The sequence below is a fragment of the Sprattus sprattus genome (genome assembly GCF_963457725.1).
Source record: "Sprattus sprattus genome assembly, chromosome: 16".
In the NCBI taxonomy this organism is placed as follows: Eukaryota; Metazoa; Chordata; class Actinopteri; order Clupeiformes; family Clupeidae; genus Sprattus; species Sprattus sprattus.
The window spans coordinates 28,291,571-28,342,258 of record NC_137914.1 but is presented as its reverse complement, the minus strand read 5'-3'; the positions used below and the strand labels follow the sequence as shown (position 1 = coordinate 28,342,258).

The window sequence follows — 50,688 nt, the reverse complement described above, 5'->3', positions numbered from 1 at the left end:
ATAAATCTGGTATTTACAGTTGGCCTACTGTTCCACAGCCGACACATACATTTGATTTGTTTTACAACCTTTCAATAGTGTAGGCTATTCCTATCTCCTCGATTCGGCTTCAAAACGTACCTTTAGCCTCACAATAATACTGCAATTGCAGTAGGTTGCAGTTTAAACAGCCTTTTTAAAGGCTATTGAAATCTCTTCTGTCTGTTTGCAGTAGCCTACATCCTAATCTTTAATCTTGCCATCTCTTTTCTCTTTCTTCTGAGCTCACCCTTGAGCCAACATGGGTTTTGTATTGTGCAATAAACAAAGTTATTTGATCTCTGGTTTCTGAGCTATTGTTACTTCTTCCCCACCTGCTCCGGTTTGTGGTCTTTGGTGTTTTGTAATTGAAGCATTCTTAATGGGCCTAATTAATCAATACTTCCATGTTTGAAAGTTGCCCTTATTGCCTAATGTTTCATGATTCGTTCTATTCTCATTTTAAATAATGAGTTTGAGTGTACATTTACAAAAGCTCTCTGTACATAATTGATCAATTAGACTAATTGTTTTAAATAATGTCCTATCATCTCCAGCTCTCTGAGGCCCCCTTGTTGAGAACCACTGCTTTGAATTTAGAATTTAAAACATTTAAGACGCCTCCACCTGTCAGTGGATCACAAACTTCCTGATAGACAGGAAGCAGCAAGTGAAGCTGGGTGAAACAACATCCAGCACCCGGTCAGTCAGCACTGGTGCACCTCAGGGATGCGTGCTCTCCCCACTGCTCTTCTCCCTCTAGTCTACACCAACGACTGCACCTCAGGTGACCCGTCTGTTAAACTCCTTAAATTTGCAGACGACACATCAGTCATCGGCCTCATCCGTGATGATGATGAGTCTGCATATAGACAGGAGGTTGAACAGCTGGCCCTGTGGTGGGGTCGCAACAATCTGGAGCTTAACACGCTCAAAACTGTAGATGACAGTGGACCTCAGGAGGAGCCCCCCAGCACTGCCCCCCCCCCCTCACCATACTCAACAGTACTGTGTTGGCTGTTGAATCCTTCAAGTTCCTGGGATCCACAATCTCCCGAGACCTGAAGTGGGAAATCAACATCAACACCATCATCAAGAAGGTCCAGCAGAGGTTGTACTTCCTGCGCCAGCTTAGGTACAATCTGCCTCAGGAGCTGCTGATCCTATTCTACACAGCATTCATTGAGTCTGATTTTGCACATCCATCACTGTCTGGTTTGGATCTGCAACCAAACTGGACAAGAACAGACTTCAACGGACTGTCAGGACTGCAGAAAGGATCATTGGTGCCAACCTGCCCACCATCCAAGACCTGTTCACATCCAGAGTAAAGAAGCGGGCAGGAAAAATAACTGCAGACCCCTCCCACCCTGGACACAACATGTTTCAACTCCTCCCCTCTGGTAGGCGCTACAGATCTCTGTTCGCCAAGACCTCCAGAAACAAGAACAGTTTCTTCCCTCTTGCTGTCTCTCTCCTGAACAGCTAACCCTCTGTGGCACTGTAAAAATAACCAATGTAGAATTACCCCCCCAACCATATCTATTTATTTCACCCTTCCTGTATAACCCAATACCATATAGTATTTATTTATGCCTGCTCTTCCTGGACTCTACACTTTGCACTATTGCTTATATACTCCTTGGATATTTTTTTTTTTAAGACATTGGATTGTTGACCATTGCACTGTTGTATTGTATTGTTTTGCACTATTGTATTGTTTTGCACTGTTGTACTTATTTGCACTGTTGTATTGTTTTGTGTTGTGATGTATATATAATATGTGTAAGCAAGCACACTGAGAGCCACTGCACCAAGACAAATTCCTTGTTTGTGCAAACTAACTTGGCCAATAAAAGCTGATTCTGATTCTGATGCTACATGCATCGCCAGTGTCGCTGCCAATTGTGAGTCCCTGTCTGATGTGAGTCTGCATGCGCAAACACAAACGGTTTACGGCAGAAGGCTCAGGAGCAAACTATCCAAGACGCATGCTCATACATAGTTCAATATCAACGTATCTGGCTTCTCATAACGCATAATGTAGGTTTATTTAACGTAGTGTTTTATCATTTTGTCAACGGTTTACAGCATAAGGCCTAACATCGACGTATGGGGCTAGTCTTCACGCATAATGTGGGTATATTTACTGGTATATTTAATTGTGTTGTAAACGGTGAACAGCTAAGGCTCAACGTCAACATATGGGGCTATGTTGTATTACTGTTACTAGTAATGAATGCACTGCTTAACTAATAATTCAATAAACATGAAGCTTAACATCATAAACATTTCAAACGTAAACAAATGCGCTTGTCATTCCACTTCATGCTGTAGGCTACACCATAGACATCATATATGATGTCTATGAGCTACACCACCAGCATTACCTGGCTCGTTGTACTACTAAAGTGTCGCAAAGTGACGCATGCGGACTCACATCAGGCAGGGACTCACATTTGGCAGCGACAGCCATATTGGTCGTGTGGGGATGATTCCATCGAGTTAAAGGAGTGTGACGCAAAGCTGTACACACGCCTCTGGCTGATCTGGTTGGTTATTAAAATGTCGGTCATTGGAAAAAACGAATAGATGCGGCTCATTTGAAACACATTACCTGCAATGACATTCAAGAGCTGTCATTGGTGAGACTAGTCTAGACGCCGCCCCATTCTCTTTCTTATTTCACTGACGCCTTTTGTCTGTCTTTCTCGATTCCCACATTTCCGGAAGGCCCACGCGGTGCAATTGTTTCAACAGTTTTATTCTCGTAAAAGATGGCAAACCCCAAAGTTTTCTTTGACCTAACGGCTGGTGGCAAGCCAGTTGGCAGAGTAATAATGGAGGTAAGTTGTAGACTGATTTCAGATGAGTGATTCTTAATTGCGTAATACAAAACGATGCTGGCTGGAGGATTAGCTTTGCTAATGAAATGTTGGGTCTAATGTTAGCTCCTCAGGCTTTTTAACGTTCAACTTAATCCACTTGGCTAGTAACGTAGTCCTGAATGTTCTTGCGGAACCAAATTGAAATGATTTAGCTTTTGCACGTAGAGTTTTACCAAGCAGGCACCTTTGGTTTGGCAAATCGCAAGCGCAGCTTAAAAGTACAGAAACGTGGTTGGACAAGCTGGCTAACGGGCTCTGCGGCATTGGATAACTGACTAACGTTGACTACAGTGTCTCAACAACTAATTTCATATCCTAAGCGGAAATTGGGTAGTTCGAGTATTTAAATGATTGTAATTGATATTACATTTGTATATTATAGCGGCACTAGTTTTGTGATGCTTTGATGTTAGAACTAGTCTTGCGCCGCTCCTTGTTCCGGCAACACAATGAATGAATGAAAGACTGACCAGTAACGTTAGCTACTGTGTTATTGCCCTGTTATTTTGTGGGATTCGCTCACCACCCCACATCATTATCTTCAAATCAGTTGAGGTCGGCAAATGATCAGATATAATACTATGTATGCTTGTTTTGTAATATTTTTTGGAAGTTCCTAGTGATGGGCGACTTCAAAACCTAAAGGCGGAAAGTGCCTTGAAAGTACCAGAGAATTTCAAATGGGGGAGTAGTTTCCACACAAACTTCCGGGTTTCCAAGGGAGCGCTCGCGAGTCCAAAAGGAATGGGGGTCTATGCAGCTTTCACCCTAAATTCTCATTTTTAACGAGTATAATTTTTTCCCCTTAGAATTTGTTTTATTATTTTTTTTAGACATATCGCACCATACAAATAAAACAGCACAGCTTTAATTTTTTAAGGATGTGATTAGTTTTAAAGATTTAGTGATGCTGGTGACCTCACTGAACCACTTTACCGCATGCGCTACACTTTGGTGACAAGCCAAGTCGTCCTCGGCTCTGAGCAAGTTCAACGTGTTGAAATGACCGCATAGTTGTGTTAACTTTAAAAACTTTTTAACGACTGATGTGTTCTCAAATCTTGAATTTACTTGTCATTTTAGGCTTGGTATAATGTCTCTGGTTTGGAGTACACCAGGGAGCTAACGTCAACTCGCTGTTGATGAAACATGCCAGAGGTTCAGGCAGCGTCTGTTTGCTTGCAAGCTTAAGAAATCTATGTTAAATTAAATGCGTTATTGCATTGGTTCTGTGTATTTCACTTGTTGAATACATAGACATTGATTGGCTGAGGTGTCCATGCTCTAGGGTTTGCATAAAGCATTTTTATTTAGTGGTTTGTTAAAATGTTCGACTACTTAATAGCATTAACTTTTGTAATGAAAAATAAATAGGACTCGTCTCTGAGCTCATAGTCAAGTAGGCCAACATTAACGGTTATGCAAAATAGGAGTCTGACCATCAACAGTTATGTATGCACGTAGCCTATTTATATTTTAGCCTATAAGTTGAATATTAAGGACAACCTTGGTCTGTAATATCTTTTATAAAATGGATGTTTGATGCAAAAACACCCAATGCACTCAAAGCATGGAAAACCATCAAAGTGTCAAAACAATGTGTTTTATTTATTTAAATTCTTGTTGTCAGGCTCATAAATAAACCTTACTTTGTTATAAAAGTGTACACGTGTGTATATATGTTTAAATGTGTACCTTGCATTGTATTGTATTCTGCACTAAGTGTGATCACAAATTGTGTTATCTTTCCGTAGCTAAGAGCTGATGTTGTCCCCAAAACAGCAGGTAAATTTGCATTTCATTTGCAACTAATTTTTCAAGTTCAAGCATACATTGTTGCTGATCCCCTCCTGTGTTGGCCGAACGTGTAGAGAACTTCAGGCAGCTGTGCACAGGAGCCCCTGGGTTTGGCTACAAGGGATCAACCTTCCATCGTGTCATCCCAGAATTCATGTGCCAGGTGAGCTACAGGGCTTTCTGGATTGAAAGGTGTACATTCTCACTTGGGAAATGACATGGTCAACTTTTCTCTCTACCAGCAGCATTCTAAGGGAATGACTTGCTTAAATCACCTTTTTAACTTGCTAGCTTGTGAAAATATGCTAAGTGGATTATTATTAAGATGCTTACCTTGTGAGATTATCAAACATTTGGTGGTGTATTGTACTCCAAAGCTGTTTTTTTTTTTTTTTTTTGAGCAGCAGTGAAGTGTTTTTGAATAAAACTAGCAACCTACACATTTAGAGAGCTTGCAAAAACCAGCAACAGCCAAGTTGGCACTGATTAAAAACTTGCTAGAAAGGTAACTGGTGTCTTGGTATTGCAGTTGGATATGTGCAGAACTGCTTGGTACATAGCCTGGACAGCTAGTGGGAAGGACCGGGCTGTTGGTCTCTCTTTTTGGTGGCCATACAGCATCAAAATGAATTTTCTGATGCCAAAACCAGTTGCCTGCAAAACATGACTCAAGAGTTGCACATTTCTGTGTAGTGTTGCTTTAATGAAGATCTGTCTTGATTTCTCCAGGGTGGTGACTTCACAAGACACGACGGAACTGGTGGCAAGTCAATCTATGGGAACAAATTTGCAGATGAGAACTTCACCCTGAAGCACACTGTTCCCGGAATCCTTTCCATGGCCAACGCTGGGCCCAACACTAATGGATCCCAGTTCTTCGTCTGCACTGCTAAAACCGCCTGGTGAGTGTCCTTTTTTTTTTTATGTAACCAAAGATGTTGTGTCTTACCATCCCATAACACTGTCTTGTGTTCTGCTTCACAGGCTGGATGGGAAACATGTTGTGTTTGGAAGTGTTGTGGAGGGCATGGATGTTATAAAGGAAGTGGAGAGTTATGGCTCCTCAAGTGGCAAGACCAAGGCCAAAATAGTCGTCGCAGACTGCGGCCAGTTGTAACCCAACATTTTCTACAATCTAGTCTTGAAAATATCCCTGGTCAAAAGTGTTCCGAACATTGAGTTGTGTATTGTGTTTTTTTTTTTTATTATTAAATGTGTGAATCCCTTTTCACAGCCTTTCTCTGTTTGGAATTTGCTTTTTGATGAGTCATATCTGATTAGTCTAATGGCATCTCGCTTGTGAAAATAAAGTATAACTATCTCCAAAGCTGTCAGTTTTGTATTTTTAAGTTGATGTAGATGTCTGAAGGTAGGCTCCCTCTCGAGAATTCTGTGTTCTCTACACGATACATTTGTACACTGCAGGTTCAAATGTGAAGGGTACAATAGCCAATGGAGCAAACGTAATTGCAATTTTCAAAAATCATTATTGGGGAAGGCAGTCCAATGAAAATCCAGCATGGTAACTGAATGTGCAGATCTACTGACAGGTGGAGGACAGACATCTTGGCTGATTCTGGAACACCAGACCACCTGTATTGGATCTGGTGGTAATACAAGTAAACTTTATATGGTCTTTCATGGTCACCTTGAAAAGACCAGGGTTACCACCAATAAAGAGGTGTCAAAGTAAACCAATTACTGCAAGAATGTTGTGTGGTTGCCCTGAAAAGTGCTTAATTACCCATTGGAAATGAATGAGGGATGTTGTGTCAAGCGACATGCTGAGGATCTGCTTTTTGCCCGGTTCAGTGGTGTTTAAGGCTGATTTAGGGTCGCTTTAGGGGCCGTTTACATGAAGCCTAGTTTGTCAAACTAATACAGATAGCCCTATCTGCACACAGTATCCGCAACGATCCGAATCACGATAGAAAGTTAGTAGATTTGAATTGCTACGAGGGGCTGGTGTTCGTCTGCACAGATTTACACAACCTGATATCATTGCCCCACGTGATTGCTCTGCGATCTCCAACAATATATATCACTTGTTCTCCCTCAACATCTCACTCGCGGTGGGTTTCGAATTACCTCATTAAATCAGCCTACTGATTTTTGTTTAGCCTCCCATCTTGATCTAATTCTTTTTATTCAGACGTTACATAACTTTCATGACCACAAATATAAATTGGCCAGCGATTTAATTTGCTTTTTTCTTCATATATTAAAAGCACAATATGCAACAATTATGCATTAGGGTTAGGATAAGCAGTTTAACCTTAAAATAACAGCTTAAACAAAATTTGGGCGCTACAATGACAATATGGAGAATTGCGTCCGTGCCAATGGCATAGCAGGGTCGATAGGCATATAACTGCCTTCTGTAGTTTTGCCTGCCGATGCCCACCGACCTGACTTTGATTACCTTCTGCCGATCTAGTAAGTTAGTCAGTGGGCTGAGACCGTCTATCTTGCTTAGTTCTCGAGTTGATAGTTACCCTGCAGCTGTGAAGCTAATTTTTTGAAGGAAGCTGAACCAGATAATAAGAAACATATAGCCGTTTGTTTCCAACGCGGGAAGTTGCACATTTAATAGTATTTTACGATTAAGTTCTCAAAAATATCATCAAAGTTTTCCGGCGTGACGTCCAATCAAAACCGCGGATTGGGGTATTTCAACCAATTGCGTTTCTCGGTGACGCATCGTCACACCAGGAAATGCACATCGACTTCATCTGCCCCTGGAAAATAGCTGAGAATACAGCTTTGAGGTAAGAATTGTTTAACTTCGAGTGGATATTTCAACACATGACTATTTTTCTTGTCATAAATGAAACCTGTTTAAGGCTACATGTTGTTAATTTCGTCAGTATAGGGTGTGAAACATTGATTACAATAGACGTGAAGCGAGATCCCCTCTCCTCATATTGGCCATAGGCGTCTACTGAACAATTTTCTCCGACAAAGTCTCTCCTCCCGTTAGTCCAAACGACGAGCTTAATTACAACAGTCATACAATTTAAACATTGACAACTGCGTAGCACTTCTGTGAACTAACTTATGTCAAATAATATCTCTACAGGTAGCATCTTAGGCTACAAGACCCCACATGACATCCATCAGATCCCTCGTCCATCTGACTGGTGCAATATATGCCACTTCCTCTCGGTAGGCTTTTTCATATTTTAATTGTTTATTTTTTTCATGCATATGAGGCAACCAGCTGGGAGTAAACCACATGGCAACACAGACAACATTTAGACAGCAAACTCATGCCAATATAATGCATTTACTGTGATGCAGTTTCACATGTAATATGACATGGTTTGTAAAGCAATGTTTGAAATTGCAGTTGCAATACAACGAAGTTATTTTCAGGGGATCTAGTGAAGGTGGGGTCTGTTGTAAAGGTGACCACGTTCAATATAGGCCTAAAGTGCTGGCGGAAAATCCTTTTGTATCCATAGTACGGCCCTTGGGGCTTTATAAAAAAAATTGAAATGACATTTAAAATGAATTGTTCCTCACCCCTGTTGTAATCCCCCTGCTATATTATAGTATATTTTAACGAAGTCCTTTACGTTCAGGAACAAAAACATTGCAGCTGAGTGGGGAAATCCAGAAACCTCCACCCAGAGGTGATCAAGCAGAGCCAGTGGACCTGTGGCCATGAAAAGCCACATCTTGTTAACCTGGCTTAATTTGACTTATTGTCATATAGCCAGTGGACTGTTCTTTTATTTACTTGCGAATCAACGTCACACAAGGAAGGAATACTGCATGTTCCCTTTGTAAGACATTGGTTTCGAGATACTGTTTCTTTTTAATAATGTTCATTTATTGTATCTTGGAAATTATCTGAATAAAATCCAATAACAGTCATCACTGTCCGTGCCTTGCTTTATTCAGGGGTCACTTCTATTAAGGTTATGTGGCACCAGCCTGTCGAGGGCGTTTGGCCTTAAATATTTCACACATCACTGAAGAGGTTCAAGCAGGTGTCAGTGTGGAAGCCATGGACCTTAATGTCTCAGTAATGAAGGAGTTTCATCTACACCATATCTCTGTCATGTCAATGTCTTGAGTTACTTGCTCAAACCCTGTTGGGTACACAGACCTCATATAATACAGGCGAAAAGGAAATCATACTCTGAGTACAAACCTTCACTGTCCTTGGCTGCCTTTTCTTTCCCTTTCGTGCTCTTTCAATGTGTGCTTCATTGGTGAACAGCATGTAGCATTTGCGGTGGTATCCTATTGCAATACTAGCTGGCAATTCCTGGTCTTCTTCAAGATTTAAAGCCTCTAGGGCATTTCTGGCCACTTCCCCCTCTTTGCAGGGTTGCAGGTTCAGCCATGAATGGGCACACTGCAGGAACTTTGACCAACTTATATTTGAAAACTGTACTACTCACTTGACAAAATGAATTTATTTATTAAATGGGAACTTAATTTGCATTATCATACATTAAGAAAGTCATTGACTTTTTAACCATAGAAAATGATTGGAAACGCAAAGATGAGGCAACATCACCTACTCCAAGACTTAAAGTAGAGAAAATGGTGTTTTAACATTCAGTAATAATGTATTACACATTATAGATAATGTGCCTTATCTAAAATAGGTCACTCCAGTTGCAATCTCCCCTGGAGAGAAGAGTATTTGGTAAGGTTCAGCAATAATTATTTCTCCAGACAGCGACACCCGAGGTTGCTTACGTCTTGTTCTCATTGAAACGCACGGTCTCAAATAGTTGCCCTGAAAATTCGGCCGATCAAAAAACAGAGACTTTACAACGATATGTTCGCCAAATGTGCACGAAACGAAGGTGGAAACAAAGCAAATACAGTTTGGTGTATTTTTATGAATCCATCCTTAAAAAATGGGCTTCACAGCTGGACGGTAAGTATTAAATTCACAATTCTGGGGTCCAGCCCACCACCTAAGTAGCTTATTTGCCGTCTTGCTTAGTCTTGTGTTGCACATGATTGATGTTTGACTGTGTAAGGACAGTCGTTGAGTAATTCGTTTGTCATAATGTCAAAGTCAGCACATTTCAAGAGATTTCGTTAGTTTTAGCTGCTAGCATACCTTTAGCGAATAGCTATTAATCCTTAATGCACCTTTAATGTAGAATGGTCGGAGCAAAGCCTCATGGGAAACGCTCAAGCTCAGCCTCTCAATAAAGCAAAAGCATTTAAACAACTCACAGACATGACATGCTGCACTGTTCCAAACTCTTATCAATAGAAAATAAAATTAATTTTCGCATAACCTATAGTCTGCTCTGACCACCGATTGTATTAACCACCATAATGTATTACTGTGCAGATTAAATGTAGGCTTTGCGGTTAGGCTAAACGTTGCTAATTGTAGCTTTTTTTCAGCTGTCTGTAGCAGCGCTAAAGCGCCACTAACAGGCGCAGTGGTGGACAGTAACGAAGTAAATGTAATTAGTTCCTGTATTTAAGTAACATATTTATGTATCCCAAGAAACATTCAAATGCCTGGTCGACGAACCTATTTAGGTCTTTGTGAACAAACTGACACAAAAATTATTTAATTGCCTTGTTCAGCACCACATGTGCACCAGGGGGACCAGCAGGACTTGTTGACAGAAGAGGGAAAAGAGCAAACAGAGAAGCATGTTAGGGAGCAGATTGTCTTTGTGTGTGTTAGGAAAAGGGTTAACCACAGTTACAGATCACAGATAAAGTCCCATTGTGAAGCCAGGCTGCCTGCAGCTTATTCAGTTTTTCCAATAAAGAGCAGCACACACACACAGGCACAGCGCGCGCACACACACACACACACACACACACACACACACACAATAAAATACACAAATTAATTGGGGGGGGGGGGGGGGGGGGGGGGGGGGTCTGCGTTGGGAGAGGAAGGAGGGCAGGTGTGCTGGTGCGTATGGATTAGTTTATATTTGTTGACTGTTGTTTTGTGGGTGGAAAAGATTCATATTTGTGATGTCTTTTTGATAACATGAGTATGTGAAAAGGTTGGTGCAATATTTATCCATATATCTGTACAGGAGACACAGAATGTGTAAATGAAACAATGAATGAACTTGTATCTGTGTGCGCAGGAGTGTGTGTATGTCTGTTTGAGATTGTAATGCTGATTGAATGGAACAATGACTGGTGAAGCCTATGTGTGTTCCTGCCAGAGGTCCTATATATAGCCCCAGCACACGCACATAGCCTTTAGTCTCTGCCTGTGTCTGCACCTGTACTGTGGAGGTCTCCCCCGGAGCATGCATTTGAAGGTAAGGATACACAATGTTTGTGTTAGCAGGAGATGAGCATTATTTAATTTAATTTCATATTTAGGAGCTTTCCAAGCTCCCTTTTAGAAGAACTATTTTAAAATATTACCTTCACAATATGTTTTGAAATATTATAAAAGCATTTGCAATTTGATATTTTTTTCTCTAAATGACCAACCCTTTCTTGTTGTTCTGATGAATATTTTATTTCTAAATGTAAGTAAGTAAGATAATAATGTAACACCCTGTGTGGAAGAAGCATACACGTCAAGTGTAGATATTGAAATATAAAATGAAATATAAACTGCTATCATTCTCTGTGTCAAATGCTGAGTGAAACAGAAGTGGGGTTTCGAAATGACTTTTTACTGGATGGATGATGGGGAGAATATATTGAAACCTAATGCCCATGAGGTCTCCAAAAGACATTAGAGATAACAAGAAAACAATCACCTTACATAATGGCAAGAAGGAATCTGATCCACCTGAGAGTGTTGTATTTTTAGAATATGTAGGCTATTTGTTTGACTAGTTAGATGCTTTGAGAAAAATGAATAATTTCTGTGAAACTCCAAGGCTCTGTCATCAATAACTGAAATGTAAACAGCTGTATTAACCAATTAGCCAAAAAATGACATCCCTGCTAGTCAGTGTTCACAATGTGGACTCGTACAGCAGCCAATGTTACTAACTAGCACTTTTGAAGAGTAAACTATATGATTTGCATTTCCTGAAGGAAATACCAAAATAAATAAATTAAAATGAAAACAAATATAAAGTAAAAGAAAAGATATTTAATGAATGCGCAGAGAGGGGGGTAAGAAGAGCCAAGCCATGAGAGGGCAGTTGAGATGGGGAAAGTGATAAAGAGAAACAAAGAAATTTAGAAAGATAGATAGATAAAGAGGGAGGAAAAGAGAGTGTGTGTTTCTTATCTTTCCCTCTCCAGTGAATTGTCCATCCTCCTCAGTTGTGCCAACCCTTGAACACGTTATAAACATGCACACTACCCTCAAATCAGTCCACAGGTTCCAACACTGGTACCTTAAATGCATCCAGATCTATAAACGTCCAACGTACTCTTGAGTATAGTTGTGTTCATTCCATTTTAGTGCAGTGCTTTGCAATATGTGCGCTGTAATAATGCACTGTTATGATAAGTTCTAATAAAAAGAGGACATATAGGAAGAACAGAACAGTGCTTTGCTTTGTAAGCATTGTAACAAAACCAGCACAGTGTGAGATAAGCCTTTGTGGAAGATTTAATCCAATTGCTGAAGAAAAAGAAAACAGCAAAACCAAATTATCACGAGGGAGCTGTATCATACACTACCTGTTGACCATGCCCGCTTTAACAGCTGGTTGACTCAATAATAGTTTGGGGATTTACTTTGTAATCAGTGAACGACACCTGCGGGGAAAACGGATACCAAAGGCAGTGAGTCAGAAGCGAAAGAAGTAATTTACAAGAATAATAAGACAGTTCAAAGATTTCCTTTTCTCAACATCCTTTTAGTAGCCACCCATATAGTAGGACTGTACTTGTTAGTGGAACACAAGAAGAGTTCTGGACAAAAGTCAGTGACCAAAAAGAGCCGTTAACACTGTTTTTCATCTCCATTAGTCTCCCACACAAAAAGAAACTCTTCTGGAATGATCCCTTTAAAGTAGTGAATGAGGTTAAATCGTTTTATTGTGCCTCTTATTTCATTTGTCTTACTCCATGCTTTTTTCCCTCTCAACATGTTCAGTTGGAATTCATGTGAGGGGCCCTAGATACATTTTTATTCAGTGCTAACCATCAGAGCTCTTCCTTGAACCTTCTTCTGTGTACCCTGTGTCCTTTAGCAGCGTTAAGGCAGAAGGAAGAAGCATGCCTTGGTTCAATCCAATGGACTGGGTGAAACATGGGAGGGGATCTCCCAGACTGGTCCTGGTAGTGGTGTGTGTGGCGCTCCTTCTGGATAACATGCTACTGACAGTTGTAGGTGAGTTGAGAAGACACAAGCACACATTCTTGTTTACATGAAATTATATTTAAAAGTAAGAAAATATCCATTTGTTACAAAACATTTACTTGAAACAAACAATGTGATAACAGCAAAACAAAATGATAGAAACACCAGAGGTTTAGAAGGAAACTCCAAACACCACTTGACTTTTTTGATACAAGTAGCTACAAACTTACTGCTAACTGACATCAAGAAAATAGTACTTAGACAGAACAGTTTGCTTTAAGTTAGGACAGCTTTAAGGGTTGCCTGAGGTACTGAACTTTGCTTTCTTGAGCATTGTTTGCACTCTGCGGATGGAAAGGTGAAACAGTGAAGCGCTCATCCTGCTACACAAACACTGGTGTTTCCTTCAGGAAATGTAAATCTAATTAGTTTCTAGATATGTTCCCACAGAAGTGCTCTTTTGAAATATCAATGCCAGGGTGTGTTAGCGCACAGACGTAGAAGTTTCAAGTATAAATGAGTTCCTTCAAAGCAACACCTTCTAAATGATTTCAGGTCGGCAGACCTCCCACACAACACCCTTCATCTCATCTGGTGCAAACCAATGAATGACTGTATGATGGGCTGTACAGGTGTCTCTTTACTTTGTCCATTAAGGTGCTATTTGTTGGCAATCTAAATACATTCTTATAGGTTATTGCACCATTGCATCACATTAATATAGCTTATTTCAGCTTATTGAGATTGGAAGCAACTAAATCTAAAACACTGACTGTACAAACAGACATTTTCTACAGTTTGTTTACAGTTGTTGAGGTAAGCAGACACAGGTTTATCTCTGTAGGGATCCTTTCCTTGTTGACAGTGAGCCTGTCAACGAAACACATGGATAGCCACAATCTGTTGCATAGAATACAATGTCTTGTGCGCTAGAGGTTAAAACCACGGGGTGTTAAAAGTTGTCTGTACCCATAGATACCATTCTCTGCAATGGAGGAGTACTGTAGGCTACCACAAACCTCGCTGTTTGGGTCCTTTAACTTTGCCCCGGCCGTCAGTATGTTCAACATCTTGATGTCAGTCATATGGTAGTGTTAAGCAGTTGTTGGCTATAGACAGTGCATGTTGTACTGTGAAGGAGAGCTTTTAAGGATCCTAGATACAACATGCGGCGTGTGTTGTGACTGTCACCAGCATTGTTGTTGTATCCATTTTGTCAAAATTATGCAGTGGGTGAGACTTAGAGTTAACATTAGCCAACAGCATATAGACCCCTATGTCGCTATCATGTAGCTAACTAGACGTAACGCAAAGCATTACAAAATATGACCGCCGAACTGTTCAGTAGGTTTTGGCACAGAATGAGTCATGGTTGTCAGTGTGTTTGTGTGTTTTTATGTGTTTTGTGTGTGCAAATTGGTTTGTGTTTCATTTGTATGTATTAAAGGAATTATTTGTGCATGCGTACATATGTCAACTGTGTGTGTATTTGTGCATACGAATGTCTACTGTGTATGTGTGTGTATCTGTTGCAATTTTGACCATGCATTATGGTGCAGTTTTGACCATGTAAGCCAGAGATACCTGCAATTACATCACCTCATGTTTGCTTTTAATTTAGGTGGCGCTATACATAAAATGAGTGGTTATGGGATGGGTTGACATGGCCCCTTTAGACAAACATACAAAAAACATGTGGCCCTCCTAAGCCCTACAGTTCTCGGGATATTCGTCAGCCCACCTACAGGCCAGTTGGTGTACAGTCACATAAAAAAAAAATATTGTATGGCCCCCCATGGACAAAATTGCACGAAACTTGGCATGCATTCAGAGGGTCTCATAATGATCCACCACTTTCAATTTCGTGCACTTTCGACAATATATGCATAAGTTATAAGTGACTGGAGTTGTGAATAGTGCATAGTTTGAAGGTCTGCCACGCCCACACCCTTCAAACTTTGTAAAAGACTCTCATAACTTTTAATTCCCCATTGCTGAAGAGTAACCTGACCATGTTTGAAGGCATTAACATTAAATCTGTAGGAGGAGTTCAATCACATGCGAGGTGTGGAAACAAAGTGAAGTTTCCAACCACCAACAGGTGGCGCTATAGGTGATATCAGTCAGGCATATGTACGTGTTCGGGCCAGATCCAGCGTCCACCCTAAGACATTGTCTCTGGATCAAACAATGTACGCATCAGTTATAAGAGACTTTGTGTTTTGTGGCAAGTTGGCAAAGTTTGAGGGTCTACCACGCCCACACCTTCCGACTAATGAGAAAATCCAATATAACTTTTAGTCGCCCATGGCTGAAGAGTAGCCGGACCACATTTCAAGGCTTTACCATTAAAGCTGTCGGAGGAGTTCGATCAGATGCAAGTTGTGCAAACGCCGTCAAAACGCATCTTCCACTCAAAATGGCCGACTTCCTGTGGGCCTGCCACCATGGCGTCGAGAGACTTTTTGGTGCGTCCAAGCATGATGAAGACGTGTACCGAATTCCGTCAAGCTACGCCAAAATAACCCCAATGTGCAGGTTTTTTTTGCAATGTTCTAGGGGGCGCTACAGAGCCATTTTGCTCCATCCATGGACAAAAACTCTACCGAAGATGGACGGTTACAGGCTTGATGTCCCTGGCAAATTTGATAATTTTTCGAGCACTTTGACATATATTCGATTAAAACACCTCATTTTTGCTTTTTAATTTTTAACTAGGTGGCGCTATACATGTAATGACTGGTTATGGTATGGGTTGACATTGCCCCTTGACACAAACATACAAGAACAATTTGGCCCTCCAAGGCCCTACGGTTCTCGGGATATTCGAAGAAAACTGTGTCGTGCCACCTACAGGCCAGTTGGTGTATAATCATATAAATCAATGTATTGCATGCCCCCCCGTGAACGGAATTCCACGAAACTTAACGTGCAGTCAGAAGGTGTTGTCGGTCAAGAAGACGTATTTCCGCTGGAAAACGTATTGAAACCGGACGTCGTCACTTCTCTCCAGTCTCTGGTTGGTTAAACCTTGTTATCTGACCTGAACAGAAAATTCATTAATTAAAAACTACTAATCTGACACGGTGAAAATGTTTGATTAGCACGCTAACTGTGTATTTTGGTCATATAGCTTCGTAAAACAAGTTTTATGTTCTGTTAACAAGTCACTTGTGTTTTTAGTTGTATGACTTCGTAAAAGTTCGGTTAACAAGTCAGTTGAGTATTAAGCCGTACATAACTTCACAAAAATAATAAATAAATAAATAACACGATCGTTTAAAGGTCAGGCGACCAACACAAGTTCTCAACGAAAAAGTAAAGGTCCTGGTATTAGGCAATTAAACAGAGTTAATCACCCACTTCCGGTTTCAATACGTTTTCCAGCGGCAACACGTCTTCTTGGCCGACAGGTGTCATAATGATCCCAGACCTCCGATTACGTGCAGTTCTGACCTTGTCAACTTACAATTAAAATGTTTTACAACACTCCGCTTTTTCATTTGTAACTAGGTGGCGCTATACATGAAATAAGTGGTAGTGGAATGGTTGACGTGGCCTCTTAAGACCAACATATAAAAAAAATGTGGTCCTCCTAAGCCCTACGGTTTTCGACTTATTCACAGAAAACTGAATCGCCCCACCCTCTTTAAAAGGGGTCCAGTCCGACTGGGGTGCAACGGATCAAAACGAAAATCTGTGGTTCCACGCTAATCTAGTAAGGCTTACATGCCCACCAAATTTCGTGCACCCCGGTGTTTCATTGTCCCGGAAATCGTTGACAGAAAATCTGCAAACAGATTTTTTTTTTTTTTTTTAAATAACCAGAAAAAAAAATAATACTATATGACTGTCGCGGCGGTCATAATAAAAGAGTTAGACTGCTCCTGGTGTTACCCAAGATAATTATTTGTCATCATGATAACAAACAGGGTCTAAACATGGGCAGCAAGCTAGATATCAAAGTTAACATTACAGACATACCCATATGTTACAAATTTGACAAACTAATGTGAGTCATTAAGCTTCATCACGGTTTTGTTGAATTTGGCCCACGACACCTCCAGAGGGCTCAACAAAATTGTCTGGAATTCCAGACCCACCTCCTTCCATACTGGCTATGGGTTAGGACACATGCAACTACCAGAGACATCAATAGAAACATCTCAAGATATCAATGGCTTCAAGTAGTCGGCAAGTGCCTAAGCCACAACCACAACTGGCTCACTTTTTCAGCTGCCTCAGACAACTCCTTTAAAGCTACTATGAATGGCCGTCCTTGAAAACCAAAATCCAACAGAAGTGTTGTGGTTGATTAAGCTACAAAGCCTCTAACACCTATCTCCACTGGTCTTGTGTGTGCTTGCTAACCTCGTTTCCTCGCTTCTGCTACCAGTTCCGCGCACCTTGGCTTCCTCCTTTCAAAGGCTTTCAATCGCATCTTCAAAGGGAATCGTCAACTCAATAGTAAACAACTCAGACTCAGAATACAACACCATATATGGTCTTATAGCAGTCACAACTTACACTGTGGAACTTGATCCAACAACTTGTGCCAGCAATCTCAAATCCCACGCTTTGCCCATTTGTCAGCACTATTTGTACGGGCCTGATGTCCACTTTTCTGCCCCTCTTGCACAAAAGAAATTCTACTGTCCCTGTCATTAACTGGCAAAGAGTTCAACTTGTTTATTCTTTAACACGAAAATTATTTAAAAGGGAAACATCAGGATCTTGGAGTGTGAACCTGAGTTAGGGTAAGGGTAAGAATTGGATACGCGCTCAGGCTCAGCCTGCTCCTTATGGTAAAGCCAGAGGGTGAGAGAGTGTACAACAATTTGGAAATAATTACTAAATTTAATTCAGCAGTGGTGTCTAGAATGCACTAAAGAGGAATGTTTTAGTCTAGACTTAAAGATGGAAAGAGTTTAGGCCCATATAAATGTGTCAATTTAACCCACCCAATTTATCGAATCGTCTTCACTAGTAGGTGTGAAGATTTTTAAGGGACACGGCTCTTGTCGTTACGTGTATACATGGAGCGAAATTTGAACCGGTTACCTTGCCTTGGACATGCGCAAAGACGACGGAGATGTGCTCCCACCTGGTTTGTGGGACTATCAGCATATAGTTTTTAATATTTTCTTTGAATAACCACTCTCAGACGGAAAGAAAACGAGTCTATGCGTGGATGTGTTTCAACAACGGTAGAAAACTGTGTTTGCTCCGTCTTTTACTGAACTCATAATTATATGACAGTGGTATTAGTACAGTTGAGACATGGGTACAGTTGATACACCCGAAATAACTTGCATGCGCAGCAATCCTGAGATGTGATTTTTAGTTTGCACATGAATACTAACGTCTTCTTTGATCCCAGGAAATTTGAGCACATAACCCATCTCCCTTACGGAGATATTGGCGAAAGTTGTTTTACCTACTTCATTGCAAACGTCTAGTTTTGCAAACGTGTCTAGTTTTTGTGCAGTAGTGAATAGAGTCTTAGTCTACTACACCATACATAGCATATCATGTTTGTAGAAAATGATTAAGGTGCAACAAATGCCAACAAGCATATTTAAATTAAATGATTCACATTGCAAGTAAAATGGTGCGGCTTGAGCACATACAGGGAGGGACAACGGTGACGCATTAGCCTGACGATGTCATACTCATAATTCTAGTCAGAATATGAGTCTGATGCTGAGCCATTGGGCTGTGATTATGGGGCGTGTTTCAACGAACCAGGAAAAAAAATGCCTCTTCGCCCAACTGGATACCTACAACTAATCAGGGCAACATAGTATGACCATCTGATACATTAAAACTTTTACCGGATCCCGTAAGAAGGACGGCAAAAACATATTTTCGATCGACAAATGCCTTGATCGCGTTTCTCTGTTCCTCTTTCAAAATGAATGCGCTGTCAATATCTGTGAGATATGCCTGCTCACGTACTTATTAGCAGCAAGGCTATAGCTAGCTACCATTTGTTTCAATGGCTTTTTTGTCTACGCGTTTGCAATAACCTATCAATAATGGTCTAGAGCGCTTCAGTTAAGACCTACAATCCTCGGCAACATTCATGTTGCACATACACAACTAACCGAGTCAATGTAGACATAAAAAAGTCGTGTAGATAGCTTAAATCATATAAAATATGTCCCACTAAGCTCCCGAGACGGCGCCATCTTTGTTCGATGTATACTCTATCTATCTAATCAACTCAAGCGTTGGTTGGTCATCTGTCCATCAACGTATAAAGCCCGCCCTTACAATTTGATTGGTTTAGATTGCTTTTTCGACTTTTTCGAAAACTTTAATCTCTCCCAACTAGCTCAAAGCCAGACTGAATCTCCCAGACCAAACATTTTGTGGGCGGAGTTCAGGCTGGTATCCAGGCTAGTGACGCATAGTTTGGATGTAGCGACAAACATTTATGTGCTGTAGCAAACAGTGTTAACCAGTATGTGAGTAACGTGGGTTTTATTAAAGCATAGCGTGTATAATGTGTAGCTATTTCATTCTGTTTGTTAACCTTTCCGGCTGTCTGTATTTACTAACCAGCAGCAGACGTAAAGGAAAGGAAATTAACCCAGAAGTTAAAAACATGTAATCTACTTCGGCAGCGGGGCATTTTACTCCCCCGCAATCTCTCTACAAACTTCAATATAGACACGCGATCAGCAGAGGAAAATCTACTTTCCTTTTGGGAGAAACAAGGCCAGTCGTTCCCACGACTACAGCAGCAACAGTGATTGATAGCTTAAGGCTTACGAGACACAATAGCCTATATGCCGGTTTATTATTTTTTTATTTGAACTGTTTGCAGCTAAAGGCTAGGCCTAATGCATTAGGATATTTATTTTGTTTAATATTTTTTTCTGCCTGTTGTTTCTTTTGACTCATAAAATAGGCATTGTCTGATAGAGGCTATCAATAAAGGTTCATCTGTCGCGGAATTGGTGTTTTCCGATGTTTCACTGAGTCCTTTCTGTCTCTATCACACACATACACACACACACACACACACACACACACACACACACACACACACACACACTAACGGAAGCAAAAAAGTTTAAATTAAGTGACGATCCCTCCCATGTCTCCTTGCAGCGCCGCAAACCTGCAAGCTATGAGTCAGCTGTCAGTATTGGAAGAAGCCTTTACGTCTCGTAGATGAAACTGCCTGGGTTATTTTGATTCGTTAGGCTATTAGTTATATTTAAAAACAGCCAGTCATTGTAGCCTACCATTTCAAAGAGCTGATGGAGTGATTTGACTCAGAAGTGACATTGGGCATTGGCAGCGCGAGATGTTCAGAACAAGTTAAACTTCTAGCTCAGTAACATCAACAGCTAAGAAAGAATGTAAAAAAAAAAGTCCGAAAACTTTGATTTGCAAGGGAAGCAGGCAAGTGTTGGGGTTGTTACAGTATATAGCCTACAATGTGGTGAAATTTCGGAATTAATAGGCTCGAGTCAGCGTTTCCTTAATAGGCTTTCTTTCATTTTGCAAAAAACAGTAGGCTATATGTAAGGGATAACGGCCGACGAGCTGTACAGTTCTACAAAGATAATGGACGCTGTGGGGCAAAGAACGCCACGAAGTCCATTATCTTTGTAGAACTGTACAGCTCGGAGGCCGTTTTCCCGCTTATCTCCCGTTTACAACATCCAAAAATGTTTTTATTATTATGATTTAGAATTTCCTTTATCTTTAGGAAACTTAATATGCATAATAACCTGATGAATTCTTGATTTGAAGCCTAGTGCTCCCGTTAGAGAAAGTAGTGAGAAAGTAGTGCGTGGAACTGGCTATCCTCTGTAAACGGTCACACGGAAACAGGTGTTGTTCATAAGGTTTTACTATTTAAAGTTGAACTCCACGTTTCCGTTGATGGTGAAGTTGGACAAAGCAACAGGGAGGTCAAGTTTGGTGATTTTGGTCGAAGGCTCACAATCGAGCCGGCGAGTTAGCTGTGTGAGCTACTATCTGTTTGAATGGGTTTTTCGTCTACACGCTAGCAGCCGCCTACAAATAATATTCGAGACATTCAGTTAAGACTTACAATACTCTGCAACATTCGTGGAGCACATAAACAACTAACCGAGTCAATTTAGACTTATAAAAAGTCGTGTAGATAGCTTAATTCACATAAAACATTTCCCACTAACTTCTCCCAACAGGCCGCCATCTTTGTTCGAATTATCCTAGCTGTCAAAAAATAAACGTTACGTTGGTTGTCAATGGTAACCATTCAAGAGCATTGATATGGAACGGCGATTTTACTTTTCTACTGGAACTACGTCCAAGGTGTCCATCTATACGAACTTATTGTACACCCCATTAGCCAATCAGAAAACAGTATTTCGTTCCAGAGGGAGATAATACCATATTAAAATGGTGTACCAAATTGCGTTTTATTACAATGATAAAAAATTGTAGGCCTACTATGGTATGGTCAGGTTTGCCGATGTGCTTGGCTATTTTTTTATTTTTCTCCCTGTGCATCGAGACAGACGTCACTTCACTGATAATTCTGGGGATAGGCTACAACATTGTCAATAGGCTATCATACTAGGGACTTTATCCTTTAAATATCTTTGCGGCATTGGATCAGTCTCCTTTCAAGAACAGGCAAGAACTTTCTAGCCTCCTGTCACCGCCTCCCCCATGGCACATCGGCCTTATGCAATAAACTGTGAAACAGTCTGAATACAGTGTTTTCACTGTGACTTCACAGAACTATGTTATATGGCCATACCATTACATCTTAAGGCCGAAGTATTTTCAATTCTTGGGACTAGAAATTAAATACATTTAATTACAGTTTTTCCCTATCGTTTTAGTCAATTTACCTAAACCATGTTCACATTCCCAAAACACTTAACACATTGAGCATACCAGTAGACCATGTGAACCGAACTGTGGATACGTGCCCCTATGCTTAGATACAAATGCTGTCAATGACACCTTCTTCCAAAATTCATGGATATCTGTCCCAGTCAATGTTCACTCCCGGCAAAACGCTGTGCAACTACAGCATATTTTACCAATGTTTAGATACTCTGTTCAAAACAGTTAACTTTCAGTTCAAAACCTAACTTAACAGTTATTACGTAAGATCACTGTAGATGGAAAGATGATGCATTAGGACTGACAAATGAAGTTACTGTATATGTTTGAATAAGAAAAATTATTCTTATTTTAGCAGATAGTTTATTTATTTTATTTTAATTATTATTATTTTTGTTTTCCTGTGCACCATAGTTCTTGGTGAATTGGCATGGAATTCCTTTTTTGAAATACAGCTAGACAGGCAGAATTGAGCAACTTTAGTGATTGTATGGGATATTGTGGCTTTTCACAACTCCCGCCAAGTCACAGGGTGGTTTGCAGCGCATCCTCTCCTTTCCTCAACCCCATTGAGATTTTTCCTCCGCATTGAGATGGAAGGTCTAGGACCAACGCCCACAGGACCAAATGTCACTTTTAGAGGCAATGGCTGCTGGGTGTATGGACATAGCCCCGAAGACATCCAGGCCTGGATAAGGCATGCACAAAGATTTTATCCACAATGAATGGCAAGAGAAACCATATGTTACGATGTTGACGAAAATCTGTTGTGTTTGTGATTTGTTTCTTGATCAAATATTACGTAATTTCCCCCAAAAAAATCTTACGTATTTTAGGTTTCTGATAAAACACTCATTTACAGTATTTGCAATTATAGTAAAGTAAATGTACAGCACTTGTCAATTGTGACATCTATTGTGAGAGGGAAACTGACATATGAACACTGTCAGCAGATTGTTGGCTTGGATTGACATATTTCAGCATTTTAGAATTATTAGTTTACTGTCATATTACAAACTTTATCTCTGTAGTCCAAAGAAGTGTTTGTGTTTTTTCTCTTTTTTCAATGCAACACTACAGGAAATCTATGCCAAACTGGAGGAAACAGCAACATTTTATATATGCAATTGGCAATGCTTCAAGATGTTAGTGTTTTTTAGGTCATTGTGTTCTGAGAGGAAACGTGTTAAGTTATGGCAGCATTGGTTGTGGTGTGGTTGTTGTAGTGCATTTTGCACCAAAGGTTAACAGATATGCAGAGGTGTGTGTCTCTAAAGCCCACTGTGTTAAGTGATAGGGAAAAGTGACCATGGTATGGCTACATGACCTAAAACGATAGGAAAAAAACTGTAACTTAATGTGAAATAACTAAAACTAAAATATATGATGTGTCCAACAACTATGCTCTTTGCATTGCTCCTCCTGCTAAATATAATTCGGTATAGAATAACATTCTTGACAATAGCACCACCAAAACAAACAATCAACAGAAAGAAAGAAACAACACAACTCAACACAAAACCAGTCGTGGGTATAGTCTGGATTGAGTTTATTCTCTACTGTGGCATGACTGCATACCTGATCATTTACATAGGCCTACTGGTATGTGTGCCCTCTGTAAAGATTGGTTATATTTTTCTTGGTTACTCAAGTTTGACAAAGCTGGAATTTTTATCCATTTCATTTCATTTCATGCCTGTCTGGCTTAGAAGACTGAATTTCTTAGAAACCACGATGCAACCCCGGACTTCAACAGCTCTGAGTCTCATTCATGCAAATCTATGTAAAACCCTTTACATGAAGTCACTAGCCATGACTGTGACATTTACCAGAGTAGCCCCCTGCCTGACCTACTGTTCCCTTTAAGACCGCAGCAGCAGAGACCTCTGGGCCTGCCTGATATCTCCCATTGCACACAAAGACACAGAAACACGCACCACAGGAAATGAAAGTGATATACTGATTTATATCTATGCTAATTAGTAATGATTCATACACGAATCCTGAAGTGGGCAATGTTAATAATAAATAGATTTTTTCTAAACTCAGAAACCCCCATTTAATTCAGTCATGCCTCCCTTCCTCCCTCCCTCCAGCTTGATTTTGTAAAGATCACTTTCTAACCCCTCTGGTTTGTGTCCTGTCTGCTCCTATCTCTTCTAGTTCCAATCATCCCCACCTTCTTATATGCCCTGGAGCACGGGACAGAGAACCTCTCCACTTCCCCTCTCTCCTCCTCTTCTTTCAGTGTGACACTACGACCTCTCAGCGAATCCGCCTCATCCTCTATCCTCTCCCTGTATGACAACACCACCTACAACTCACAAGTCTCTTACAGCAACGTCACTGAGTTAGCACCGTCCCTTCTGCCTAGCCGGGAGGAAAACAGCAGTAAGGATCTGGGTTGCCAACACGACAGCCAGTTTTTGGAAGAGGAAAACATCCGTGTGGGGCTCCTGTTTGCCTCCAAGGCCCTGGTGCAGCTGCTAGTCAACCCATTTGTGGGTCCACTGACAAACAGGCATCTATCTATGTTTTCATTTTCATCTACTTTAGAATGTGCTGTATTATTATATTTTACTGTAATGGCTGTGCACTGTGTGAATACTATACTGTTTGCGCCATACTACTAGGTGCTTGTATCCTTTTCAATGTTGATGCAATGAGGATATGAAGGATGGGAAAGACTAGAACCAGTCAAGAGGGGGGATTACACAGGACAACTCTCCAACCAGCCCTTTTCTTTCTATGTTTGCTTTTTTTCAGGATTGGATACCACATACCAATGTTTGCAGGGTTTGTCATCATGTTTATGTCAACAATATGTAAGTGTGGACTGATCTACTTTCTAAAACCAGAACACCAGAATATTAGAAAAAATGGATGAATAATTGGTGATAATTGAAAGTGCCCTTACAATCACACACTTAAAGGCAGAGATCGTGATTTGCTTTTTGTCAAATTCAGCTAATTGCTCCTCCCCATCCTCTAGTTGTCCATTCTGTGTGTAGACAAAAACACTCAGATGTAGGTCCACAGTCCTGACCAGTGGCGGCCCCTGAAAAAATTCTCAGGGAGGGCAATTTTTTTGATAATGATTAAGGCGACCCATTCAGTAGGTACATTAAGTTATCCGATGTACTCATACAGCAATACCTTTTTGTCCACTATTGGCAGCAAACAACAGTAATACATCCCCTCTTTCTACATAGCTAGAGTAGCAAGATACAAGTGGAACGCTATGGAAGAAAGTTACATTCAGGAGCCTTCCTAAGCAAACATGATGTGGCTCCACATTAAATGATCCCACTTTTTCATTATCCACACGTCTCAAATGTTGTATGATGTAACATAGCTGAACAGGACACATGATATGTCCACTAACAACATAAAGAAGGGGGCAACATACGTCAAAACCAACGATATTTATTAAGTATTGGCTTACAAAAGCAAAATAAGTCATCACATAAAAAATTATTCAAAGTTAGTTCATACTGTGAAACCTATGAAAAGTGACAGTGGTATAGAAATACAGACCGCGTTAGCCACTTCACGACCGCGATTTTCTTTTGTTCCAATTTCCCTCCCTTTGTAGAAAACTGTTGAATGGATACTTTTGGTCTAGGAAGTCCTTATTGTTTTTTTGGTCAATTTATCTTCATTATTACGCTGACTAAAAAGAAGTTTCTGTCAAAGAGCGGATGGTGTTGTTGTGCTGAACAGGTGCCATCTTAACATGCCTTTGTCGAAGCTGTGTGACGTCCTCATTGGCTTTTACCATAGACTTTTGCGTCGCTTACTTATGACTAGACTTGGAGGGGCTAGCCCATAGATATGATAATAAAGGCTAGATAAGTTGTCCGCGTTGCTGGCCAATGGAGCCGAATGTCCGCACATTTCGGCCATTTTGAGGACAGTATAGCGCACTCCCCCTTAACATTGTGTTGGTAGTGGTACTTTTTAAGTAACCAGAACTTGCTCAATTTTCAACTGATTTTCAAACGGGTTGGTTTGTTATAAACGTAAGATATTTCTTATGGCACTACATACTTATGAAGAATTATAAACATGGGTTTTCATATGAAAATAACATTGACAGGGATCTGACAGGTCTCGTTTCAAGGGAGTGTTCAATAGAGCAGGTTGCACAAAATTCTGGCATCTTCATTGGCAATAAAGTCAGCAATTTCCTGTCGAAATCATAATGTAAGATGTTTAACAAACCAACCCGATTGGAAATCATGTGCAACTTCAGTTTTATTATGTGCAACTTAAGTTATATTGAAAAGAAAGAACAATTACTCGCCAATTGATGTAAAATGACTGATACACAATAGCCGTGATACACAATTAAGCTGCACATTTCAACATGTTCAAGCATCCAGAATTATTACCAAGGTAATGACGATTGTAAATCAAGTCATTTGTAAATCCGTGAAAAATGTCCGCGAGATAAGAGTGTAAACGATTGTGAAGATCACTGACGTTACCTAACGTACCACTGATCCCTACCGGAAGCATACTGTCCTCAAAATGGCCTCCTGTGCGGACATTCAAGAGTCCGCCATAATCCATCTAGCCTTTATCTAAGATATCTATGGGCTAGCCCTCCTGGAAGCCATAGAGAATGCATTGAGAGCTCTGTTTTGTGAAAAAAACGCATTTAACATGGGTGTAGCTAATGGGAGAGGTCTGGGGCGATTTTAATTTCTCCCAAGATCGCCCTGAAGGGGCGGGGCCATTTGAATCACGACTCTATGCTTACTGAATGACTGTTACCTGATTCGACAAGTGACATACAGAGGCATATCAGACGGTCTAGTGGTCGAATCCGACAGAAAAAAATATGAAATTTACAATTACATGTAGTCGTGCAATTTAATTTATACATCAGGATTTTTTTTTTCTTTCTTCCTTTTCCCATAGGGAGTGCGTCGCCCAATCGCCCATATGGACGGGCCGCCACTCTGTCAATGTTAAGAGTAAAATGCACAATCATAGCCACTTGAAAGGAGAAATGTTTTTAACCTGGATTAAAACACTGATACATTTGGGGCACATCTAAGATCTTCAGGCAGATCTACCAGTTGCCATGGATCTAAAAGCCCAGCATGTCAACTACATCCATTTTATATCACAAGCGCACAAAATCTGAAATTATTAATTATATTGTTAGTGAACATTTTGTGTTGCATAACGTTATTGTTAATATATGCAATAAAGTCACTTACAAATGCTAGAATACTGTATTCAGAGCAAATGTAACAAATTACTGTGTGTTGTGTTGTGTGTGTGTGTGTGTCTATTTATGTGTGTTTGTGTGTGTGTGTGTGTGTGTGTGTGTGTGTGTGTGTGTGTGTGTGTGTGTGTTGTGTTGTATACAGTGTTTGCCTTCTCAGAGACGTACAGCTTGCTGTTTTTTGCTCGATCTCTTCAAGGAATTGGCTCATCATTCTCCTCCGTGGCAGGTACTGTGCCTATGAGTGTTCATGTGTTAAATGGTCACATCATACGTCATTCTTAAACAGGAAGTCAATCAAATCAATGATCTTCCACTCTTCCACTTTAGGATTGGGAATGCTGGCCAGTGTGTACACAGATGATGATGAAAGAGGCGTTGCTATGGGAGTAGCACTTGGCGGACTGGCCATGGGGGTTCTAAGTAAGTTGCCTATGGCATTAAAAGAAGATTCTTCTTGATTTTCAAATGTCATACATTATACATATCAAAATGAGCGCTGTCAATTGATTAAAAAAAAATTAAGAAATTAATCGCACAGTAAACTGTGATTAATTTGGATTAATCGCTGTTTTTTTCTTAAGACCAAAGCTTTTAATAATATTAGTATATTTAGAGTTTATTATAGAGTTTAATAGCATGGTTTTAACTTCAGATTATCTCCTGTTAACAACAGATTTATAAAAAGAACCATTGAGGCCATCAAAGTTAGTTAGCTTGAAAGACACATTTCTTATATTAGTGTGAAGGAACGTTTATTGGGGACGCAGAAAAGCAGAAAAAAGAGACACAGACTTTTGGGGAGGGAGATACTTAGGAGAGAGCTAGCAACTAAAGGTGCACCCCATACTGTCCGCATGCTTCCTCTGTCCTTGTATCCTTTGAAGTGTGACGTTTTGAAGGAAGTCTCATTTCTCTAAGCTGTAGTATGGTAGGCCTTTTATCTGCAGTGCCCTCCGCAATTATTGGCACCCTTAGTGAATGTGACCAAAACAGGCTCTTGGTCTTTCACTCAAAATATTCACAAAAATCTTACCTTTCATTGAAATAAAATTATTGAAAGATTTTTTTTTACATTAAATAAATATTATTCTCCTAAACAAGTGTGCCACAATTATTAGCACCCCTTAATTTAATGTTTAATGTTGCCAAGATAACAGCTCCAAGTATTCTCCTATAATGCGTGATGAGGTTGGTGAACACATGGCACGGATCTGAGACCATTCCTACAGACAGTTTCTCTCCAGATCCTTCAGATTCTGAGGTCAACACTTGCAGATTCGGCTCAGCTCTTCCCACAGACTTTCTATGGGGATTAGGTTGGGGGACTGTGATGCCATGGTAAAACCTTTATTCTGCTGTTGGTGAACCATTTTTGTGTCGATTTTGAGGTGTGCTTCGGTTGATTGTCCTGCTGGAAGGTCCAACCACGGCCCATTTTAAGCTTCCTAGAGGGGGATGTTAGGTTTTCAGTTAATATCTTCTGGTATGTGATGGAGTCCATGATACCAGGTATCCTAACAAGATGTCGAGGTCCTTTGGAAGAAAAACAGCCCCCCAACATCAGAGATCCGCCGCCATACTTCAAAGTGTGTATGGGGTGCTCTTCTGTATGTCTACGCCAAACCCACCTTTGATGTTTGTTGCCAAGAAGCCTTATTTTGGTCTCATCTGACCATATAACTCTAATATAAAAGTCTGACTTACATTTGGCAAACTGTAGGCACTTTAGTTTGTTGTTGATTGACAGCAGAGGCTTTTTTCTGATAACCCTCAAAAACAGCTTGTGGTGATGTAGGTGCAGTCTGATGGTAGTTCTGGAGACTTTCTGACCCCAGGACTTAACTAACCTCTGCAATTATCCAGCTGTGATCCTTGGAGATTCTTTTGCCAGTCGAACCATCCTCCTAACGGTGCGTGGGGTCAATTTACAGAGAGGTCCTCTTCCAGGCTGATTCCTTACATCTCCTGTCGCTTTTAACTTCTTAACTATTGCCCTGATTGTGGAAGTGGGTATTTCCAACTGTTTAGATATTTTCTCATATCCCTAAATCAGGGTTTCAGCAGCTCAACAACTTTTTGTCGCACTTTGACACTGAGTTATTCATCTTTCCCATCTTGATGAATGACTAAGGGTATTTGGCCTGTGTCACCTCATATTTATACCTCTGTGAAGCAGGAAGCCATGGTTGACCACTTAAGAGTTCCTTTAAAACAGGTGAACTAAAAAATGTAAAACATGACTGGTAATATACTTCAGTTAGATTTTAATTATAGGATTTTCTAGGGGTGCCAATAATTGTGGCACCCATGTTTAGGAGAAAAATATTTTATGTAATGTCAAAAAAATGTATTCTTTTAAGGATTTTACTTCAATGAAAAGGTAAGAATTTTTTCATAGCCATAGCATAGAATTTTTTCATAGACTGTTTTGGTCACATTCACTAAGGGTGCCAATAATTGTGGAGGGCACTGTATGTCAATATTGTTTCTGCAGACATCGACATAAAGTTGGCCTAATTCAATTCAGAGCTAGTTTAAAATAATAATACAATTAAATGTATGAAAACATAATCATAAATTCTATATTCCATATATATTCCATATATTAGAATGTAATGAAAAGAAGGAAGGAAGGGAGAATTGACAAATAAACCACCCTAGCTCAGCTGGTCGCTAGTTAGGACGTGATGGGAAGCTTGCAAGCTTATGAATTCAACTAAGCTTGGTGTCAGGTGTACGTTGGATGCCCCCAGATATATTAACTATTACATATACAGAAACAATCATTAGAAACCAGGCAGCTGCGTTAATTGCGTATTTTTTTTAAATGGATTCAATATTTAAAATGAATCACAACAATTCACACATTCATTAATTTAAAAGCTATTAAGGTTCTTTGTTTATGCATTATATCTACTGAATTAGTCATCTTTCATTCTGCATTTACAGTCGTTATTGTTTTGAATGCCACTATCTTAACCCTGTGTGTTCCAGTTGGCGCCCCATTTGGCAGTGTGATGTATGAGTTTGTGGGGAAAAGATCCCCCTTCTTCATTCTAGCCTTCCTTGCTGTTTTTGATGGAGGTAAAAAAAAAGAATTTTTGCTGTTCAGAAAATGATGTCATGTTGATATTACTGACTGATTGATTATGTATTTGTAAATATTACTGGCTGATCGATTATGTATTTGTTATTGGGCAGTTCTGCAACTCTGTATTCTCCAGCCCTCAAAGATATCTCCAGGAGTAAGTGATTTCTCTCCTTTTTTCCTAAATATTATGACCACCCTTAGCACAGTCATATCGTGTTTGCATATTAAATATGGAAGATATTTTCCATGAAATGTGACAATTTTGTCTATAGCGGGTGCTGCAGCTGACACTAAAAATAAGCTACAATTTTGACTTCTGCTTCACTCAATTTTCTCACATCCCATATTCCATTTGGCAAAATTCAGCAACCAATATATGCCCCAGATGTAAAGGTTTAAAGATTCAGGCTAAATTAAATTTACCTTTGACCCTGATGATCGCTAGCCTGACGATGTCATACTCATAATTCTAGTCAGAATATGAGTCTGATACTGACCCATTGGGCTGTGATTATGGGGGGGTGTTTCAACGAACCAGGGGAAAAAATGCCTCTTCGCTCAATTGGATACCTACAACCAATCAGAGCAACATATGACCATCTGATACATTCAAACTTTTGCCGGATCCCGTAGGAAGGACGGCAAAAACATATTATCGATCGACAAATGCCTTAATCGCATTTCTCTGTTCCTCTTTCAAAACTAATGCGCTGTCAATATCTGTGAGATATGCCTGCTCACGTACTTATTAGCAGCAAGGCTAGCTAGCTACTTTCAAATGATTTTTTGTCTAAGCGTTAGCAATAACCTATCAATAATGGTCTAGAGCGCTTCAGTTAAGACCTACAATCCTCGGCAACATTCGTGTTGCACATACACAACTAACCGAGTCAATGTAGACATAAAAAAAAGTTTTGTAAATAGCTTAAATCACATAAAATATGTCCCACTAAGCTCCCGGGACGCCGCCATCTTGGAACGATTTCTAATCTATATATCTAATCAACTCAAGCGTTGGTTGGTCATCTGCCCATCATCGTATAAAGCCCGCCCTGACAATTTGATTGGTACGACAGAATCCTGACTTCTGATACTCTCTCCCCATACTGGTCAAAACCAGACCGAATCTCCCTGACCAAAAATGTTGTGGGCGGGGTTCGGGCTGGTATCCAGGCTAGATGATCGCTGCTTTCAGCTATATTTAAACTTGTTATTAAGTATACCCGTGACCTGTTATTAATGTACTCTACATTTAGTATTGTTTTGAAATATATTCTTGTCATCAAATAATAATCCTACAATTTATACATACATGCATATTTATCAAAACATTGTAAATAAATGCCAAGTACATTCCATATGTGTACATGTACATTTCACAAAATGTAATCAAGTGATGCACAGTGCACACAAAGTTGGAAGACACGCCCACCCAGATGAACAAATGTAGCCTTCTTGGCTATTTCAAGAAAGAAACTCAAGGTAAATCATTGAGAATGGGTATTACACAATGCATTATGTTGATGCAAAAAAAAAACGTTTACCGACGTGACTATATAGAAAGCCAAGCTAGATAGCCCTTACACTAATCATTTACTTATGGTGAACTGAGTCTGTCAAGTGAAGGTTTATCTCTCTCTCTCTCTCTCTCCCCGTTCAGTTAGACACATACATATAGGCTATAAGACTTTTGTCATGTATGTAATCTTGATATCTAGGTATCTTCCAGGCAAACTTGACTTGGCCCCTGATCTTTTCAACATTTCAAAGCCTACGTAGTTGCAGTGGCGGTCCGTGCATTTCACGACTAGGCCTTCAGCGATGTCCTACACGATGTTAAACTGAGTGAATCCACCTCCTAATACCATCATTATGACGCCATGGCTCTCAAACCATTATATTTATACAGAAAGGCAGTAGCCTATAAGTGAGCATTGCATCACCTTAACATAGTCGAGTACAACAGACTTTATTAATATTTCCGGAGCATTTAAAATCAATACACCCGTATTAACAATACATTAAGAGTAGTAAACTCTCAGTTATATGATCGCTTGGATATTACTATCACAACTTTAAAATAAAGGGCGATTTTCAGGGATTAGTCTACAAGGTTTTATTAAGTCCACCGAAAGTAGCCGTGAGCTGTAACAAGTTTGTCCACTAAACATCGCATTGTCCCACCTGCAAAGCAGTTTCATTACACTTCCCATCCTCACGATATCCAGTTTTTCTTAAAAGTTCCGTCTTGAAAATGGCGTTGTAATTGTATCAAAAACTGGAATTATCAAGTTGGTGTAAACTAGTTTATTTGAGTTGGTTAATGTAATTATATTTAGTCTTACCAATTGAAACAACTAGCATAATAAGCATTGAAACCGATGTACGTCGTTTTCGCATTAGCCAGCTAAACCGAGCACTGAAGCACTGCACCGGTCTGCCTCAGTATCCAATCAAAGGACGTTTACGTGTCACGTTCAACGCGAGGAAAGAAACCTTCCGGGCCTTCTAGAAGGCCCAGTGTCGCCAACTTGAAATCTGATTGGTTGTCACAACTGTCTGTTTCAGTTCATTCAAATTAAATGAACTGAAACAGCCAGTTGTGATAACCAATCAGATGTACACGGGCCTTCAATGTGAATTCTGAAGGCCTCAGGGAAGATTTCTGTTCTCGGGGAAGATTCCTCGGAGCGTAGCAACACATGATAGCTGAAATATGATTGGATGAAAGCTCTAACATAAATTAACAACGCTGGAAGCTATGAAATGAAAATAATGGACTATGGGGAATAATTTAATACATATTTATGAAAAGAAAATATTAAAATTAAATTTATTTTATTACATTTATTTTCTGATGATGTTTAGGCCAGCAGAGAAGGTCTTGAAGGCCCTGACGGACCACCACTGCGTAGTTGTATCGTGGTTATACCTGAATATCTATCTAAGGAAATGCATTTAAATATATAAATATCAGACATATGGCATGCCGTTCAGGAAATTAACATTTGAATATACAGTGGTGGCCAAAATTATTAGAACACCTGACAGATCTGAGAATAATTACCTTTTTCTTGCCTCCAAAACATGATTTAATTTCATAATGTTCATGAAACATGCAGATGGCTGTTCTGAGCACAACAAATATCAGATGAAGTGAGTCCTACTTTTTTTTATCCACTTTTAACTTTAATATGTGGTACGCCCACCTTTTGCAGCAATTACAGCAGCACATCTCTCTGGCATAGAGTCATATATCTCTTGAGAACTTCAACACAAATGTTATCCCATGCCTTCTGCAACTCAAGCCAAAGGCTTTCCTTGGAATTTACAATAGATCTGTCGAGTTTATTTTCCAACTTGCCCCGAATTTGCTTGCTGGGTTTGAAGTCCGGACTTTGAGAGGGCCGGTCCATCATTTTCAGTGTTCCAGCAGATTCCTTGTCGCCAGTAGATCCGGCAATAGTTAAAATAACGTTTAGGGTCATTTTCCTCTTGGAAAATAAATCCAGGCTCAATAAGATGTCTCCAAGAAGGAAATCCGTGCCTCACCAGAATGTTGTGGTATACTTTTGTATCCATGATGCCATCAATTTAGCCAAAGTCACCTGTTCCTGAGGCTTAAATTGCACCCCACACTATAATACTACCCCCTCCTTGTTTAACTGTTGGCAAGAGACACTCATTTTTATATCCCTCCCCCTCACTTCGTGGAACATACACGCTTTGCTTGTTGCCAAACTATTCAGACCTGGACTCATCAGTACACAACACTTAAACCAATCTTTCTTTGTCCATTTCTTGTGTTCTTTTGCAAATTTCAGGCGTTACACTCAATTGTTCTCTTTCAGTAATATTTCTTTGCTGCTATTCTGCCAAAAAGTCCTTCTTCTCCCAGTGTCCGACGGACAGTTCTTGAAGACACTGTTGCACCATTACTCATTGTGATGTTGATCTCGTCACACAGTTCTTGTAAAGTCTTTCTTCGGTCCTGAAGACTGAGAATTTTGAGATGCTTCACTTGTGTGTCTGAGAGTTTCTTTTTGAAACCTCTCCCCTTTCGGTTCTGGTGCCATGGTAGTCTAAAGTGTACTTTACAGTGCTTGGACTGCATCTCAAGTCCTTGGCTATTCGGCAGTAACTCCAGCCAGCATAAAAAAAAGCCTTTATTCGAAACCGTTGCTCATTTGTTAGCTCCTTCTTCACCTTAGCCATGTTCAAAGAGCATCATGTGCTTCAAGACTGCTTCTAGAGGCTTTGGATCTATACCATTTGGTGGTGTGGCCTCAGTGACAAAACCCTGATGTTACCAATCACTTAATGAGCAGGATAGGCCTTGTACATTCAAAAGAATCGCCGAGATGTGTCCTAAGACTCTTGCAACACCATCCATTTAACCACAATAACACCTGACAATGATTACACAAGTAATTTGGCTTCTTCTGTGCAGGAACATGATTGTGTAAAATTGACAGTGAAAAAAAGTGAAAAACAGTATTTCATGAAGCAGAAAACAAGGAATTAGGAATGTTTTGATGAGACCCCAGTCAAGTCAATGTAAAGCTTGCCTCTAAAATTATCCTTCGTGAAGTCAAACGGTGTGAAATAAACGTGTTATTATTGCATTTCTAGTGAGAAATCAATGTCAAAATTGAACAATATAACAGAAAAACAGTATTTCATGAAGCAGAAAATACGTAATTACAAACATTTTGGTACCATTGATTTAATAGGAAGCGCTCAATCCAATATGGCGGACAAAGACGGATTGAGCGCTTCAGAGTTCAGAGTTTTGTATATATATTCAGACTTCGTTTTGTATATATATTCAGACTTTTGTATATATATTCAGACTTTTGTATATATATATTCAGACTTTTGTATATATATATTCAGACTTTTTTTTATATATATTCAGACTTTTGTATATATATTCAGACTTTTGTATATATATATCCAGACTTTTGTATATATATTCAGAGTTTTGTATATATATTCAGACTTTTGTATATTCAGACTTTTGTATATTCAGAGTTTTGTATATATATTCAGACTTTTGTATATATATTCAGACTTTTGTATATATATATTCAAATGTTAATTTCCTGAACGGCATGCCATACAGACACAATGTACATCAGATTGGATAGATAGATGGAACTCTAGTAAATGTATAGTAAAATTTAGATTTGAGTAAAAAGTAAAGTGAATGTGATTTAAATAATGCCATGATGACATGATTAGCGAGTCTGCCTTGTTTGATTGGTTGTGAAAGGTCAGGCTGGATTCAGGCCAATTCATAGTCCAGGCGGCAAAAAAAGAAATGTGGTGGTCGACATCTGTAGTTTCAACTTTCAACTTGTATGACGACGTAGCTAAAGTTTGTTAACATTTTCTAACTTAATCACGAAACAACATAGTAAACACAGCAACACACCAGAATGTAGAACTTTGAGTTGCTATCCAATTAAATGTTTTGAATCCCTTAAACACCCTAGCAGACACAATTTTGTCTCTTTGTTGCATTTTTGTCAAGCGACACTTGGCCTTCAGTGGCTTGGCATACTGGGCCAGGAACAAGACCATCAGACACAGCTACTGCCTGTGGTATTAGTCTCGTAAATCCTGTATGATGGACTATACAGGTGTCTTTTTATTTTGTCCATAAATGTGTTTTTTTGTTGGCAATTCAAATACATCAATATAGCTTATTGCATCATGTGTTGATGTGCTGTGACATCCTTTGGCAATCAGCTATTGAATATTTCACGTAAGCACAGTGTGGTTGGACTGTGAGTAGCTTCTGGTGTGCTGGTGTGAGTGTGCACCTGGGAGTGGGTGGCCCCAGGAGCCGTTCCTGCCCACGGCCCTTGATTTTAAACAGAACTCATCACAATTAAACACATACAATTCCAAATAACAATAAAACTGGGCTACAGACAGCACATATTGTACTGTGAAGGAGTGCCTTTACCATCCTAGATACATCATGTGTGTGTTGCAGTTGTTGCCAGCCATTTGGGCACTGTTGTGTATCCCTAGCTATCTGCACCAACCATCAGCTACCCATAACTAAACATAACTCATCAAAACCAAACATAAATCTAATTTCCATACACCATGCCGTTTTTCCTTGCCCCTGTCACCATTGTGCTTGCTCTAAGGGGGTCCAGGCTGTGGGCTCTGTAAAGCACCATAAGACAATTGTATTGTTTTGGCGCTATATAAATGCTCCTTCATTCTCTTTGTGTGGTGGTCATATAATGCACCACTATGCGCTATGTCTAGTTAATGTCTTCGTAGCATCAGTCCTGGTCATTATGCCACTCTTCAGACAAACCCATACATTGACTCAAGCATAGTCACTACACATTGGTTCTGCCTTTCCCCTTTTCTCCAGAGTGCAGAGGGAACCCCACTGTTGACTCTCCTGAAAGACCCCTACATCCTCATCAGTGCAGGTGTGTTCCTCACAGAAGATACATTTTTTGCTGCCCCTTTATCTTATATTTTTCTATACCATGCCAAAATGACAGAATGTTCCATTCCATTGGGTGCGTGTTCACCAGTAATGCACGCTGCTTCCTTCTCCAGGATCTTTGTGCTTTGCCAATATGGGGGTTGCCATGCTGGAACCCACTCTGCCCATATGGATGATGCAGACCATGTGTTCACCAAAATGGCAGCTGGGTGAGAGGAACAGCTAAGAAAATGATTTGGGAGCATAAAAAGTGACCCTGACTAACTATGGTTATCATAATTATAAAAACTTGTCATTCTAAAATCCCATTTCTTCTCCCTCCACACTGTTACTGTGAAATGCTAAAAGTATAGCCATTTTCACATAGGCTAGTTTTTATCTTGGCATCCCAATTGTGTCTTAAAACTGGGTGTGAATTAGGTGGTATTATTGCTTTGGGAGAGATTTGCTATTATTGCTTTGGGAGAGATTTGCTACTTGATTTTGACCTGATACTGACCACATGTCCTATACTTGTCATACTGTTCTCCAATCTGATACTGACCACATACCCTATACTTGTCATACTGTTCTCCAGTCTGATACTGACCACATACCCTATACTTGTCATACTGTTCTCCAGTCTGATTCTGAACACATGTCCTATACTTGTCATACTGTTCTCCAGTCTGATTCTGAACACATGTCCTATACTTGTCATACTGTTCTCCAGTCTGATTCTGAACACATGTCCTATACTTGTCATACTGTTCTCCAGTCTGATTCTGAACACATGTCCTATACTTGTCATACTGTTCTCCAGTCTGATTCTGAACACATGTCCTATACTTGGCATACAGTTCTCCAGTCTGATTCGGACCACATGTCCTAACCTTGTCATACTGTTCTCCAATCTTTCAGGTATGGCTTTTCTTCCAGCTAGCATATCCTACCTTATCGGAACTAATCTGTTTGGTGTGCTGGCAAACAAAATGGGAAGGTACTGTACAGAATTACCCACAACTTTTGATGATGCTGGGATGGGTAAGACATTGAAAAATGAAAGTGTTGATTTCATTGTTATCTGTTGTGTCCTCAGATGGCTCTGCTCCATGATAGGAATGCTGGTTGTTGGCGTGAGCCTCCTCTGTGTGAGCACCAAATACTGCCCATTTCATCTGTAGCTTTCCTCACTAGCTCACAGAAATGAGAGTGACTCTGAATAATGATGAATCTTTCTTACAGGTCCCCTTTGCAACTAATATATATGGCCTCATCATTCCAAATGGTGGTCTTGGGTTTGCTATTGGTAACTATGGATCATGCCATTAGATAGAAATAAAGAGAATATTGCAAAAGAAATAATTAGGCTTACTCACATAAAAGAACGTGTGACATAACCTCTTTTTAGGAATGGTTGATTCCTCTATGATGGCGATCATGGGGTACCTGGTGGATATTCGTCATGCGTCTGTATATGGAAGTGTGTATGCCATTGCAGATGTAGCATTATGCATGGGCTTTGCCATTGGTGAGCATATTTTTGTCCAATGGCAAAAAAAACATTGTATTAAAACATTGATTTAGCGCGACAGAATTGATACCCTCTCCATTCTATTGATCTCCATCATGTACAGGTCCATCTGCAGGAGGCGCTATAGTGAACAGCATTGGCTTCCCCTACCTCATGGTTATCATTGGCATCATCAACATCCTGTACGCCCCTCTCAGCTGGTTCCTGAGGAACCCAGCCGTGAGAGAGGAGAAGATGGTAAGTGGTGTTGTGCAGATGTTGTTCTGAGAAACCCAGCCGTGAGAGAGGAGAAGATGGTAAGTGGTGTTGTACAGATGTTGTTCTGAGAAACCCAGCTGTGAGAGAGGAGAAGATGGTAAGTGGTGTTGTGCAGATGTTGTTCTGAGAAACCCAGCCGTGAGAGAGGAGAAGATGGTTAGTGGTGTTGTGCAGATGTTGTTCTGAGAAACCCAGCCGTGAGAGAGGAGAAGATGGTAAGTGGTGTTCAGATGTACAGATGTTGTTCACCTTCTCACTCTATAGTGAAAAAAAGGCCATCGATAGCGAGTTTCCATTGGACTTGTTCTCTATGTTTCAGTAATCCAGTAAATCCACTGAGTGAGGGATTGGCCCACCCAGCGTTGTACAGATAGACATTTGCTAGCATTAACAGCAGCTGGTGACTGTGGTTTGTTTCAGGCCATCATTAACCAGGAATGTCCAATGTACGTGAAAAGTTACGACACACAGAGTCGGGCAGATCTTCCTCTATGTGACACCAGTGAAGAGGAGACTGAAGAGTGACACAAATGGCACCAGTGACTAACACTAAATAATGAAGGTTTTCCTTTCACACAAGGCCATATGTTAATGTCATTATAGGATTAATCACACCAGACATGTTTTTTTTTTATGTTCATATATCATATGAATGAATCGTATAAGTACATGTATAATGTGTGTTAGTCAGTGTTATAGCATGGTTGATTAGAACTTCCCAAATGTAACACCTTGCATTCTACAGTGGTAAAAGTGGTTCAGACCCCACTGCCACACGACGGTCATTGCTTTTGTTTCACCATTGCAGCCTTGCTAGTCTCTTGTGTTTATAACATATACTGTATGCATATCAGTTGAGGCAAACAGTAAATTGATTTCAATTTAATTCAACGTGCTACAGCCTCTTATATACTAGTGTTTACTTGTGCCACGAACAGAAGTCATGTTGCAATTATATAATTATTCATTGTCAATTCTGTTTTAGTAATAAATCTAGTTAAAAAAAAAAACGTTTTTTGTATTTATTGCAATACAGAGTGCTTGCTGGTTCTGCTCCCACCTACCTAAATGCTCTTGTTAGGGCAAATGTTACACCCAGGACGCTGCGCTCATTTAGTGAGCGTCGTCTGGCACTGCCGTCTGTGCAAGCACGGCAATCCAGGCTTTTCTCATTTATAAATCCACGATGGTGGAATGAACTGCCTAGCACTACCAGAGCAGGGGCGTCCCTCTCTACCTTCAAGAAGCTCTTGAAGACTCAACTCCTCAGAGAACACCTCCCTTCCTAACTGGCACCTTGGCTTAACTTGCAGTGACAGTCCCGCACTTCTCTTTCTTTCTTTCTTTCAATGTCGTTTTCTATTTCTTAAAAAAAGTAGTATTGTTACACCAGGTTTTATTGCTCTTAGCTTGACTGTTCTCTCCCTTGTACGTCGCTTTGGACAAAAGCGTCTGCTAAATGACTAAATGTAAATGTAATAGCAGCACTTTGTTGCCAAAAAGATTTTTAAGATCTACATTTGGATTCTGCTTGTGTTTTCTTGTTCATATTTTCATTAATCACTTGAATTATTTTGGTCTTTTCATTTACAACATTGATTTGATCAGTGGTTTGGTGAGCATAAACAACATGCTTTCATATATTAATTCAGGACTGCGTGTAAAGGAACATAATGACATGAATGAAAGCAATTAACAGGTTAATCGGATACAAAAAGCAATGGATGTAGAGAATCCAAAGAAATGAGAGCTAACATTAAACTACTCAGCAGTTGGACTTACTGTTAGGATACTGTTAGGTAGCTTGAAATACTCTGGTATACTCTGGATAAGGTAGCTCGGTTCTCCATGACATGTTCATTTCAGTAGCCTACTTATACTAAATGAGGAACTACAGGCCAACATCAGATGAACGCTATTGCATAGATCCTTTGTTAAAGATTTGGTTAGGAATATTAATATTCCTCATGGTTGTGTGATCCCTCTGGTTAGGGGTGTTTTACATTACAGGCTATTTAAACATTAAATTCAACTGACAAGGGGCCTCATTTATAAAACGTTGCGTAGAAACCATCCTACATTTTGTCTAAGACATTTCCTGAAATGAGCGTAAGTGAGATCCACAGAAACGAACGTACACACAAAAAAACACGTGTACGCCAATCCTTCGGTTATAAATCACAAATGGTCGTGAAATTGTGCGCAACTGAATCTCCGCCCTAAACACGCCCGTATTTAATCTAATCAGCATATTATCAATGCACAAACAGAGCGCATCCTCAATGCACAAACTCTCTGTGACAGTGACAAGCAAGAAAGAAACATGTAAACAGAAGAATTAAAGTGAGGCTGACATCGATGTTCTGCTGATGGAAGAGCAGATGCGGGCCAAAACATCGTTAGAAAGCCTGTCTGGTGGCGTAATGGCAAAAGCAAAGTATGTGACATGTAAAAGGCACGTCTCCGAAGCACCAGCGGCCGCAACTGTCGCACAAGCAGCACCAGAAGGTGCATCTGCGGCAGCAGCACCTGCTGCTCCAGCATCGGAGCCTCGCCGGCCATCGCCACCTTTCCTTCGGCATGCCTTTGCTGCACTACCAACCGCGCACGGGCATGTGCTGTATTAAAGTGGTCTTCCTAGGCTGTTTGAGTGTGCGCAATCTGGATGAAAATACATTGGGAACGCTGTTTTACGCAGGAAATCCTATTTCACATTTTGCTGTTCCTGGGCACTGTATGGAAATCTAATAAATTACGGGCATATAAAGGGATAATACTGCGAAGAACATCGGGCAAAATTCTGCTAAATGAATTCCAATTTCTCATCGGAACGTTCCTGTAGCCAGGAATCCAAGAACAGACAAAACCTGAACGTGTATGGCCTGGTTGCATCTGGTGCGCCTCTGTAGACGAGAGGCTATTTGGGCACCACGCTCTCGGCAAGCTGTACCTACTTATCAGCCATACATCATCCTGTGTCGAAAAAACCCTTTATCTCCTTATTGCGCAGTTGGCAATATCCTCTAACAACGCCAATGCAGCCATATCTCCTACTGAAAACGTAGGTACTATTTTCTATAGGCTATACTAGATTGAGCGAAATGTTTTACACTTGTGAAATTAAAACGGAATACCTATTAGACGTGAATCTCATTCATGTGTGAATTGTTCTAATAGTTTAATTGATTTTATTGAGCAAAACATTAGCCCTAATGGTGACGGTGGTGCCGACGAGGATGATGATGAAACTGCGTGTCGGCGCTGAGTTCTGAATTCCTGCAGTACTCCAGTATTGCCACAAGGAAATGTACTTACACGAACTAAAACCAGACGTAGAGATACGTCCTTTTCTACGTCTAAGACGGTTTTTATAAATCTGTACTTAGACGTGGATTTGATCGCACGCACAGTCTAAGATCAATTCTGTGCGTAAGTACGTTTTATAAATGAGGCCCATAATCATAGACTAAAGGCACCCACTGTGTCCACCATTTCTATTAAATGTAATGCTTTTTCTTGAATAGGGTACCAAAGCATGCATACCAATTTCATGGTAACATGATCTGATTTTTATTGAGGGTGATTAACTAGGTGGATTAATATACTGTGTATGGAAAGCCAAAAATGACATAATTAAAATTAAATACATATGTAAAAATGTGAGTCATAAATAAATAAAATGACTAAAAATGCACCACAGAAAAGCATTAGAAAAAATATATCATGCAGTTATGTGAATTGAAATGGAAAATTAGTCCTTTTTATTTACTGTTACATTTATTTACGCTTACATTAATTCCCAAATTAATTTCTTCCTCCTTTTATTTTTCTATTTATTTACACATTTTTAACCGTACTATTTCCCGTACCGTATTTATTTCTTCTCGCGCCTTTTTGCATTTCTTTCTCCTACATTTACATTTCTGGCTGCATTTATTTCTGTATTCATTCTTGTCTCGGTATGCAAATGAGGTGGGCTATCATTGGCCGGCACACCGTCTCGCTCATTGGTCGAGCTGCTAGGCCTCTGGCCTAAGTGTAGGTGAGAAGTGTCAGATGCCTGTATAGCTGTATGAAGAGATCGGAAGAGATTGAAAGCTATTTTGATGCAATTTGAAACACAACTTTTTTTAATGAATCCACCGATCACTTGGAGTATGGTGGCAAGGGAGCTTCAAAGCTTTGCAGAGATGGCTGAGACCTTGACTCCAGATTTCTTATCCTGCTCGCTCGCTACAATACGCCATACTCAAACGAAGATGCCCGCTACCTGTTGTGCTGTGGGATGTAGCAACAAAATAGGGGACCCGAACGTCTCATTTTATAGCTCATTTACGTCTAATTTTATAGCTTTGGTGTATAGTACTTTCATTGTAGATGCACGACAGTTCATTTTCACGAGGGATCAATGAAGAGACTATCTATCAACTCTTTGCACACATTGCCTTAGAGTTATTACAATCCTCACGTTATGTGTGGCCTGATTTCATGGGTTTGGGTGACAAATCCAGCGATTTTTTTCTCACTTGTCATTAGAGGGAATATTGTGTTGACAAAGCTCTGCAAAAGCTATATACGTCCTGCAGTTCACGTTACAACCGAGCTGACGAGAGCGGACACTGATCTCAACTGCTGATGTGCACTGGTTAACTTGCTTAGCTTCTGTTAGCTAAACTAAGGGGCCGATCACACAGGACGCGACTTTTAAAAGCGCGTCGCTAGCAAAACCATTGTTTTCCTATGTTACGGCGCGCCTTTCATGTGCGCCTTTTAAACGCCGCGCCTCGCGCCTTTCTGGCGGTTTAAAGGCGCGCCTTAAAGTTAAAATATTCTCAACTTTAAGCGCAAGGCGCACATTTTAGCAGTTTATAACTATGAGGAATTGTACAACTCCAGATGTAAGAATTATTCGAATTCTATACGGTGGACACATGCGTGGACCTGCGTGAGCAACCAATTGGCCGTCTCTACACTATGCCTTTTATAAATGCCTTTAAAACAAATAGGCTAGCTGGCTAGCTAACTGTAGGCACCATAGACATGTATAGGCACCACTCCACAGGCGCATAGGCGCTTTTCCCCAGGCGCATCTTGCCAACGCGCTTTCAATGCGACTGCGCTTATAAAAGTCGCGTCCTGTGTGATCGGCCCCTAACGGTGCACTGTTTAACTTGGTTAGCTTCCGTTAGCTAAACTAAAGCGGGGTTCACACTAGACTTCTTTTTTAAGAAAAAAGCGCCGCCTTCAGCGCCTTTTGAGCTCTTCAGAATTCATGGATATTATGTGACGTCACTGTCTTTTAAGCAACGCCATATTTGTGTCTGATGCAAACACATTACGGTCACTACATACGGTCACAACTCACAGAAAGTTGTGGATATTGGGATATGTTGCGCTGTTGAATGTGAAAACCTAAATATAAAATTGCTAAAGATTTAGGGAATGACTGACCTGTTAAGTGAAATGCAGCACGTTGATACAGTCATAGTAATGGCTGTGTATTATCAAAGCTATCAGAGCAAGCTACAGTGCTAACAGTAATAGCTAGCGAGTTTGTTTACGGCCACAACCCACAGACAGTTCAAAATGCCCGGGATATGTTGTGCTGTTGAATGCGACAACAGTCACCAAAGAAAACCTAGATATACAATTGATACAATCGTGAATAGTTGCTGTGTCTTAGCACTCTACTGAACAAGCTAGAGTGCTAATAGCTAGCCAGATATTTAGCCCTTCACCCAGGAATTTGGCTACAACTCGTTAGCCAATATTGGCACTCTTGCCTGCTCAGAAGAGTTTCTGTATGCTTGAAATCTCCGGTTTATGGGGATGGATTATGTATAAGACACATGTCAATGTCGGGAAAAGAAAGTTGGGGCAGATGCTTTGCAAAAACACAGTTAATCGCTAACGGGTAGTAGCATGCTAACATTAGATAGGTAGCTCGGGAAGGTACGCGACTACCTACTCTCCTCGTCCTGATAGGTCAGCTGTCAAAAAGGCGCTTGACGTCACCAAGCGCTTTTCTGAAAAGTTGAGAAAATTTAACTCAAAAAGGCGTCGGAGGTTGCGCTTTTTTACAAGTTTTTAAAAGGCGGCGCCTTTTTGAAAAGGCGTCCACCTTTTTGCTTTTTCCCATAGAGTTGCATGTAAAAAAGGCGCCGAAGGCGGCGCTTTTTAAAAAAAAAAAAAGAAGTCTAGTGTGAACCCGGCCTAACTGTGCACTGCTTAGCTTCCGTAAGCTAAACTAACTGAACCATGGCAACAAAACGATAAACCTCATACGTGTAAAGTTGAGGTTGACAGCTTGGGTATGATCAGTGTGTGTGAAGGTGATATGTGTGTGTGAAGGTGACTAACGTGAGTTAGCTGGTTAGCTTGCATAGCTTTGGTTATAAGAATAGATAGGGGAGAGTGGGGTAAGCAGCTCGACCACAGCTCGACCACTGAGCGAGACTGTGCGCCGGCCAATGATAGCCCACCTAATTTGCATACCGAGACAAGAATGAATACAGAAATAAATGCAGCCAGAAATGTAAATGTAGGAGAAAGAAATGCAAAAAGGCGCGAGAAGAAATAAATACGGTACGAGAAATAGTACGGTAAAAAAATGTGTAAATAAATAGAAAAATAAAAGGAGGAAGAAATTAATTTGGGAATTAATGTAAGCGTAAATAAATGTAACAGTAAATAAAAAGGACTCATTTTCCATTTCCATTCACATAACTGCATGATATATTTTTTCTAATGCTTTTCTTTGGTGCATTTTTAGTCATTTTATTTATTTATGACTCACATTTTTACATGTATTTATTTTTAATTATGTCATTTTTGGCTTTCCGTAACTGTGAGGTAATATGACTGGGATTATTAAATGCACAGATTCGTCGTAGCTCTGTTTGTACCAAACGAGGCAGCCAGCGACTTATCTGCGCAAACCTGCCTTAAATTAAATGCAATGTGAACAACAGACTTAACACATGTTTTAACACGTTTTTTCCTTGCTTATAATCAGTTGAAGCCTTTGTTTGCGACATCAAACCATGATCAGCTCCAATCCACACTGGTGTTACTCAACAGAAAGCCTAATTCTGGACGGAACGAAATGTCTCTGGCGGAACCATGTCCTTTGAACCTCGTGGCATACCGGAACCTATTAACAGTATCAATCTCACGTTGTTTTCGTAGACAGAAAAAAATAAATAATATTTCGTTCGCTTGGTCTTGGTGACAAATGTAAGGTGCGTTGTCTCGCTATGTACAGTCCTTATGTGCCCAACTCTGGTGTTGACGACGGTTAGAATCATTATTCGAAAATGGATTTGTCAGGGATCCTGGACAATGTCCGGATTTCTGCGGAACACATGCAATCTGAAGACAACTGTGCTCCGTCTGTCTATCATGACTGTCCATTAGCCAGGGTACTTTATCATATCCAGGATATGCTCAAGTCAAACGCGTATGAACAAGGTGTTTACATACTGAGCTCCACTGAACAGTTTTTTCTTAATGCAGATGTCAGTTGGCTTTTCCCCGACATTCCCGACACAGAGTTAAGGATCTTATACATAGACTTTGTGAAATCTTTGTCATGTTATGCTGCTTTGCCTCTTTGTGATGTGGATAGTGGAACTCTACCCCCGAGCGTCTACAAGGACATTCCTGGGCGCGCCTGTGAAGTGAGCGCTGTGATGCAGGCTCTTCTTCTCCGACTTGGGGATACAGAGGCGCATGTATCTCATATTACCCGCAGTAGGTCACTCACACATGCACTGGCATCATTTATGTCTGTGTTTGCTGTGACTCACCTTCAGGACCAGCCATGGACCAGTGAAGCTTCTAACAAAGATGCCTTGAGTCTGCTGGTTTCCATTTCTCAGGCTGCAGGCCATGAGTCTTTCCTGGGCTTGTTGTGTGGGAAGACTGTAGATGATCATACAGGAGTTGTCCAATCTGTTTTGGATATACTCAAGCCAGAGCTGACAAAGTAAGAAAATAATGCTAAAGTAGGCCTATTTATAATGTTATGTTTTAAACACATATATTTTTGAAAGTAGGATTTATAATTGCTTGACAAAAAAAAAATCGAAATGTCTAGAGTAACACATTCCTTCATCCTACCGGATGACATCTTGAACAGAAGTTATTTTTGTCATATGGAACATTTTATAGAAAAAACGTATTTTTAACAATTTTTTTGTCCACAGGTCATTTTTTTTAGTTGTTTGTTTTTTATTGTTTACTTTTTATAAAAGCAGATATAAATCATATTGAATGACACTTTTCATAGACATGAATTTTCCTACTTTAATCTCCATCTCAGGGAAAACTGGAAACGGAACCAGGCCACAAAGCATGTTTTCTCCTGGATCTTGGTCCAGGTTAAGAGGCCATATTTGGTCTCCTATCTAGAGAGCGTCTTCCCGCCATCCCTGCTGCTCTCTGACGATTACCTTTTGGAAAACAAAATCCTTGGTGTTCACTGCTTGCATCACATTATACATAATGTGGTAAGATTTCTCATACTAACTGTAAACACTATACTTAATGTGGTAAGAATTCTCATACTAACTGTAAACACTAAACTTAATGTGGTAAGATTTCTCATACTTACTGTAAATACTATACTTAATATGGTTAGATTTCTCATAGTAACTGTAAACACTATACTTAATGTGGTAAGATTTCTCATACTAACTGTTCACACTATGCATTGCTTGAAACACAGAAGCAAGTCAGTACAGTCCTTTTTTTCTCTCTCCTGTCCTGGCAGCCTGCAGCAGACTTACGGCAGTTCAACCGAGCCAATGTGCTCTACCATGCCCTCTTCAATCATCTGTACACGTCTGAGGCCCCTCTCTTGAAGGTGAATCAGGATTTCTCTGAAGAGGTCCCCTAATGGGTGATGACGTGTTGCTGCACCTGCCACTCGTGCCTCCATATTTCCCCCAAGAATAAAACCATGTCTCCCTCTAGGTGGTCCTGCCCTGCCTCCTAGACTTGTTATCTGTTCTGGAGAAGTCCCCTGCAGAGATGTCTGGTCCCAGGAAGAGAAATCGTTATGATAAGGTGCTGTCTCACATCTTAGTCTATATGGAGATGGAGGACAAGATTGCTGTTCGGCGCCTTTACGCTGACACTCTTCTTCCTTTCATTGAAAGGTGAGGCTAGGCTCCAAATGTAATATATTTCACTTTCAAAATCTTGCATTTTCCACTAGAAACGGTGATATAATGTTGAGACTTGGAAAACATAAACCATGGTACATGTTTGGAACCACTTGTGCTGTTTTAACCCTGCCACTTTATCCTCCTTGGTACTGTTGGTTCAGTTTTGTGGTAACAATTTAGCTCATCGATACAATGATTCAGTTCAATTCAATTTTATTTATATAATGCCAAAACAATACGGTTGTCTCAAGGCGCTTTACAGATCGCAGGGCATGAAAACCCCCTACAGCAAGCACAATGGCGACAGGGGCAAGGACAAACTCCCTGTTAACAGGTAGAAACCTTGAGCTCTGCTTGGTTGAGACAGAAAAAGAAGAATGATTGAAGAAGTCACAGTTGTATTTCTGTGCATTCTTGGTTTGTTAGCAGATAGTGTTCTAAATCTAGTCAAATGTATGGCTTAAGCTAGACAGGGCCCATCCAAAGGCTTTGGTTGCCAGCCTCATCCTTGCTCCTCGCTCCTAATCAAGAGGAGGTGTCACATCTAATGAATCAACATCAGGCCACAGCATCCCATGTTTTGAACAAATAGTTGTTTAAAGCTAATAGCAACAATAGTTAGCTAGATAGTAGCTTTGATTTAAGCATCATGACTATTATCATGGCGTACTGTTTCAATATTTATTCAACCCACTGTAGCTAGCTAACCCTTTATCTTATACCCCTTTCACAAACACGACCCACGAACAAATGCCACATAACTAATTAAGTTGTTTAACACCTAACTAGTTAGACAGCTGAGTTTTAGACTGATAGCCAGTTACCTAGCTGGCTTTTTAGTGCACCTACTTTGTTTGGAAGAGCAGCTATCTATGAAAAATGGGCATTTAGCTTAAATAAAAAGATAGCTTGTTACGGTACAACGACATAACAGCTTGCCATAATGTCACCCTTCAAAGTATCCTGTTATGCAGAGTGAACTGTATGCACCAAGGGGGCTGGGGGCCCTTGTGGTCAACTCTCCCTGTAAGCACTCAGGGGCCCTTGTGGTCAACTCTCCCTGTAAGCACTCAGGGGCCCTAGTGGTCAACTCTCCCTGTAAGCACTCAGGGGCCCTAGTGGTCATCTCTCCCTGTAAGCACTCAGGGGCCCTAGTGGTCAGCTCTCCCTGTAAGCACTCAGGGGCCCTAGTGGTCAGCTCTCCCTGTAAGCACTCAGGGGCCCTAGTGGTCATCTCACACTGTAAGCACTCAGGGGCCCTAGTGGTCAACTCACACTGTAAGAGCTCTGGGGCCCTAGTGGTCAACTCACACTGTAAGAGCTCTGGGGCCCTAGTCGTCAACTCAAACGTCAAACTCTAGTGGTCAACTCACAATGTCAGCTCAGGGGCCCTAGTGGTGAGCTCACATTATAAACAACAAGGGGCTGGGGGGCCCTCACATTGTAAGGGGGACGGTGAGGGTCTAAGGAGCACTAGTGGTAAGCTCACGCTATCAGCACCCAGTGGATTTTGCCACTCTGTGTCTTGCTATTGTAGCCTTCTACCATATGACATCACAAAAAACATTCTGCCTCTGAGCTAGTTTTAGTTAACTGCTTCAAAGTTTGTAATCACTAAGGCAGTTAAGTCATTGAAGCCTACACAACAATGTGGTTCAGGCTAACTTTACTTAGCCTGAATGTCGTTAGGAACAATGCACATTGTTGAGGTTATGCTTATCGCAAAAACACAACAACTAAAAAGTAACTTGAAAGTGATTTGGTGACTGGCACTGGTTTAAAAAATATTTTGGCTGGCAATATAATGACACCTTTTTGAAATGTATTGAAGTGATTTTAGTACCTTTCCTTGTTTTCAAAGGATGGGTATTGTAATTGCTCGTCATCTTAAACGCCTGGAGAGTGTCATTGTTGGATACTTGGAGATATCAGATAGCCCAGAAGAAAAGACAAGACTCGCTATCCTGGCGGTCTTAGAAAAGACAATTCAAGTTGCTTGGCCAAGGTAAGTTAAACCAAAATATTCATGATGTAACTTCTTCACATTTTCTTACTACTCATATTGTAATACATCTGATGCTGAGTAAGTATCTTACTGGAAACTGCCGATTTGTTCATTTTCAAATGTCTTATGTGTGGCAGGATTGAATGCCGGATGCCTGTTCTAGGACGCAGTCTGCTGAGACTGCTGTGTGATGTTACCAGAGAGACACAAAGCCCAGATGTTAGAAGGGACCTCCTGGCCAAAACCACTCGCTGTCTCCAGATGTTGGACCACTGCTCCCACGGCAATCTCAAAGTAGGCACAAAGGGTCTGGTTGTGAAATGCCATCATCCAACTTAACTACCATAACCATCCCACATCTCTTTTTCACTTTGTTGAATTATTCTCTCTATTCCAGGTGATCCTGAATGAGGTGGATGACACCTGTGCAAATGAAACTGTGCTTGAGTGCATCAGAAAGGTAACTGATCCGCCAGCCTGCGACTGGATCCCAAACACAGTGGCGCCCTGCTGAGGACTCAAGAGGGAAGCATTGCTCTTCCAGTGAGGGGTATGCACACATGCACATTGGGAACACAGAAAAGCTGGCCAGAATGATGGAACTGTTTAACATTTTTAAATCTGCGCTTCTTTGTAAATCTGGAAAGCACTTTTTTATGAGGTCTTCAGAAATGTATTTAGTAGGTCTCAACTAGTGGGATTACTCTATAGCAGTGTCTGTACAATACAGGTGGACTACATTGTCTTTTGACAATCCTAATTACGATAAAATCATTAAACAAGTCTATGTTGTGATAGAAATTAAACTATAACTTTGTTATATCTAGAATGTAATGTGGCATTTTTTGTTAAAAAATAAATAAAGTCATAACCTTACTTCTAAAAACGTGTTTTTTTTTTTTTTTTTAAAACACAAGTTGTTTGCACAAAATACTGTGATATTTGTATTTTGCTGATACAAACCAAAAGTGGAGAGTTCACTACTTAACAATTTCAAATCTACTAAAATGACCTAGGGGATTAGGGGTTCTAAATGGAAGCGAGTTAGGTGTTGGGTGGAGAACATTCGGTGTTAGTACTTGGCATTGATTTGGACTTCCAAAGTTTAAACCATGCAGTTGCGATGC

At 40.3% G+C, this 50,688-nt stretch overlaps 3 protein-coding genes across 3 annotated transcripts; all 3 read left to right on the top strand.

Annotated features, from left to right (window-relative positions):
- Window positions 1-2,731: 2,731 nt before the first annotated feature.
- On the top strand, window positions 2,732-6,030 carry ppiaa (peptidylprolyl isomerase Aa (cyclophilin A)). Its single transcript, XM_080854294.1, has 5 exons — window positions 2,732-2,864; window positions 4,661-4,691; window positions 4,778-4,866; window positions 5,433-5,605; window positions 5,688-6,030. Exons 1-5 carry the CDS (start codon window positions 2,796-2,798, stop codon window positions 5,818-5,820), a joined length of 495 nt encoding a protein of 164 aa, XP_080710420.1. The 5' UTR covers window positions 2,732-2,795; the 3' UTR covers window positions 5,821-6,030.
- Window positions 6,031-12,842: 6,812 nt separating this feature from the next.
- On the top strand, window positions 12,843-38,911 carry slc18a1 (solute carrier family 18 member A1; the record flags this gene model as incomplete). Its single annotated transcript, XM_080854400.1, has 15 exons — window positions 12,843-12,969; window positions 23,965-24,322; window positions 24,568-24,626; window positions 27,186-27,269; window positions 27,371-27,463; window positions 30,038-30,127; window positions 30,245-30,288; window positions 36,535-36,595; window positions 36,729-36,824; window positions 37,516-37,594; window positions 37,694-37,745; window positions 37,840-37,903; window positions 38,006-38,125; window positions 38,232-38,365; window positions 38,807-38,911. The coding sequence occupies exons 1-15, from the start codon at window positions 12,855-12,857 to the stop codon at window positions 38,909-38,911; spliced, it is 1,554 nt and encodes a 517-aa protein (XP_080710526.1). The 5' UTR covers window positions 12,843-12,854.
- Window positions 38,912-45,585: 6,674 nt separating this feature from the next.
- On the top strand, window positions 45,586-50,395 carry tti2 (TELO2 interacting protein 2). The gene is made up of 7 exons (XM_080853690.1): window positions 45,586-46,373; window positions 46,710-46,896; window positions 47,160-47,252; window positions 47,363-47,547; window positions 49,418-49,561; window positions 49,699-49,855; window positions 49,959-50,395. Exons 1-7 carry the CDS (start codon window positions 45,703-45,705, stop codon window positions 50,073-50,075), a joined length of 1,554 nt encoding a protein of 517 aa, XP_080709816.1. The 5' UTR covers window positions 45,586-45,702; the 3' UTR covers window positions 50,076-50,395.
- The last annotated feature ends 293 nt before the right edge of the window (window positions 50,396-50,688 follow it).

Bases quoted from the DNA above. Each gene is read 5' to 3' on its own strand.
- ppiaa (XM_080854294.1), top strand. From the start codon at position 2,796: ATGGCAAACCCCAAAGTTTTCTTTGACCTAACGGCTGGTGGCAAGCCA. The intron at 2,865-4,660 runs GTAAGTTGTAGA...ATCTTTCCGTAG, and splicing joins TTGGCAGAGTAATAATGGAG to CTAAGAGCTGATGTTGTCCC. The intron at 4,867-5,432 runs GTGAGCTACAGG...TGATTTCTCCAG, and splicing joins TCCCAGAATTCATGTGCCAG to GGTGGTGACTTCACAAGACA.
- tti2 (XM_080853690.1), top strand. From the start codon at position 45,703: ATGGATTTGTCAGGGATCCTGGACAATGTCCGGATTTCTGCGGAACAC. The intron at 46,374-46,709 runs GTAAGAAAATAA...TCTCCATCTCAG, and splicing joins CTCAAGCCAGAGCTGACAAA to GGAAAACTGGAAACGGAACC. The intron at 49,856-49,958 runs GTAGGCACAAAG...TCTCTATTCCAG, and splicing joins GCTCCCACGGCAATCTCAAA to GTGATCCTGAATGAGGTGGA.